Source organism: Harmonia axyridis, chromosome 2 (genome assembly GCF_914767665.1).
Source record: "Harmonia axyridis chromosome 2, icHarAxyr1.1, whole genome shotgun sequence".
NCBI lineage: Eukaryota > Metazoa > Arthropoda > Insecta > Coleoptera > Coccinellidae > Harmonia > Harmonia axyridis.
This window is the reverse complement of record NC_059502.1, coordinates 40,974,716-41,046,804: the sequence shown is the minus strand read 5'-3', so window position 1 is coordinate 41,046,804 and position 72,089 is coordinate 40,974,716.

The following is a 72,089-nucleotide window of genomic DNA, read 5'->3' as shown; positions in this document are numbered from 1 at the left end:
CTTTTTTCTGTTAGATGAACAATTATCCAGATAAGCCATTTCACATTGTTGATTTTCTTGGACTCGGATGTCACGCAGGTAGCTATAATCTCCCACGTGGTGAGGTCAATTGCTGCTGTAACCACAAATGCACGACTGAATTCTGTTGTTGATTTCATTTGTTTGTTATTTCTTTCTATGTTTCTCATTCTAACACTTTTCATCGTATTGCACAGGGACGAAAGCTTGACAAACGTGTCTAAGGAAACCACTTTGGTATAAGGGACTGTTCTTATTCCCTTCTTTTTGTTTAATGAACAATTATCCAAGTAAGCCATTCCACATTGTTGATTTTCTTGGACTCGGATGACACGCGGGTAGCTATAATCTCCCACGTGGTAAGGTCAATTGCTACTGTAACCACAATTGGACGTCTGACTTCTGTTGTTGATTTCATTTGTTTGTTATTTCCTTCAATGTTTCTCATTCTAACACTTCTCATCGTATTGCACAGGGACGAAAGCTTGACACACGTGTCTATGGAAACCACATTGGTATAAGGGACTGTTCTCATTCCCTTCTTTCTGTATGATGATCAATTATCCAAGTAAGCCATTCCACATTGTTGATTTTCTTGGACTCGGATGACAGGCAGGTAGCTATAATCTTTAACGTGGTAAGGTCAATTGCTGCTGTAACCACAAATGCACGACTGACTTCTGTTGTTGATTTCATTTCTTTGTTATTTCCTTCTATGTTTCTCATTCTTACACTTTTCATCGTATTGCACAGGGACGAAAGCTTGACACACGTTCTAAGGAAACCACTTTTTTTTGTTTAATCAACAATTATCCAAGTAGGCCATTCCACATTGTTGATTTTCTTGGTCTCGGATGTCACGCAGGTAGCTTTAATCTCCCACGTGGTAAGGTCAATTGCTGCTGTAACCACAAATGCACGACTGACTTCTGTTGTTGATTTCATTTGTTTGTTTTTTCCTTCTATGTTTCTCATTCTTACACTTTTCATCGTATTGCACAGGGACGAAAGCTTGACACACGTGTCTATGGAAACCACATTGGTATAAGGGACTGTCCTTACTTCATTCTTTCTGTATAATGATCAATTATCCAAGTAAGTCATTCCACATTGTTGATTTTCTTGGACTCGGATGTCACGCAGGTAGCTTTAATCTCCCACGTGGTAAGGTCAATTGCTGCTGAAACCACAAATGCACGACTGACTTCTGTTGTTGATTTCATTCGTTTGTTATTTTCTTCAATGTTTCTCATTCTAACACTTTTCATCGTATTGCACAGTGACGAAAGCTTGACACACGTGTCTAAGGAAACCACCTTGGTATGAGGGACTGCTCTTCTTCCCTTTTTTCTTTTTGATGAACAATTATCCAAGTAAGCCATTCCACATTGTTGATTTTCTTGGACTAGGATGTCACGCAGCTAGCTATAATCTCCCACGTGGTAAGGTCAATTGCTGCTGTATCCACAAATGCACGACTGACTTCTGTTGTTGATTTCATCTGTTTGTTATTTCCTTCTATGTTTCTCATTCTAACACTTTTCATCGTATTGCACAGGGACGAAAGCTTGACACACGTATCTGAGAAAACCACTTTGGTATGAGGGACTGTTCTTATTCCCTTCTTCTTGTTTAATCAACAATTATTCAAGTAAGCCATTCCACATTGTTGATTTTCTTGGACTCGGATGTCACGCAGGTATCTATAATCTCCCACGTGGTAAGGTCAATTGCTGCTGTAACCACAAATGCACGACTGACTTCTGTTGTTGATTTCATTTGTTTGTTTTTTCCTTCTATGTTTCTCATTCTAACACTTTTTATCGTATTGCACAGGGACGAAAGCTTGACACACGTGTCTGAGAAAACCACTTTGGTATGAGGGACTGTTCTTATTCCCTTCTTCTTGTTTAATCAACAATTATTCAAGTAAGCCATTCCACATTGTTGATTTTCTTGGACTCGGATGTCACGCAGGTATCTATAATCTCCCACGTGGTAAGGTCAATTGCTGCTGTAACCACAAATGCACGACTGACTTCTGTTGTTGATTTCATTTGTTTGTTATTTCCTTCTATGTTTCTCATTCTAACACTTTTCATCGTATTGCACAGGGACGAAAGCTTGACACACGTGTCTAAGGAAACCACTTTGGTATGAGGGACTGTTCTTATTCCCTTCTTTTTGTTTGATGAACAATTATCCAAGTAAGCCATTCCACATTGTTGATTTTCTTGGACTCGGATGTCACGCAGGGAGCTAAAATCTCCCACGTGGTAAGGTCAATTGCTGCTGTAACCACAAATGCACGACTGATTTCTGTTGTTGATTTCATTCGTTTGTTATTTTCTTCAATGTTTCACATTCTATTACTTTTCATCGTATTGCGCAGGGACGAAAGCTTGACACACGTGTCTAAGGAAACCACTTTGGTATAAGGGACTGTTATTATTCCCTTCTTTTTGTTTAATGAACAATTATCCAAGTAAGCCATTCCACATTGTTGATTTTCTTGGACTCGGATGTCACGCAGGTATCTATAATCTCCCACGTGGTAAGGTCAATTGCTGCTGTAACCACAAATGCACGACTGACTTCTGTTGTTGATTTCATTTGTTTGTTATTTCCTTCTATGTTTCTCATTCTAACACTTTTCATCGTATTGCACAGGGACGAAAGCTTGACACACGTGTCTAAGGAAACCACTTTGGTATGAGGGACTGTTCTTATTCCCTTCTTTTTGTTTGATGAACAATTATCCAAGTAAGCCATTCCACATTGTTGATTTTCTTGGACTCGGATGTCACGCAGGGAGCTAAAATCTCCCACGTGGTAAGGTCAATTGCTGCTGTAACCACAAATGCACGACTGATTTCTGTTGTTGATTTCATTCGTTTGTTATTTTCTTCAATGTTTCACATTCTATTACTTTTCATCGTATTGCACAGGGACGAAAGCTTGACACACGTGTCTGAGAAAACCACTTTGGTATGAGGGACTGTTCTTATTCCCTTCTTCTTGTTTAATCAACAATTATTCAAGTAAGCCATTCCACATTGTTGATTTTCTTGGACTCGGATGTCACGCAGGTATCTATAATCTCCCACGTGGTAAGGTCAATTGCTGCTGTAACCACAAATGCACGACTGACTTCTGTTGTTGATTTCATTTGTTTGTTATTTCCTTCTATGTTTCTCATTCTAACACTTTTCATCGTATTGCACAGGGACGAAAGCTTGACACACGTGTCTAAGGAAACCACTTTGGTATGAGGGACTGTTCTTATTCCCTTCTTTTTGTTTGATGAACAATTATCCAAGTAAGCCATTCCACATTGTTGATTTTCTTGGACTCGGATGTCACGCAGGGAGCTAAAATCTCCCACGTGGTAAGGTCAATTGCTGCTGTAACCACAAATGCACGACTGATTTCTGTTGTTGATTTCATTCGTTTGTTATTTTCTTCAATGTTTCACATTCTATTACTTTTCATCGTATTGCGCAGGGACGAAAGCTTGACACACGTGTCTAAGGAAACCACTTTGGTATAAGGGACTGTTCTTATTCCCTTCTTTTTGTTTAATGAACAATTATCCAAGTAAGCCATCCCACATTGTTGATTTTCTTGGACTCGGATGTAACGCAGGTAGCTATAATCTCCCACGTGGTAAGGTCCATTGCTGCTGTAACCACGAATGCAGCAGCAATTGACCTCACCACATGGGAGATTATAGCAACCTGCGTGACATCCGAGTCCAAGAAAATCAACAATGTGGAATGGCTTACTTGGATAATTGTTCATTAAACAAAAAGAAGGGAATAAGAACAGTCCCTTATACAAAATTGACCTTACCACGTGGAAGATTATAGCTACCTGCGTGTCATCCGAGTCCATGAAAATCAACAATGTGGAATGGCTTACTTGGATAATTGTTCATCAAACAAAAAGAAGGGAATAAGAACAGTCCCTTATACCAAATTGACCTTACCACGTGGAAGATTATAGCTACCTGCGTGTCATCCGAGTCCATGAAAATCAACAATGTGGAATGGCTTACTTGGATAATTGATCATTATACAAAAAGGAGGGAATAAGAACAGTCCCTTATACCAATGTGATTTCCTTAGACACGTATGACAAGCTTTCGTCCCTGTGCAATACGTTGAGAAGTGTTAGAATGAGAAACATTGAAGGAAATAACAAACAAATGAAATCAACAACAGAAGTCAGTCGTGCATTTGTGGTTACAGCAGCAATTGACCTTACCACGTGGGAGATTATAGCTACCTGCGTGACATCCGAGTCTAAGAAAATCAACAACGTGGAATGGCTTACTTGGATAATTGTTCATTAAACAAAAAGATGGGAATAAGAACAGTCCCTTATACCAAATCTGTAGTATACCATGTAGGAAAGGAGGCCAGCTATGGGCATTATATAGCAGATACTTTCCATTCGGGGTATAATACATGGTTGAGGTTTGATGACTCTAAAATAAACAGAGTTACGGAAGAAGATGTTCTTAAACGTCAATGAGATAGAGTTCCTTATTTATTATTTCATAGAAGGAGTGATACGGTGTAAAGTGTAAAGATTCATTGATATAGTTGTTAATTTGTACAGATTAGATTTAAGGCTGCTGAACATTGTGATATTTTTCTGTTGTTTCATGAGTAATGCCATGTATTGTATTTCGGGAGAATATGATAAATTGACTTTACAATGTTATATATATGTATATGTATATAAAAAATAAATATTATATTTTAATGGACGAACTTTGTATAAATGTAAAATTTTGTTTGTTTTTTTGAAGAAATTTCTTTTCCTAAAACTTGAATTAAATTTTTGCAAGAACTACGATCTTAGAAAGGAAAAGAAGGTCGTCTTCGTGAAAATTCCAATAAACCATTAACAGTATTAGCTATTTCAGGACTTTGGACTCTTTATTCCTTTTTCTTTGCTCTTGAAATCAGGTGAATTTCGCTCAATGTAATGAAAAAAAACTTGACCAAACTTTATAATTTTCCCCTGTGTTCAGCGGCGCTACGTTCTACTAATTCTGTAACCTAGATAAATGAGGATATTTTGGAAGATCGTACCTCATGCACTCGAATCATATAATTTTTTTTTGTTTCACAAAAATCACAAATATACCAGTCATGAGCTCTGAATTAACCTATATCTATAATGACCCAGAACAAAACACTCATTAATCTCCGTTTTATAACCTATTATTCCTTTTCCTGGGTCAGAACAATTTTTTTGGAGAATTCTCGTCTCTGATTACTATAAAATTTCTTTCATCTATTGGTCCTCTAATTCACTTGAAAATCAAAACTTAGTTGAATAATTACTCAAAAAAAAGTTCTGTCCAAGGTCAAATTGGATTTCTTTGAATTTTATCATCCTGGATATTAGACATGAGAACTCAGAATATATTGAATTTCTCTCTTACGACAGTTAAAGGTCTGTGCTTATAATTTACATCTGGTGTACGCTAATAGTTTCGATTGTCTGGGATACCAACTATTCAATGGCATAGGCCTCGATTTGGTAACATTTTGGATGTTCCACCATTTACTAATGTACATGCCTAAAACCTCTAAAATTTGCTTCTGAATAAGGATTGGTCAAGTCTATTCAATTCTTTTACATTTTTAGACCTCAGATTTAAAAGAATAGAAAAATTCGTCGTTTCGCAATTCAGAATCAAACAATGAATAATTGACCAATGAAATAGAGTAATGTCTAGAAATGACAATGCATATGAAATATGAAAGCAAGGTTTCAAATGAATAAACTCTGCAATCGATTAAAAAGACGGCATTAAATTTCGAATGTAGAATGTTATATTGTTATTATTAGAACTCTTCATTGCTAAATTCATATGTTAGAATCTTATATTCAATTTTTATATTTTTTTATTTATAAAATCCCAATTCTATTCATGTTTCTTTGGACGAATACCAGTTTCTACTATGAAATGAATAATTACAATTCAATTGTATCTATCAATTTCAACATATGTGATCTCCAATTTCAATATCTTTTTTCAATTATTCCTGAAAAGTGATCATTCAAACTTTCATTCTTAACTTCACAAATGATTAATTACTCAACTATCTAATCATCATCAGTGAATAGTAACGAATATTCATAAATATCAACTACTCACTGAATAGAAAACTATTCACTGAATAGCTAGAAGGCTAATTTCTAAGAGTATATTCTATGTTCTAAGGTAAATTTCATAAAAAACTTCAAAAAGGATGAAAGTGTGGCGGCTTCTCATAAGCTCCACATAGCAACAATAAACACAGCATTCGGTAGCCTAGACGTTAAGAGGTAGACTCACTCACCGAGATGCGACAAGGTGCCGGGTTCGAGTCCCGGCGGCTCCCGATAATAATAAATTCCCCAAGCGTCTGTGACACGGCACACACAATTATACCAAAATCACACTGATGAGTCCGGTGTGTGTGCCAGGGACGAAACGCATAAGTAGGCATATGTGCTATCCAACAAAAGTATGTTCGCTTTCTTGGGTTGGCAGATCGAATGTCCCTATTATCGGGAACAAAAAATAATTTCTGAAATTTGTACTTTGGTCGGGAGACACAAAAATAATATTAAAGTAAATATAATAATTTAACATAATTGTTATATTCCGCTAAAGATCGAAATGTCGAAATATCAACAGAAAATGGTTTTCTCATTACCTATGTTATAATTATCAACAGAATTAAATATTTATTTTTCAGCTTGCCACATCTATCAGAATCAATTATAACCATATATAAGGGGTACATTTGTATTCATCTATGAATATAACCACGCTTAAAATGAAATCACGGAATGCAGATTACAGAAACCACAAAATACAAATATACCCCAAGCTACACTAGCGCCATCTATTTATCCTGTCCGCTGGACAATTTTTCAATGCGAACTGTGGACCATAGATTACAATAAAATTAAGCTGGAAATGAAGAAACGAAATACAGATAATTTTGTGGGATTGGAATTTTTTATTTCGAGCACAGTTCAGAAACTATCTGTTCGAAAATTATTATTATGATTATATATATTATTATTGAAATTTAATATGAGGCGCACGCGCACTTCTATATTCTACCTTATAGACTAAGGGCCAGTTGCACCATTTGCCTAAACATTAATTAAAAATTTAAACGTTGATTACTCTATGATTTCTCAAGAGAAATCAGAAATTAATCAATGTTTAAATTTTAATCAATGTTTAGGCAAATGGTGCAACTGGCCCCTAATATAAGGTATATGGCTCGACCTGTACATAGTTAAGAAGAAGAAAAATATTCTATGTTCGTCAACCATGCCGGGTTGACAAATTGTAAGTAACTCAGTTAAGCGAACATTCTTCCAAGAGTTTCTTTATAAACAGTTGTTGAAGTGATATTTCTAGTGGAAAGTTTCATGTTTCAATAGAAAATTGTTTGAATATGGAGGTAATTTTTTTAATACTAGCTTAGGGTTGTTTTAATTTATTCGAATAATTTCAAATATCAGTTATATTTCATGTAGTTAGTTTTTTTTTATTGGTTTATGGATTTTCCACCATCATAACAAAAAATTTTTTACAATTCATGAAATTTCGACTTTTTAGTTTGTTTTCATGTTTTCTGGAAGTCATAGACTACTCCATTCAATAAGAAATTGCAGTTTTCCTTAGTTGAAGTTTTTCCTCGAAAACTCTTCAAGTATAGAGTTTGCTTGAGACCCCTCTCTAGAAGGCTAATTTCTAAGAGTATATTCTATGTTCTAAGGTAAATTTCATAAAAAACTTCAAAAAGGATGAAAGTGTGGCGGCTTCTCATAAGCTCCACATAGCAACAATAAACACAGCATTCGGTAGCCTAGACGTTAAGAGGTAGACTCACTCACCGAGATGCGACAAGGTGCCGGGTTCGAGTCCCGGCGGCTCTCGATAATAATAAATTCCCCAAGCGTCTGTGACACGGCACACACAATTATACCAAAATCACACTGATGACTCCGGTGTGTGTGCCAGGGACGAAACGCATAAGTAGGCATATGTGCTATCCAACAAAAGTATGTTCGCTTTCTTGGGTTGGCAGATCGAATGTCCCTATTATCGGGAACAAAAAATAATTTCTGAAATTTGTACTTTGGTCGGGAGACACAAAAATAATATTAAAGTAAATATAATAATTTAACATAATTGTTATATTCCGCTAAAGATCGAAATGTCGAAATATCAACAGAAAATGGTTTTCTCATTACCTATGTTATAATTATCAACAGAATTAAATATTTATTTTTCAGCTTGCCACATCTATCAGAATCAATTATAACCATATATAAGGGGTACATTTGTATTTATCTATGAATATAACCACGCTTAAAATGAAATCACGGAATGCAGATTACAGAAACCACAAAATACAAATATACCCCAAGCTACACTAGCGCCATCTATTTATCCTGTCCGCTGGACAATTTTTCAATGCGAACTGTGGACCATAGATTACAATAAAATTAAGCTGGAAATGAAGAAACGAAATACAGATAATTTTGTGGGATTGGAATTTTTTATTTCGAGCACAGTTCAGAAACTATCTGTTCGAAAATTATTATTATGATTATATATATTATTATTGAAATTTAATATGAGGCGCACGCGCACTTCTATATTCTACCTTATAGACTAAGGGCCAGTTGCACCATTTGCCTAAACATTAATTAAAAATTTAAACGTTGATTACTCTATGATTTCTCAAGAGAAATCAGAAATTAATCAATGTTTAAATTTTAATCAATGTTTAGGCAAATGGTGCAACTGGCCCCTAATATAAGGTATATGGCTCGACCTGTACATAGTTAAGAAGAAGAAAAATATTCTATGTTCGTCAACCATGCCGGGTTGACAAATTGTAAGTAACCTCAGTTAAGCGAACATTCTTCCAAGAGTTTCTTTATAAACAGTTGTTGAAGTGATATTTCTAGTGGAAAGTTTCATGTTTGAATAGAAAATTGTTTGAATATGGAGGTAATTTTTTTAATACTAGCTTAGGGTTGTTTTAATTTATTCGAATAATTTCAAATATCAGTTATATTTCATGTAGTTAGTTTTTTTTTATTGGTTTATGGATTTTCCACCATCATAACAAAAAATTTTTTACAATTCATGAAATTTCGACTTTTTAGTTTGTTTTCATGTTTTCTGGAAGTCATAGACTACTCCATTCAATGAGAAATTGCAGTTTTCCTTAGTTGAAGTTTTTCCTCGAAAACTCTTCAAGTATAGAGTTTGCTTGAGACCCCTCTCTTTTTATATCCACGTAAATTTGACTGAATGAAAAAAAAAATATAGATTTTCCCGAAAAACTTCTCATTAGATATCTATAGGAATCTCTTCAACTTATGAACTGTTCAGCTTACACTCAAGTATTGCCATATTGCTGAAATTATCATCAACCAAGCTATCTGATAATGCAATAATATACTGGGTGTGCCGTTTGAAATAAGAAGGTAGTAATCTGAAATTGATTTAATTTTCAGCACAAAATTATTATTAGTTTTCCATAAACAATAAGCCATCGCGGTGAATCACCCTGTACATCATTATCATTCAGCCTTCTGCTTCCACTGAGGGATATAAATTTCGCCTTACTGGTTTATGACTGTTTTGCAATTATCTCTGGCCAAGCGTTTTTATAGACTATTTCAAGGGACTTTGGATATACTATATACAGAAATATTATAATTTCCAAAATGATTTCCACTATTATATTGTTATTTTTTTTTTTCAGAATCTACATTTCTTGGGGTTAACTCAGTTAGAGAAAGAAGAGGTATTATTAATAATATATTATTTACCAATTCTAGTGAATACAAATTACCCTGTAGAGTTAAACAAAAATTTTCTGCAAGTAAGTATAGAGATATTAAAAGAATTATTCATGGTCAATATGAATATGTAATATAATAATGAATCAACTAATATCAACTTTTTCAGAAAATGAGTGTAGAAAATCTGTAATCAATTACAATGCATTATCAATCACAAATCCTTTTATCCAGAATGAGATGACAGGAAAACATTCGAAACCTTCAACTCCCCCTAGTTCAGCTGTAAAAACAGTTGAAATTAATGCAAGAGATAATACAGAGATAATCAAAAATGATACAATTTCCAATAGGACAATTGAAAAAATTGAAAGTAGCATCTCGAATAAAAATGTATCTAAAATTGAGGAGCCCACAGTAAATGTATGGAAAAAATCATGTCTATTTGATAAAGATGTTAAAACAATATCGAATGAGAAAATAGACAATAAAATTAATGATTCACATGTAACATCTTCAAAACATACAAAAGTAGTCAAAAAAATAGCTTCAGCCACTCATATGTTAGGAGGTGAGTTCAAAACCATATCTTTTTTTATATATTCATCTTACTTTCAACTAACAATTTGCTTACATCTACAGTAGATAATTATTTTACTTAGTTGAACCCATTTTACTCGATGAAAAGTGGAATGCTTTGGTTTTCACCTACAGATATCAGTGAAAATTCAAGTTTCTATCATGGTTAGTAATATTTATGAATTTTCAGAATTTCTCAAGAACTATTAAATTGCTGGGACGCAAACTAGTTTTAAACCCAGGTGTTTACGAAATAAAAGTAACTTTTGTTATATAAACTCAATATTACAAGCCTTATTTGCTTGCCCACCACTTTGTAATCTCCTCAAACGGCTATCAGAGAACTCCACTCACAATAATGCACTGAAATCAATAACAATGAGTGAAAATATGTAAGTATGAATTAATATAATTTGCAACTCTGATTGAATAACAATTTTATATATGTATTTTCATTATTCAACTAATCCAGGTGTAAATTCATGAATAACTTCGATAATCTGCCCAATGTAAGACGCAAGTCACGTTCAAAAAAGAAGAACAAGAAGCAAACTTTCGTCAATATAGACAATGGCAATTCGTTTGAGGCCTCATCGTTTTATACGATGCTAAACGGAACACGTAGCGATTCTTTCCTTGTTGAAGGCCGACAAGAAGACGCCGAAGAATTCTTGGGCCTTCTGTTGAATGGACTCAATGATGAAATGATGGGAATAATGAAATTGATTAGCCATGACGAAAATATTCAAGCAGCTAAAAAAGAAGTGAAAATAGATGTGGATGATTGGAAAGTTATTGGTCCTTGGAACGAAGGGAATGTAACAAAAGAAATACAAATGGACAAGACACCGATTAGTGATATATTCGGAGGACTTCTCTGTTCAAGAATCCATAAAACCGGAGACGAAACTTCAGAAAATATTGAACCATTCCTAACATTGCCATTAAATATTAAGAAAGCAAATAACATAGCTGAAGCATTAGAAGGCCTTACAACCAAGAACAAACTAGAGGGTCTGACATCATCGAAAACGAAAGAAACGGTTGAAGCATGGCAGCAAGTGATGATAGAGAAGTTGCCTGTAGTTTTAGTATTACATTTGAAAAGCTTCGAATACAGAATGAATGGCTGCACTAAAATAATGAAGACTATAGAATTTCCCATCAATCTGCAGATTGATTCTAAAATATTATCTGGAAGGACGAATACTTCAGCGGAGAGACAATATAAATTAATATCTGTTGTATACCATGTAGGGAAGGAGGCCAGCTATGGGCATTATATAGCAGATACTTTCCATTCGGGGTATAATTCATAGTTGAGGTTTGATGACTCTAAAATAAACAGAGTTACGGAAGAAGATGTTCTTAAACGTCAAGGAGATAGAGTTCCTTATTTATTATTTTATCGAAGGAGTGATACGGTGTGAAGTGTAAAGATTCATTGATAAAGTTGTTAATTTGTACAGATTAGATTCGAGGATGCTGAACATTGTAATATTTTTCTGTTGTTTCATGAGTAATGCCATGAATTGTATTTCGGGAGAATATGATAAATTGACTATACAATGTTATATATATATATATATATATATATATATGTATATAAAAAATAAATATTATATTTTAATGAACGAACTTTGTATAAATGTAAAATTTTGTTTGTTTTTTTGAAGAAATTTCTTTTCCTTAAACTTGAATTAAATTTTTGCAAGAACTACGATCTCAGAAAGGAAAAGAAGGTCGTCTTCGTGAAAATTCCAATAAACCATTAACAGTATTAGCTATTTCAGGACTTTGGACTCTTTATTCCTTTTTCTTTGCTCTTGAAATCAGGTGAATTTCGCTCAATGTAATGCAAAAAACTTGACCAAACTTTATAATTTTCCCCTGTGTTCAGCGGCGCTACGTTCTACTACTTCTGTAACCTAGATAAATGAGGATATTTTGGAAGATCGTACCTCATGCACTCGAATCATGTAATTTTTTTTTGTTTCACAAAAATCACAAATATACCAGTCATGAGCTCTGAATTAACCTATATCTATAATGACCCAGAACAAAACACTCATTAATTTCCGTTTTATAACCTATTATTCCTTTTCCTGGGTCAGAACAATTTTTTTGGAGAATTCTCGTCTCTGATTACTATAAAATTTCTTTCTTCTATTGGTCCTCTAATTCACTTGAAAATCAAAACTTAGTTGAATAATTACTCAAAAAAAAGTTCTGTCCAAGGTCAAATTGGATTTCTTTGAATTTTATCATCCTGGATATTAGACATGAGAACTCAGAATATATTGAATTTCTCTCTTACTACAGTTAAAGGTCTGTGCTTATAATTTACATCTGGTGTACGCTAATAGTTTCGATTGTCTGGGATACCAACTATTCAATGGCATAGGCCTCGATTTGGTAACATTTTGGATGTTCCACCATTTACTAATGTACATGCCTAAAACCTCTAGAATTTGCTTCTGAATAAGGATTGGTCAAGTCTATTCAATTCTTTTACATTTTTAGACCTCAGATTTAAAAGAATAGAAAAATTCGTCGTTTCGCAATTCAGAATCAAACAATGAATAATTGACCAATGAAATAGAGTAATGTCTAGAAATGACAATGCATATGAAATATGAAAGCAAGGTTTCAAATGAATAAACTCTGCAATCGATTAAAAAGACGGCATTAAATTTCAAATGTAGAATCTTATATTGTTATTATTAGAACTCTTCATTGCTAAATTCATATGTTAGAATCTTATATTCAATTTTTATATTTTTTTATTTATAAGATCCCAATTCTATTCATGTTTCTTTGGACGAATACCAGTTTCTACAATGAAATGAATAATTACAATTCAATTGTATCTATCAATTTCAACATATGTGATCTCCAATTTCAATATCTTTTTTCAATTATTCCTGAAAAGTGATCATTCAAACTTTCATTCTTAACTTCACAAATAATTAATTACTCAACTATCTAATCATCATCAGTGAATAGTAACGAATATTCATAAATATCAACTACTCACTGAATAGAAAACTATTCACTGAATAGCTAGAAGGCTAATTTCTTAGAGTATATTCTATGTTCTAAGGTAAATTTCATAGAAAACTTCAAAAAGGATGAAAGTGTGGCGGCTTCTCATAAAGCTCCACATAGCAACAATAAACACAGCATTTGGTAGCCTAGACGTTAAGGGGTAGACTCACTCACCGAGATGCGACAAGGTGCCGGGTTCGAGTCCCGACGGCTCCCGATAATAATAAATTCCCCAAGCGTCTGTGACACGGCACACACAATTATACCAAAGTCACACTGATGAGTCCGGTGTGTGTGCCAGGCACGAAACGCATGAGCAGGCATATGTGCTATCCAACAAAAGTATGTTCACTTTCTTGGGTTGGCAGATCGAATGTCCCTATTATCGGGAACAAAAAATAATTTCGGAAATTTGTACTTTGGTCGGGAGACACAAAAATAATATTAAAGTAAATATAATAATTTAACATAATTCCACTAAAGATCGAAATGTCGAAATATCAACAGACAATGGTTTTCTCATTACCTATGTTATAATTATCAACAGAATTTAATATTTATTTTTCAGCTTGCCACATCTATCAGAATCAATTATAACCATATATAAGGGGTACATTTGTATTTATCTATGAATATAACCACGCTTAAAATGAAACCACGGAATGCAGATTACAGAAACCACAAAATACAAATAAACCCCTAGCTACACTAGCGCCATCTATTTATCTTGTTCGCTTTACACTTTTTCAATGCGAACTGTGGACCATAGATTACAATAAAATTAAGCTGGAAATGAAGAAACGAAATACAGATAATTTTGTGGGATTGAAATTTTTTATTTCGAGCACAGTTTAGAAACTATCTGTTTGAAAATTATTATTATTATTATATATATTATAATTGAAATTTAATATGAGCCGCACGCGCACTTCTATATTCTACCTAATAGATTAAGGGCCAGTTGCACTATTTGCCTAAACATTAATTAAAAATTTAAACGTTGATTACTCTATGATTTCTCAAGAGAAATCAGAAATTAATCAATGTTTAAATTTTAATCAATGTTTAGGCAAATGGTGCAACTGGCCCCTAATATTAGGTATATGGCTCGACCTGTACATAGTTAAGAAGAAGAAAAATATTCTATGTTCGTCAACCATGCCGGGTTGACAAATTGTAAGTAACCTCAGTTTAGCGAACATTCTTCAAAGAGTTACTTTATAAACAGTTGTTGAAGTGATATTTCTAGTGGAAAGTTTCATGTTTGAATAGAAAATTGTTTGAATATGGAGGTAATTTTTTTAATACTAGCTTAGGGTTGTTTTAATTTATTCGAATAATTTCAAATATCAGTTATATTTCATGTAGTTAGTTTTTTTTTATTGGTTTATGGATTTTCAACCATCATAACAAAAAATTCATTACAATTCATGAAATTTCGACTTTTTAGTTTGTTTTCATGTTTTCTGGAAGTCATAGACTACTCCATTCAATGAGAAATTGCAGTTTTCCTTAGTTGAAGTTTTTCCTCGAAATCTCCTTAAGTATAGAATTTGCTTGAGACCCCTCTCTTTTTATATCTACGTAAAATTGACTGAATGAACAAAAAAATATGCGGCGCACGCGCACTTCTATATTGTACCCAATAGACAAAGGGCCAGTTGCACCATTTGCCTAAACATTAATTGAAAATTTAAACGTTGATTACTTTATGATTTCTCGAAAGAAATCAGAAATTAATCAATGTTTAAATTTTAATCAATGTTTAGGCAAATGGTGCAACTTGCCCCCTAATATTAGGTATATGGCTCGACCTGTACATAGTTAAGAAGAAGAAAAATATTCTATGTTCGTCAACCATGCCGGGTTAACAAATTGTAAGTAACCTCAGTTTAGCGAACATTCTTCAAAGAGTTACTTTATAAACAGTTGTTGAAGTGATATTTCTAGTGGAAAGTTTCATGTTTAAATAGTTAATTGTTTGAATATGGAGGTAATTTTTTTAATACTAGTTTAGGGATATTTTCATTTCTTCGAATATTTTCAAATATCAGTTATATTTTATGTAGTTAGTTTTTTTTTATTGGTTTATGAATTTTCAACTTTCTTAACGAAAAATTTATTACAATTCAAGAAATTTCGACTTATTAGTTTCTTTTCATGTTTTCTGGAAGTCATAGACTACTCCATTCAATGAGAAATTGCAGTTTTCCTTAGTTGAAGTTTTTCCTCGAAAACTCTTCAAGTATAGAGTTTGCTTGAGACCCCTCTCTTTTTATATTTACGTAAATTTGACTGAATGAATAAAAAAATAAAGATTTTTCCGAAAAACTTTTCATTAGATATCTATAGGAATCTCTTCAACTTATGAACTGTTCAGCTTATACTCAAGTATTGCCATATTGCTGAAATTATCATCAACCAAGCTATCTGATAATGCAATAATATACTGGGTGTGCCGTTTGAAATAAGAAGGTAGTAATCTGCAATTGATTAAATTTTCAGCACAAAATTATTATTAGTTTTCCATAAACAATAAGCCATCGCGGTGAATCACTCTGTACATCATTATCATTCAGCCTTCTGCTTCCACTGAGGGATATAAATTTCGCCTTACTGGTTTATGACTGCTTTGTAATTATCTCTGGCCAAGCGTTTTTATAGACTATTTCAAGGGACTTTGGATATACTATATACAGAAATATTATAATTTCCAAAATGATTTCCATTATTATATTGTTATTTTTTTTTTCAGAATCTACATTTCTTGGAGTTAACTCAGTTAGAAGAAGAAGAGGTCTGTATTATAAATAATATATTATTTACCAATTCTAGTGAATACAAATTACCCTGTAGAGTTAAACAAAAATTTTCTGCAAGTAAGTATAGAGATCTTAAAAGAATTATTCATGGCCAATATGAATATGTAATATAATAATGAATCAACTAATATCAACTTTTTCAGAAAATGAGTGTAGAAAATCTGTAATCAATTACAATGCATTATCAATTACAAAACCTTTTATCCAGAATGAGATGACAGGAAAACATTCGAAACCTTCAACTCCCCCTAGTTCAGCTGTAAAAACAGTTGAAATTAATGCAAGAGATAATACAGAGATAATCAAAAATGATACAATTTCCAATAGGACAATTGAAGAAATTGAAAGTAGCATCTCGAATAAAAATGAATCTAAAATTGAGGAGCCCACAGTAAATGTATGGAAAAAATCATGCGCTAGTCTATTTGATAAAGATGTTAAAACAATATCGAATGAGAAAATAGACAATAAAATTAATGATTCACATGTAACATCTTCAAAACATACAAAAGTAGTAAAAAAAATAGATTCAGCCACTCATATGTTAGGAGGTGAGTTCAAAACCATATCTTTTTTTATATATTTATCTTACTTTCAACTAACAATTTGCTTACATCTACAGTAGATAATTATTTTACTTAGTTGAACCCATTTTACTCGATGAAAAGTGGAATGTTTTGGTTTTCACCTACACATATCAGTGAAAATTCAAGTTTCTATCATGGTTAGTAATATTTTTGAATTTTCAGAATTTCTCAAGAACTATTAAATTGCTGGGACGCAAACCAGTTTTAAACCCAGGTGTTTACGAAACAAAAGTAACTTTTGTTATATAAACTCAATATTACAAGCCTTACTTGCTTGCCCACCACTTTGTAATCTCCTCAAACGGCTATCAGAGAACTTCACTCACAATAATGCACTGAAATCAATAACAATGAGTGAAAATATGTAAGTATAAATTAATATAATTTGCAACTCTGATTGAATAACAATTTTATATATGTATTTTCATTATTCAACTAATCCAGGTGTAAATTTATGAATAACTTCGATAATCTGCCCAATGTAAGACGCAAGTCACGTTCAAAAAAGAAGAACAAGAAGCAAACTTTCGTCAATATAGACAATGGCAATTCGTTTGAGGCCTCATCGTTTTATACGATGCTAAACGGAACACGTAGCGATTCTTTCCTTGTTGAAGGCCGACAAGAAGACGCCGAAGAATTCTTGGGCCTTCTGTTGAATGGACTCAATGATGAAATGATGAGAATAATGAAATTGATAAGCCATGACGAAAATATTCAAGCAGCTAAAAAAGAAGTGAAAATAGATGTGGATGATTGGAAAGTTATTGGTCCTAGGAACGAAGGGAATGTAACAAGAGAAATACAAATGGACAAGACACCGATTAGTGATATATTCGGAGGACTTCTCTGTTCAAGAATCCTTAAAACCGGAGACGAAACTTCAGAAAATATTGAACCATTCCTTACATTGCCATTAAATATTAAGAAAGCAAATAACATAGCTGAAGCATTAGAAGGCCTTTCAACCAAGAACAAACTAGAGGGTCTGACATCATTGAAAACGAAAGAAACGGTTGAAGCATGGCAGCAAGTGATGATAGAGAAGTTGCCTGTAGTTTTAGTATTACATTTGAAATGCTTCGAATACAGAATGAATGGCTGCACTAAAATAATGAAGACTATAGAATTTCCCATCAATCTGCAGATTGATTCTAAAATATTATCTGGAAGGACGAATACTTCAGCGGAGAGACAATATAAATTAATATCTGTAGTATACCATGTAGGAAAGGAGGCCAGCTATGGGCATTATATAGCAGATACTTTCCATTCGGGGTATAATACATAGTTGAGGTTTGATGACTCTAAAATAAACAGAGTTACGGAAGAAGATGTTCTTAAACGTCAAGGAGATAGAGTTCCTTATTTATTATTTTATCGAAGGAGTGATACGGTGTGAAGTGTAAAGATTCATTGATAAAATTGTTAATTTGTACAGATTAGATTTAAGGATGCTGAACATTGTAATATTTTTCTGTTGTTTCATGAGTAATGCCATGAATTGTATTTCGAGAGAATAAGATAAATTGACTATACAATGTTATATATATATATATATATATATATATATATATATGTATATCAAAAAAAAAATATTATATTTTAATAAACGAACTTTGTATGAATTTAAAATTTTGTTTGTTTTTTTGAAGAAATTTCTTTTCCTAAAACTTAAATTAAATTTTTATAAGAACTACGATCTCAGAAAGGAAAAGAAGGTCGTCTTCGTGAAAATTCCAATAAACCATTAACAGTATTAGCTATTTCAGGACTTTGGACTCTTTATTCCTTTTTCTTTGCTCTTGAAATCAGGTGAATTTCGCTGAATGTAATAAAAAAAAACTTGACCAAACTTTATAATTTCCCCCTGTGTTCAGCGGCGCTACGTTCTCCTACTTCTGTAACCTAGATAAATGAGGATATTTTGGAAGATCGTACTTCATGCACAAGAATCATGTAATTTTTTTTTGTTTCACAAAAATCACAAATATACCAGTCATGAACTCTGAATTAACGTAAATCTATAATGACCCAGAACAAAACACTCATTAATTTCCGTTTTATAACCTATTATTCCTTTTCCTGGGTCAGAACAATTTTTTTGGAGAATTCTCGTCTCTGATTACTATAAAATTTTTTTTTTCTATTGGTCCTCTAATTCACTTGAAAATAAAAACTTAGTTGAATAATTACTCAAAAAAAAGTTCTGTCCAAGGTCAGATTGGATTTCTTCAAATTTTATTATCCTGGATATTAGACATGAGAACTCAGAATATATTGAATTTCTCTCTTACTACAGTTAAAGGTCTGTGCTTATAATTTACATCTGGTGTACGCTAGTAGTTTCGATTGTCTGGGATACCAACTATTCAATGGCATAGGCCTCGATTTGGTAACATTTTGGATGTTCCACCATTTACTAATGTAAATGACTAAAACCTCTAGAATTTGCTTCTGAATAAGGATTGGTCAAGTCTATTCAATTCTTTTACATTTTTAGACCTCAGATTTAAAAGAATAGAAAAATTCGTCGTTTCGCAATTCAGAATCAAATAATAATTGACCAATGAAATAGAGATAGATAGAATCTCCCACGTGGTAAGGTCAATTGCTGCTGTAATCACAAATGCACGACTGACTTCTGTTGTTGATTTCATTTGTTTGTTTTTTCCTTTTATGTTTCTCATTCTTACACTTTTCATCGTATTGCACAGGGACCAAAGCTTGACACACGTGTCTATGGAAACCACATTGGTATAAGGGACTGTTCTTACTTCATTCTTTCTGTATAATGATCAATTATCCAAGTAAGTCATTCCACATTGTTGATTTTCTAGGACTCGGATGTCACGCAGGTAGGTTTAATCTCCCACGTGGTAAGGTCAATTGCTGCTGAAACCACAAATGCACGACTGACTTCTGTTGTTGATTTCATTTGTTCGTTATTTCCTTCAATGTTTCTCATTCTAACACTTTTCATCGTATTGCACAGGGACGAAAGCTTGACACACGTGTCTAAGGAAACCACTTTGGTATGAGGGACTGTTCTTATTCCCTTCTTTTTGTTCAATCAACAATTATCCAAGTAAGCCATTCCACATTGTTGATTTTCTTGGACTCGGATGTCACGCAGGTAGCTATAAGCTCCCACGTGGTAAGGTCAATTGCTGCTGTAACCACAATTGCACGACTGACTTCTGTTGTTGACTTCATTTGTTTGTTATTTCCTTCTATGTTTCTCATTCTAACACTTTTCATCGTATTGCACAGGGACGAGAGCTTGACACACGTGTCTAAGGAAACCACTTTGGTATAAGGGACTGTTCTTATTTTTTTTTTTTGTTCAATCAACAATTATCCAAGTAGGCCATTCCACATTGTTGATTTTCTTGGACTCGGATGTCACGCAGGTAGCTATAATCTCCCACGTGGTAAGGTCAATTGCTGCTGTAACCACAAATGCACGACTGACTTCTGTTGTTGATTTCATTTGTTTGTTATTTCCTCCTATGTTTCTCATTCTAACACTTTTCATCGTATTGCACAGGGACGAAAGCTTGACACATGTGTCTAAGGAAACCACTTTGGTATAAGGGACTGTTCTTATTCCCTTCTTCTTGTTTAATCAACAATTATTCAAGTAAGCCATTCCACATTGTTGATTTTCTTGGACTCGGATGTCACGCAGGTAGCTATAATCTCCCACGTGGTAAGGTCAATTGCTGCTGTAACCACAAATGCACGACTGACTTCTGTTTTTGATTTCATTTGTTTGTTATTTCCTTCTATGTTTCTCATTCTAACACTTTTCATCGTATTGCACAGGGACCAAAGCTTGACACACGTGTCTATGGAAACCACATTGGTATAAGGGACTGTTCTTACTTCATTCTTTCTGTATAATGATCAATTATCCAAGTAAGCCATTCCACATTGTTGATTTTCTTGGACTCGGATGTAACGCAGGTAGCTATAATCTCCCACGTGGTAAGGTCAATTGCTGCTGTATCCACAAATGCACGACTGACTTCTGTTGTTGATTTCATTCGTTTGTTATTTTCTTCAACGTTTCTCATTCTAACACTTTTCAAGGTATTGCACAGGGACGAAAGCTTGACACACGTGTCTCCGGAAACAACTTTTGTATAAGGACTGTTCTTATTCCCTTCTTCTTGTTTAATCAACAATTATTCAAGTAAGCCATTCCACATTGTTGATTTTCTTGGACTCGGGTGTCACGCAGGTAGCTATAATCTCCCACGTGGTAAGATCAATTGCTGCTTTAACAATAAATGGACGGCTGACTTCTGTTGTTGATTTCATTTGTTTGTTATTAAATTCAATGTTTCTCATTCTAACACTTTTCATCGTATTGCACAGGGACGAAAGCTTGACACACGTGTCTAAGGAAACCACATTGATATAATGGACTGTTCTTATTCTCTTCTGTTTGTTTGATGAACAATTATCCAAGTAAGCCATTGCACATTGTTGTTTTTCTTGGTCTCGGATGTCACGCAGGTAGCTACAATCTCTCAATTGGTAAGGTCAATTGCTGCTGTAACCAAAAATGCACGACTGACTTCTATTGTTGATTTCATTTGTTTGTTATTTCCTTCAATCTTCCTCATTCTAACACTTTTTATCGTGTAGCACAGAGACGAAAGCTTGACACACGTGTCTAAGGAAACCACATTGATATAAGGGACTGTTCTATTTCTCTTCTTTTTGTTTAATGAACAATTATCCAAGTAAGCCATTTCACATTGTTGTTTTTCTTGGTCTCGGATGTCACGCATGTAGCTACAATCTCTCAATTGGTAAGGTCAATTGCTGCTGTAACCAAAACTGGACGGCTGACCTCTGTTGTTGCTTTCATTTGTTTGTTATTTCCTCCAATGTTTCTTATAAAGCCATTCCACATTTTGATTTCCTCCCACGTGGTAAGGTCAATTGCTGCTGTAACCAGAACTGGACGGTTGACTTCTGTTGTTGATTTCATTTGTTTGTTATTTCCTTCAATGTTTCTCATTCTAACACTTTTCATGGTATTGCACAGGGACGAAAGCTTGACACGCGTGTCTAAGGAAACCACTTTGGTATAAGGGACTGTTCTTATTCCCTTCTTTTTGTTTAATGAACAATTATCCAAGTAAGCCATTCCACATTGTTGATTTTCTTGGACTCGGATGTCACGCAGGTAGCTAGAATCTCCCACGTGGTAAGGTCAATTGCTGCTGTAATCACAAATGCACGACTGACTTCTGTTGTTGATTTCATTTGTTTGTTTTTTCCTTTTATGTTTCTCATTCTTACACTTTTCATCGTATTGCACAGGGACCAAAGCTTGACACACGTGTCTATGGAAACCACATTGGTATAAGGGACTGTTCTTACTTCATTCTTTCTGTATAATGATCAATTATCCAAGTAAGTCATTCCACATTGTTGATTTTCTAGGACTCGGATGTCACGCAGGTAGGTTTAATCTCCCACGTGGTAAGGTCAATTGCTGCTGAAACCACAAATGCACGACTGACTTCTGTTGTTGATTTCATTTGTTCGTTATTTCCTTCAATGTTTCTCATTCTAACACTTTTCATCGTATTGCACAGGGACGAAAGCTTGACACACGTGTCTAAGGAAACCACTTTGGTATGAGGGACTGTTCTTATTTCCTTCTTTTTGTTCAATCAACAATTATCCAAGTAAGCCATTCCACATTGTTGATTTTCTTGGACTCGGATGTCACGCAGGTAGCTATAAGCTCCCACGTGGTAAGGTGAATTGCTGCTGTAACCACAATTGCACGACTGACTTCTGTTGTTGACTTCATTTGTTTGTTATTTCCTTCTATGTTTCTCATTCTAACACTTTTCAACGTATTGCACAGGGACGAGAGCTTGACACACGTGTCTAAGGAAACCACTTTGGTATAAGGGACTGTTCTTATTTTTTTTTTTGTTCAATCAACAATTATCCAAGTAGGCCATTCCACATTGTTGATTTTCTTGGACTCGGATGTCACGCAGGTAGCTATAATCTCCCACGTGGTAAGGTCAATTGCTGCTGTAACCACAAATGCACGACTGACTTCTGTTGTTGATTTCATTTGTTTGTTATTTCCTCCTATGTTTCTCATTCTAACACTTTTCATCCTATTGCACAGGGACGAAAGCTTGACACATGTGTCTAAGGAAACCACTTTGGTATAAGGGACTGTTCTTATTCCCTTCTTCTTGTTTAATCAACAATTATTCAAGTAAGCCATTCCACATTGTTGATTTTCTTGGACTCGGATGTCACGCAGGTAGCTATAATCTCCCACGTGGTAAGGTCAATTGCTGCTGTAACCACAAATGCACGACTGACTTCTGTTTTTGATTTCATTTGTTTGTTATTTCCTTCTATGTTTCTCATTCTAACACTTTTCATCGTATTGCACAGGGACGAAAGATTGACACACGTGTCTGAGAAAACCACTTTGGTATAAGGGACTGTTCTTATTCCCTTCTTTTTGTTTAATGAACAATTATCCAAGTAAGCCATTCCACAGTGTTGATTTTCTTGGACTCGGATGTCACGCAGGTAGCTAGAATCTCCCAGGTGGTAAGGTCAATTGCTGCTGTAACCACAAATGCACGACTGACTCCTGTTGTTGATTTCATTTGTTTGTTTTTTCCTTCTAAGTTTCTCATTCTTACACTTTTCATCGTATTGCACAGGGACCAAAGCTTGACACACGTGTCTATGGAAACCACATTGGTATAAGGGACTGTTCTTACTTCATTCTTTCTGTATAATGAACAATTATCCAAGTAAGCCATTCCACATTGTTGATTTTCTTGGACTCGGATGTCACGCAGGTAGCTATAAGCTCCCACGTGGTAAGGTCAATTGCTGCTGTAACCACAATTGCACGACTGACTTCTGTTGTTGATTTCATTTGTTTGTTATTTCCTTCTATGTTTCTCATTCTAACACTTTTCATCGTATTGCACAGGGACGAAAGCTTGACACACGTGTCTAAGGAAACCACTTTGGTATAAGGGACTGTTCTTATTTTTTGTTTTTGTTCAATCAACAATTATCCAAGTAGGCCATTCCACATTGTTGATTTTCTTGGACTCGGATGTCACGCAGGTAGCTATAATCTCCCACGTGGTAAGGTCAATTGCTGCTGTAACCACAAATGCACGACTGACTTCTGTTGTTGATTTCATTTGTTTGTATTTTCCTTATATGTTTCTCATTCTAACACTTTTCATCGTATTGCACAGGGACGAAAGCTTGACACATGTGTCTAAGGAAACCACTTCGGTATAAGGGACTGTTCTTATTCCCTTCTTCTTGTTTAATCAACAATTATTCAAGTAAGCCATTTCACATTGTTGATTTTCTTGGACTCGGGTGTCACGCAGGTAGCTATAATCTCCCACGTGGTAAGATCAATTGCTGCTTTAACAATAAATGGACGGTTGACTTCTGTTGTTGATTTCATTTGTTTGTTATTAAATTCAATGTTTCTCATTCTAACACTTTTCATCGTATTGCACAGGGACGAAAGCTTGACACACGTGTCTAAGGAAACCACATTGATATAATGGACTGTTCTTATTCTCTTCTGTTTGTTTGATGAACAATTATCCAAGTAAGCCATTGCACATTGTTGTTTTTCTTGGTCTCGGATGTCACGCAGGTAGCTACAATCTCTCAATTGGTAAGGTCAATTGCTGCTGTAACCACAAATGCACGACTGACTTCTATTGTTGATTTCATTTGTTTGTTATTTCCTTCAATCTTCCTCATTCTAACACTTTTTATCGTGTAGCACAGAGACGAAAGCTTGACACACGTGTCTAAGGAAACCACATTGATATAAGGGACTGTTCTATTTCTCTTCTTTTTGTTTAATGAACAATTATCCAAGTAAGCCATTTCACATTGTTGTTTTTCTTGGTCTCGGATGTCACGCATGTAGCTACAATCTCTCAATTGGTAAGGTCAATTGCTGCTGTAACCAAAACTGGACGGCTGACCTCTGTTGTTGCTTTCATTTGTTTGTTATTTCCTCCAATGTTTCTTATAAAGCCATTCCACATTTTGATTTCCTCCCACGTGGAAAGGTCAATTGCTGCTGTAACCAGAACTGGACGGTTGACTTCTGTTGTTGATTTCATTTGTTTGTTATTTCCTTCAATGTTTCTCATTCTAACACTTTTCATGGTATTGCACAGGGACGAAAGCTTGACACGCGTGTCTAAGGAAACCACTTTGGTATAAGGGACTGTTCTTATTCCCTTCTTTTTGTTTAATGAACAATTATCCAAGTAAGCCATTCCAAATTGTTGATTTTCCTGGACTCGGATGTCACGTAGGTAGCTATAATCTCCCACGTGGTAAGGTCAATTGCTGCTGTAACCACAAATGCACGACTGAATTCTGTTGTTGATTTCATTTGTTTGTTATTTCTTTCTATGTTTCTCATTCTAACACTTTTCATCGTATTGCACAGGGACGAAAGCTTGACAAACGTGTCTAAGAAAACCACTTTGGTATAAGGGACTGTTCTTATTCCCTTCTTTTTGTTTAATGAACAATTATCCAAGTAAGCCATTCCACATTGTTGATTTTCTTGGACTCGGATGACACGCGGGTAGCTATAATCTCCCACGTGGTAAGGTCAATTGCTGCTGTAACCACAATTGGACGGCTGACTTCTGTTGTTGATTTCATTTGTTTGTTATTTCCTTCAATGTTTCTCATTCTAACACTTCTCATCGTATTGCACAGGGACGAAAGCTTGACACACGTGTTTATGGAAACCACATTGGTATAAGGGACTGTTCTCATTCCTTTCTTTCTGTATGATGATCAATTATCCAAGTAAGCCATTCCACATTGTTGATTTTCTTGGACTCGGATGACAAGCAGGTAGCTATAATCTTTAACGTGGTGAGGTCAATTGCTGCTGTAACCACAAATGCACGACTGACTTCTGTTGTTGATTTCATTTCTTTGTTATTTCCTTCTATGTTTCTCATTCTAACACTTTTCATCGTATTGCACAGGGACGAAAGCTTGATAAACGTGTCTGAGGAAACCACTTTGGTCTGAGGGACTGCTCTTCTTCCCTTCTTTCTTTTTGATGAACAATTATCCAAGTAATCCATTCCACAATATTGATTTTCTTGGACTAGGATGTCACGCAGCTAGCTATAATCTCCCACGTGGTAAGGTCAATTGCTGCTGTATCCACAAATGCACGACTGACTTCTGTTGTTGATTTCATTTGTTTGTTATTTCCTTCTATGTTTCTCATTCTAACACTTTTCATCGTATTGCACAGGGACGAAAGCTTGACACACGTGTCTGAAAAAACCACTTTGATATGAGGGACTGTTCTTATTCCCTTCTTCTTGTTTAATCAACAATTATTCAAGTAAGCCATTCCACATTGTTGATTTTCTTGGACTCGGATGTCACGCAGGTATCTATAATCTCCCACGTGGTAAGGTCAATTGCTGCTGTAACCACAAATGCACGACTGACTTCTATTGTTGATTTCATTTGTTTGATATTTCCTTCAATGTTTCTCATTCTAACACTTCTCATCGTATTGCACACGGACGAAAGCTTGACACACGTGTCTAAGGAATCCACATTGGTATGAGGGACTGTTCTTATTCCCTTTTTTCTGTTAGATGAACAATTATCCAGATGAGCCATTTCACATTGTTGATTTTCTTGGACTCGGATGTCACGCAGGTAGCTATAATCTCCCACGTGGTAAGATCAATTGCTGCTTTAACAATAAATGGACGGCTGACTTCTGCTGTTGATTTCATTTGTTTGTTATTAAATTCAATGTTTCTCATTCTAACACTTTTCATCGTATTGCACAGGGACGAAAGCTTGACACACGTGTCTAAGGAAACCACATTAATATAAGGGACTGTTCTTATTCTCTTCTTTTTGTTTAATGAACAATTATCCAAGTAAGCCATTCCACATTGTTGATTTTCTTGGACTAGGATGTCACGCAGCTAGCTATAGTCTCCCACGTGGTAAGGTCAATTGCTGCTGTAACCACAAATGCACGACTGACTTCTGTTGTTGATTTCATTTGTTTGTTATTTCCTTCTATGTTTCTCATTCTAACACTTTTCATCGTATTGCACAGGGACGAAAGTTTGACACACGTGTCTGAGAAAACCACTTTGGTATGAGGGACTGTTCTTATTCCCTTCTTCTTGTTTAATCAACAATTATTCAAGTAAGCCATTCCACATTGTTGATTTTCTTGGACTCGGATGTCACGCAGGTAGCTATAATCTCCCACGTGGTAAGATCAATTGCTGCTGTAACCACAAATGCACGACTGACTTCTGTTGTTGATTTCATTTGTTTGATATTTCCTTCAATGTTTCTCATTCTAACACTTTTCATCGTATTGCACACGGACGAAAGCTTGACACACGTGTCTAAGTAATCCACATTGGTATGAGGGACTGTTCTTATTCCCTTTTTTCTGTTAGATGAACAATTATCCAGATAAGCCATTTCACATTGTTGATTTTCTTGGACTCGGATGTCACGCAGGTAGCTATAATCTCCCACGTGGTAAGGTCAAGTGCTGCTGTAACCACAAATGCACGACTGAATTCTGTTGTTGATTTCATTTGTTTGTTATTTCTTTCTATGTTTCTCATTCTAACACTTTTCATCGTATTGCACAGGGACGAAAGCTTGACAAACGTGTCTAAGGAAACCACTTTGGTATAAGGGACTGTTCTTATTCCCTTCTTTTTGTTTAATGAACAATTATCCAAGTAAGCCATTCCACATTGTTGATTTTCTTGGACTCGGATGACACGCGGGTAGCTATAATCTCCCACGTGGTAAGGTCAATTGCTACTGTAACCACAATTGGACGTCTGACTTCTGTTGTTGATTTCATTTGTTTGTTATTTCCTTCAATGTTTCTCATTCTAACACTTCTCATCGTATTGCACAGGGACGAAAGCTTGACACACGTGTCTATGGAAACCACATTGGTATAAGGGACTGTTCTCATTCCCTTCTTTCTGTATGATGATCAATTATCCAAGTAAGCCATTCCACATTGTTGATTTTCTTGGACTCGGATGACAGGCAGGTAGCTATAATCTTTAACGTGGTAAGGTCAATTGCTGCTGTAACCACAAATGCACGACTGACTTCTGTTGTTGATTTCATTTCTTTGTTATTTCCTTCTATGTTTCTCATTCTTACACTTTTCATCGTATTGCACAGGGACGAAAGCTTGACACACGTTCTAAGGAAACCACTTTTTTTTGTTTAATCAACAATTATCCAAGTAGGCCATTCCACATTGTTGATTTTCTTGGTCTCGGATGTCACGCAGGTAGCTTTAATCTCCCACGTGGTAAGGTCAATTGCTGCTGTAACCACAAATGCACGACTGACTTCTGTTGTTGATTTCATTTGTTTGTTTTTTCCTTCTATGTTTCTCATTCTTACACTTTTCATCGTATTGCACAGGGACGAAAGCTTGACACACGTGTCTATGGATACCACATTGGTATAAGGGACTGTCCTTACTTCATTCTTTCTGTATAATGATCAATTATCCAAGTAAGTCATTCCACATTGTTGATTTTCTTGGACTCGGATGTCACGCAGGTAGCTTTAATCTCCCACGTGGTAAGGTCAATTGCTGCTGAAACCACAAATGCACGACTGACTTCTGTTGTTGATTTCATTCGTTTGTTATTTTCTTCAATGTTTCTCATTCTAACACTTTTCATCGTATTGCACAGTGACGAAAGCTTGACACACGTGTCTAAGGAAACCACCTTGGTATGAGGGACTGCTCTTCTTCCCTTTTTTCTTTTTGATGAACAATTATCCAAGTAAGCCATTCCACATTGTTGATTTTCTTGGACTAGGATGTCACGCAGCTAGCTATAATCTCCCACGTGGTAAGGTCAATTGCTGCTGTATCCACAAATGCACGACTGACTTCTGTTGTTGATTTCATCTGTTTGTTATTTCCTTCTATGTTTCTCATTCTAACACTTTTCATCGTATTGCACAGGGACGAAAGCTTGACACACGTGTCTGAGAAAACCACTTTGGTATGAGGGACTGTTCTTATTCCCTTCTTCTTGTTTAATCAACAATTATTCAAGTAAGCCATTCCACATTGTTGATTTTCTTGGACTCGGATGTCACGCAGGTATCTATAATCTCCCACGTGGTAAGGTCAATTGCTGCTGTAACCACAAATGCACGACTGATTTCTGTTGTTGATTTCATTTGTTTGTTATTTCCTTCTATGTTTCTCATTCTAACACTTTTCATCGTATTGCACAGGGACGAAAGCTTGACACACGTGTCTGAGAAAACCACTTTGGTATGAGGGACTGTTCTTATTCCCTTCTTCTTGTTTAATCAACAATTATTCAAGTAAGCCATTCCACATTGTTGATTTTCTTGGACTCGGATGTCACGCAGGTATCTATAATCTCCCACGTGGTAAGGTCAATTGCTGCTGTAACCACAAATGCACGACTGACTTCTGTTGTTGATTTCATTTGTTTGTTATTTCCTTCTATGTTTCTCATTCTAACACTTTTCATCGTATTGCACAGGGACGAAAGCTTGACACACGTGTGTAAGGAAACCACTTTGGTATGAGGGACTGTTCTTATTCCCTTCTTTTTGTTTGATGAACAATTATCCAAGTAAGCCATTCCACATTGTTGATTTTCTTGGACTCGGATGTCACGCAGGGAGCTAAAATCTCCCACGTGGTAAGGTCAATTGCTGCTGTAACCACAAATGCACGACTGATTTCTGTTGTTGATTTCATTCGTTTGTTATTTTCTTCAATGTTTCACATTCTATTACTTTTCATCGTAATGCGCAGGGACGAAAGCTTGACACACGTGTCTAAGGAAACCACTTTGGTATAAGGGACTGTTCTTATTCCCTTCTTTTTGTTTAATGAACAATTATCCAAGTAAGCCATCCCACATTTTTGATTTTCTTGGACTCGGATGTAACGCAGGTAGCTATAATCTCCCACGTGGTAAGGTCCATTGCTGCTGTAACCACGAATGCAGCAGCAATTGACCTCACCACATGGGAGATTATAGCAACCTGCGTGACATCCGAGTCCAAGAAAATCAACAATGTGGAATGGCTTACTTGGATAATTGTTCATTAAACAAAAAGAAGGGAATAAGAACAGTCCCTTATACCAAATTGACCTTACCACGTGGAAGATTATAGCTACCTGCGTGTCATCCGAGTCCATGAAAATCAACAATGTGGAATGGCTTACTTGGATAATTGTTCATTAAACAAAAAGAAGGGAATAAGAACAGTCCCTTATACCAAATTGACCTTACCACGTGGAAGATTATAGCTACCTGCGTGTCATCCGAGTCCATGAAAATCAACAATGTGGAATGGCTTACTTGGATAATTGATCATTATACAAAAAGGAGGGAATAAGAACAGTCCCTTATACCAATGTGATTTCCTTAGACACCTATGACAAGCTTTCGTCCCTGTGCAATACGTTGAGAAGTGTTAGAATGACAAACATTGAAGGAAATAACAAACAAATGAAATCAACAACAGAAGTCAGTCGTGCATTTGTGGTTACAGCAGCAATTGACCTTACCACGTGGGAGATTATAGCTACCTGCGTGACATCCGAGTCTAAGAAAATCAACAACGTGGAATGGCTTACTTGGATAATTGTTCATTAAACAAAAAGATGGGAATAAGAACAGTCCCTTATACCAAATCTGTAGTATACCATGTAGGAAAGGAGGCCAGCTATGGGCATTATATAGCAGATACTTTCCATTCGGGGTATAATACATGGTTGAGGTTTGATGACTCTAAAATAAACAGAGTTACGGAAGAAGATGTTCTTAAACGTCAATGAGATAGAGTTCCTTATTTATTATTTCATAGAAGGAGTGATACGGTGTAAAGTGTAAAGATTCATTGATATAGTTGTTAATTTGTACAGATTAGATTTAAGGCTGCTGAACATTGTGATATTTTTCTGTTGTTTCACGAGTAATGCCATGTATTGTATTTCGGGAGAATATGATAAATTGACTTTACAATGTTATATATATGTATATGTATATAAAAAATAAATATTATATTTTAATGGACGAACTTTGTATAAATGTAAAATTTTGTTTGTTTTTTTGAAGAAATTTCTTTTCCTAAAACTTGAATTAAATTTTTGCAAGAACTACGATCTCAGAAAGGAAAAGAAGGTCGTCTTCGTGAAAATTCCAATAAACCATTAACAGTATTAGCTATTTCAGGACTTTGGACTCTTTATTCCTTTTTCTTTGCTCTTGAAATCAGGTGAATTTCGCTCAATGTAATGAAAAAAAACTTGACCAAACTTTATAATTTTCCCCTGTGTTCAGCGGCGCTACGTTCTACTACTTCTGTAACCTAGATAAATGAGGATATTTTGGAAGATCGTACCTCATGCACTCGAATCATGTAATTTTTTTTTGTTTCACAAAAATCACAAATATACCAGTCATGAGCTCTGAATTAACCTATATCTATAATGACCCAGAACAAAACACTCATTAATTTCCGTTTTATAACCTATTATTCCTTTTCCTGGGTCAGAACAATTTTTTTGGAGAATTCTCGTCTCTGATTACTATAAAATTTCTTTCATCTATTGGTCCTCTAATTCACTTGAAAATCAAAACTTAGTTGAATAATTACTCAAAAAAAAGTTCTGTCCAAGGTCAAATTGGATTTCTTTGAATTTTATCATCCTGGATATTAGACATGAGAACTCAGAATATATTGAATTTCTCTCTTACGACAGTTAAAGGTCTGTGCTTATAATTTACATCTGGTGTACGCTAATAGTTTCGATTGTCTGGGATACCAACTATTCAATGGCATAGGCCTCGATTTGGTAACATTTTGGATGTTCCACCATTTACTAATGTACATGCCTAAAACCTCTAGAATTTGCTTCTGAATAAGGATTGGTCAAGTCTATTCAATTCTTTTACATTTTTAGACCTCAGATTCAAAAGAATAGAAAAATTCGTCGTTTCGCAATTCAGAATCAAACAATGAATAATTGACCAATGAAATAGAGTAATGTATAGAAATGACAATGCATATGAAATATGAAAGCAAGGTTTCAAATGAATAAACTCTGCAATCGATTAAAAAGACGGCATTAAATTTCGAATGTAGAATGTTATATTGTTATTATTAGAACTCTTCATTGCTAAATTCATATGTTAGAATATTATATTCAATTTTTATATTTTTTTATTTATAAAATCCCAATTCTATTCATGTTTCTTTGGACGAATACCAGTTTCTACTATGAAATGAATAATTACAATTCAATTGTATCTATCAATTTCAACATATGTGATCTCCAATTTCAATATCTTTTTTCAATTATTCCTGAAAAGTGATCATTCAAACTTTCATTCTTAACTTCACAAATGATTAATTACTCAACTATCTAATCATCATCAGTGAATAGTAACGAATATTCATAAATATCAACTACTCACTGAATAGAAAACTATTCACTGAATAGCTAGAAGGCTAATTTCTAAGAGTATATTCTATGTTCTAAGGTAAATTTCATAAAAAACTTCAAAAAGGATGAAAGTGTGGCGGCTTCTCATAAGCTCCACATAGCAACAATAAACACAGCATTCGGTAGCCTAGACGTTAAGAGGTAGACTCACTCACCGAGATGCGACAAGGTGCCGGGTTCGAGTCCCGGCGGCTCCCGATAATAATAAATTCCCCAAGCGTCTGTGACACGGCACACACAATTATACCAAAATCACACTGATGAGTCCGGTGTGTGTGCCAGGGACGAAACGCATAAGTAGGCATATGTGCTATCCAACAAAAGTATGTTCGCTTTCTTGGGTTGGCAGATCGAATGTCCCTATTATCGGGAACAAAAAATAATTTCTGAAACTTGTACTTTGGTCGGGAGACACAAAAATAATATTAAAGTGAATATAATAATTTAACATAATTGTTATATTCCGCTAAAGATCGAAATGTCGAAATATCAACAGAAAATGGTTTTCTCATTACCTATGTTATAATTATCAACAGAATTAAATATTTATTTTTCAGCTTGCCACATCTATCAGAATCAATTATAACCATATATAAGGGGTACATTTGTATTTATCTATGAATATAACCACGCTTAAAATGAAATCACGGAATGCAGATTACAGAAACCACAAAATACAAATATACCCCAAGCTACACTAGCGCCATCTATTTATCCTGTCCGCTGGACAATTTTTCAATGCGAACTGTGGACCATAGATTACAATAAAATTAAGCTGGAAATGAAGAAACGAAATACAGATAATTTTGTGGGATTGGAATTTTTTATTTCGAGCACAGTTCAGAAACTATCTGTTCGAAAATTATTATTATGATTATATATATTATTATTGAAATTTAATATGAGGCGCACGCGCACTTCTATATTCTACCTTATAGACTAAGGGCCAGTTGCACCATTTGCCTAAACATTAATTAAAAATTTAAACGTTGATTACTCTATGATTTCTCAAGAGAAATCAGAAATTAATCAATGTTTAAATTTTAATCAATGTTTAGGCAAATGGTGCAACTGGCCCCTAATATAAGGTATATGGCTCGACCTGTACATAGTTAAGAAGAAGAAAAATATTCTATGTTCGTCAACCATGCCGGGTTGACAAATTGTAAGTAACCTCAGTTAAGCGAACATTCTTCCAAGAGTTTCTTTATAAACAGTTGTTGAAGTGATATTTCTAGTGGAAAGTTTCATGTTTGAATAGAAAATTGTTTGAATATGGAGGTAATTTTTTTAATACTAGCTTAGGGTTGTTTTAATTTATTCGAATAATTTCAAATATCAGTTATATTTCATGTAGTTAGTTTTTTTTTATTGGTTTATGGATTTTCCACCATCATAACAAAAAATTTTTTACAATTCATGAAATTTCGACTTTTTAGTTTGTTTTCATGTTTTCTGGAAGTCATAGACTACTCCATTCAATGAGAAATTGCAGTTTTCCTTAGTTGAAGTTTTTCCTCGAAAACTCTTCAAGTATAGAGTTTGCTTGAGACCCCTCTCTAGAAGGCTAATTTCTAAGAGTATATTCTATGTTCTAAGGTAAATTTCATAAAAAACTTCAAAAAGGATGAAAGTGTGGCGGCTTCTCATAAGCTCCACATAGCAACAATAAACACAGCATTCGGTAGCCTAGACGTTAAGAGGTAGACTCACTCACCGAGATGCGACAAGGTGCCGGGTTCGAGTCCCGGCGGCTCCCGATAATAATAAATTCCCCAAGCGTCTGTGACACGGCACACACAATTATACCAAAATCACACTGATGAGTCCGGTGTGTGTGCCAGGGACGAAACGCATAAGTAGGCATATGTGCTATCCAACAAAAGTATGTTCGCTTTCTTGGGTTGGCAGATCGAATGTCCCTATTATCGGGAACAAAAAATAATTTCTGAAATTTGTACTTTGGTCGGGAGACACAAAAATAATATTAAAGTAAATATAATAATTTAACATAATTGTTATATTCCGCTAAAGATCGAAATGTCGAAATATCAACAGAAAATGGTTTTCTCATTACCTATGTTATAATTATCAACAGAATTAAATATTTATTTTTCAGCTTGCCACATCTATCAGAATCAATTATAACCATATATAAGGGGTACATTTGTATTTATCTATGAATATAACCACGCTTAAAATGAAATCACGGAATGCAGATTACAGAAACCACAAAATACAAATATACCCCAAGCTACACTAGCGCCATCTATTTATCCTGTCCGCTGGACAATTTTTCAATGCGAACTGTGGACCATAGATTACAATAAAATTAAGCTGGAAATGAAGAAACGAAATACAGATAATTTTGTGGGATTGGAATTTTTTATTTCGAGCACAGTTCAGAAACTATCTGTTCGAAAATTATTATTATGATTATATATATTATTATTGAAATTTAATATGAGGCGCACGCGCACTTCTATATTCTACCTTATAGACTAAGGGCCAGTTGCACCATTTGCCTAAACATTAATTAAAAATTTAAACGTTGATTACTCTATGATTTCTCAAGAGAAATCAGAAATTAATCAATGTTTAAATTTTAATCAATGTTTAGGCAAATGGTGCAACTGGCCCCTAATATAAGGTATATGGCTCGACCTGTACATAGTTAAGAAGAAGAAAAATATTCTATGTTCGTCAACCATGCCGGGTTGACAAATTGTAAGTAACCTCAGTTAAGCGAACATTCTTCCAAGAGTTTCTTTATAAACAGTTGTTGAAGTGATATTTCTAGTGGAAAGTTTCATGTTTGAATAGAAAATTGTTTGAATATGGAGGTAATTTTTTTAATACTAGCTTAGGGTTGTTTTAATTTATTCGAATAATTTCAAATATCAGTTATATTTCATGTAGTTAGTTTTTTTTTATTGGTTTATGGATTTTCCACCATCATAACAAAAAATTTTTTACAATTCATGAAATTTCGACTTTTTAGTTTGTTTTCATGTTTTCTGGAAGTCATAGACTACTCCATTCAATGAGAAATTGCAGTTTTCCTTAGTTGAAGTTTTTCCTCGAAAACTCTTCAAGTATAGAGTTTGCTTGAGACCCCACTCTTTTTATATCTACGTAAATTTGACTGAATGAAAAAAAAAATATAGATTTTCCCGAAAAACTTCTCATTAGATATCTATAGGAATCTCTTCAACTTATGAACTGTTCAGCTTACACTCAAGTATTGCCATATTGCTGAAATTATCATCAACCAAGCTATCTGATAATGCAATAATATACTGGGTGTGCCGTTTGAAATAAGAAGGTAGTAATCTGAAATTGATTAAATTTTCAGCACAAAATTATTATTAGTTTTCCATAAACAATAAGCCATCGCGGTGAATCACCCTGTACATCATTATCATTCAGCCTTCTGCTTCCACTGAGGGATATAAATTTCGCCTTACTGGTTTATGACTGTTTTGCAATTATCTCTGGCCAAGCGTTTTTATAGACTATTTCAAGGGACTTTGGATATACTATATACAGAAATATTATAATTTCCAAAATGATTTCCACTATTATATTGTTATTTTTTTTTTCAGAATCTACATTTCTTGGGGTTAACTCAGTTAGAAGAAGAAGAGGTATTATTAATAATATATTATTTACCAATTCTAGTGAATACAAATTACCCTGTAGAGTTAAACACAAATTTTCTGCAAGTAAGTATAGAGATATTAAAAGAATTATTCATGGTCAATATGAATATGTAATATAATAATGAATCAACTAATATCAACTTTTTCAGAAAATGAGTGTAGAAAATCTGTAATCAATTACAATGCATTATCAATCACAAATCCTTTTATCCAGAATGAGATGACAGGAAAACATTCGAAACCTTCAACTCCCCCTAGTTCAGCTGTAAAAACAGTTGAAATTAATGCAAGAGATAATACAGAGATAATCAAAAATGATACAATTTCCAATAGGACAATTGAAAAAATTGAAAGTAGCATCTCGAATAAAAATGAATCTAAAATTGAGGAGCCCACAGTAAATGTATGGAAAAAATCATGTCTATTTGATAAAGATGTTAAAACAATATCGAATGAGAAAATAGACAATAAAATTAATGATTCACATGTAACATCTTCAAAACATACAAAAGTAGTCAAAAAAATAGATTCAGCCACTCATATGTTAGGAGGTGAGTTCAAAACCATATCTTTTTTTATATATTCATCTTACTTTCAACTAACAATTTGCTTACATCTACAGTAGATAATTATTTTACTTAGTTGAACCCATTTTACTCGATGAAAAGTGGAATGCTTTGGTTTTCACCTACAGATATCAGTGAAAATTCAAGTTTCTATCATGGTTAGTAATATTTATGAATTTTCAGAATTTCTCAAGAACTATTAAATTGCTGGGACGCAAACTAGTTTTAAACCCAGGTGTTTACGAAACAAAAGTAACTTTTGTTATATAAACTCAATATTACAAGCCTTATTTGCTTGCCCACCACTTTGTAATCTCCTCAAACGGCTATCAGAGAACTCCACTCACAATAATGCACTGAAATCAATAACAATGAGTGAAAATATGTAAGTATGAATTAATATAATTTGCAACTCTGATTGAATAACAATTTTATATATGTATTTTCATTATTCAACTAATCCAGGTGTAAATTTATGAATAACTTCGATAATCTGCCCAATGTAAGACGCAAGTCACGTTCAAAAAAGAAGAACAAGAAGCAAACTTTCGTCAATATAGACAATGGCAATTCGTTTGAGGCCTCATCGTTTTATACGATGCTAAACGGAACACGTAGCGATTCTTTCCTTGTTGAAGGCCGACAAGAAGACGCCGAAGAATTCTTGGGCCTTCTGTTGAATGGACTCAATGATGAAATGATGGGAATAATGAAATTGATTAGCCATGACGAAAATATTCAAGCAGCTAAAAAAGAAGTGAAAATAGATGTGGATGATTGGAAAGTTATTGGTCCTTGGAACGAAGGGAATGTAACAAAAGAAATACAAATGGACAAGACACCGATTAGTGATATATTCGGAGGACTTCTCTGTTCAAGAATCCATAAAACCGGAGACGAAACTTCAGAAAATATTGAACCATTCCTAACATTGCCATTAAATATTAAGAAAGCAAATAACATAGCTGAAGCATTAGAAGGCCTTACAACCAAGAACAAACTAGAGGGTCTGACATCATCGAAAACGAAAGAAACGGTTGAAGCATGGCAGCAAGTGATGATAGAGAAGTTGCCTGTAGTTTTAGTATTACATTTGAAAAGCTTCGAATACAGAATGAATGGCTGCACTAAAATAATGAAGACTATAGAATTTCCCATCAATCTGCAGATTGATTCTAAAATATTATCTGGAAGGACGAATACTTCAGCGGAGAGACAATATAAATTAATATCTGTTGTATACCATGTAGGAAAGGAGGCCAGCTATGGGCATTATATAGCAGATACTTTCCATTCGGGGTATAATTCATAGTTGAGGTTTGATGACTCTAAAATAAACAGAGTTACGGAAGAAGATGTTCTTAAACGTCAAGGAGATAGAGTTCCTTATTTATTATTTTATCGAAGGAGTGATACGGTGTGAAGTGTAAAGATTCATTGATAAAGTTGTTAATTTGTACAGATTAGATTCGAGGATGCTGAACATTGTAATATTTTTCTGTTGTTTCATGAGTAATGCCATGAATTGTATTTCGGGAGAATATGATAAATTGACTATACAATGTTATATATATATATATATATGTATATAAAAAATAAATATTATATTTTAATGAACGAACTTTGTATAAATGTAAAATTCTGTTTGTTTTTTTGAAGAAATTTCTTTTCCTTAAACTTGAATTAAATTTTTGCAAGAACTACGATCTCAGAAAGGAAAAGAAGGTCGTCTTCGTGAAAATTCCAATAAACCATTAACAGTATAAGCTATTTCAGGACTTTGGACTCTTTATTCCTTTTTCTTTGCTCTTGAAATCAGGTGAATTTCGCTCAATGTAATGCAAAAAACTTGACCAAACTTTATAATTTTCCCCTGTGTTCAGCGGCGCTACGTTCTACTACTTCTGTAACCTAGATAAATGAGGATATTTTGGAAGATCGTACCTCATGCACTCGAATCATGTAATTTTTTTTTGTTTCACAAAAATCACAAATATACCAGTCATGAGCTCTGAATTAACCTATATCTATAATGACCCAGAACAAAACACTCATTAATTTCCGTTTTATAACCTATTATTCCTTTTCCTGGGTCAGAACAATTTTTTTGGAGAATTCTCGTCTCTGATTACTATAAAATTTCTTTCTTCTATTGGTCCTCTAATTCACTTGAAAATCAAAACTTAGTTGAATAATTACTCAAAAAAAAGTTCTGTCCAAGGTCAAATTGGATTTCTTTGAATTTTATCATCCTGGATATTAGACATGAGAACTCAGAATATATTGAATTTCTCTCTTACTACAGTTAAAGGTCTGTGCTTATAATTTACATCTGGTGTACGCTAATAGTTTCGATTGTCTGGGATACCAACTATTCAATGGCATAGGCCTCGATTTGGTAACATTTTGGATGTTCCACCATTTACTAATGTACATGCCTAAAACCTCTAGAATTTGCTTCTGAATAAGGATTGGTCAAGTCTATTCAATTCTTTTACATTTTTAGACCTCAGATTTAAAAGAATAGAAAAATTCGTCGTTTCGCAATTCAGAATCAAACAATGAATAATTGACCAATGAAATAGAGTAATGTCTAGAAATGACAATGCATATGAAATATGAAAGCAAGGTTTCAAATGAATAAACTCTGCAATCGATTAAAAAGACGGCATTAAATTTCGAATGTAGAATCTTATATTGTTATTATTAGAACTCTTCATTGCTAAATTCATATGTTAGAATCTTATATTCAATTTTTATATTTTTTTATTTATAAGATCCCAATTCTATTCATGTTTCTTTGGACGAATACCAGTTTCTACTATGAAATGAATAATTACAATTCAATTGTATCTATCAATTTCAACATATGTGATCTCCAATTTCAATATCTTTTTTCAATTATTCCTGAAAAGTGATCATTCAAACTTTCATTCTTAACTTCACAAATAATTAATTACTCAACTATCTAATCATCATCAGTGAATAGTAACGAATATTCATAAATATCAACTACTCACTGAATAGAAAACTATTCACTGAATAGCTAGAAGGCTAATTTCTTAGAGTATATTCTATGTTCTAAGGTAAATTTCATAGAAAACTTCAAAAAGGATGAAAGTGTGGCGGCTTCTCATAAAGCTCCACATAGCAACAATAAACACAGCATTTGGTAGCCCAGACGTTAAGGGGTAGACTCACTCACCGAGATGCGACAAGGTGCCGGGTTCGAGTCCCGACGGCTCCCGATAATAATAAATTCCCCAAGCGTCTGTGACACGGCACACACAATTATACCAAAGTCACACTGATGAGTCCGGTGTGTGTGCCAGGCACGAAACGCATGAGCAGGCATATGTGCTATCCAACAAAAGTATGTTCACTTTCTTGGGTTGGCAGATCGAATGTCCCTATTATCGGGAACAAAAAATAATTTCGGAAATTTGTACTTTGGTCGGGAGACACAAAAATAATATTAAAGTAAATATAATAATTTAACATAATTCCACTAAAGATCGAAATGTCGAAATATCAACAGACAATGGTTTTCTCATTACCTATGTTATAATTATCAACAGAATTTAATATTTATTTTTCAGCTTGCCACATCTATCAGAATCAATTATAACCATATATAAGGGGTACATTTGTATTTATCTATGAATATAACCACGCTTAAAATGAAACCACGGAATGCAGATTACAGAAACCACAAAATACAAATAAACCCCTAGCTACACTAGCGCCATCTATTTATCTTGTTCGCTTTACACTTTTTCAATGCGAACTGTGGACCATAGATTACAATAAAATTAAGCTGGAAGCAGGGACGAAAGCTTGGCACACGTGTCTAAGGAAACCACTTTGGTATGAGGGACTGTTTTTATTCCCTTCTTTTTGTTCAATCAACAATTATCCAAGTAAGCCATTCCACATTGTTGATTTTCTTGGACTCGAATGTCACGCAGGTAGCTATTATCTCCCACGTGGTAAGGTCAATTGCTGCTGTAACCACAAATGCACGACTGACTTCTGTTGTTGATTTCATTTGATTGTTATTTCCTTCTATGTTTCTCATTCTAACACATTTCATCGTATTGCACAGGGACGAAAGCTTGACACACGTGTCTAAGGAAACCACTTTGGTATAAGGGACTGTTCTTATTCTCTTTTTTTGTTTAATCAACAATTATCCAAGTAGGCCATTCCACATTGTTGATTATCTTGGACTCGGATGTCACGAAGGTAGCTATAATCTCCCACGTGGTAAGGTCAATTGCTGCTGTAACCACAAATGCACGACTGACTTCTAATGTTGATTTCATTTGTTTGTTATTTCCTTCAATGTTTCTCATTTTTACACTTCTCATCGTATTGCACAGGGACGAAAGCTTGACACACGTGTCTAAGGAAACCACTTTGGTATAAGGGACTGTTCTTATTCCCTTCTTTTTGTTCAATCAACAATTATCCAAGTAAGCCATTCCACATTGTTGATTTTCTTGGACTCGGATGTCACGCAGGTAGCTATAAGCTCCCACGTGGTAAGGTCAATTGCTGCTGTAACCACAAATGCACGACTGACTTCTGTTGTTGATTTCATTTGTTTGTTATTTCCTTCAATGTTTCTCATTCTAACACTTCTCATCGTATTGCACAGGGACGAAAGCTTGACACACGTGTCTAAGGGAACAACTTTGGTATAAGGGACTGTTCTTATTTTTTTTTTTGTTCAATCAACAATTATCCAAGTAGGCTATTCCACATTGTTGATTTTCTTGGACTCGGATGTCACGCAGGTAGCTATAATCTCCCACGTGGTAAGGTCAATTGCTGCTGTAACCACAAATGCACGACTGACTTCTAATGTTGATTTCATTTGTTTGTTATTTCCTTCAATGTTTCTCATTCTAACACTTCTCATCTTATTGCACAGGGACGAAAGCTTGGCACACGTGTCTAAGGAAACCACTTTGGTATGAGGGACTGTTTTTATTCCCTTCTTTTTGTTCAATCAACAATTATCCAAGTAAGCCATTCCACATTGTTGATTTTCTTGGACTCGAATGTCACGCAGGTAGCTATTATCTCCCACGTGGTAAGGTCAATTGCTGCTGTAACCACAAATGCACGACTGACTTCTGTTGTTGATTTCATTTGTTTGTTATTTCCTTCAATGTTTCTCATTCTAACACTTTTCATCATATTGCACAGGGACGAAAGCTTGACACACGTGTCTAAGGATACGACTTTGGTATAAGGGACTGTTCTTATTCAATTCTTTTTGTTTAATGAACAATTATCCAAGTAAGCCGTTCCACATTGTTGATTTTCTTGGACTCGGATGTCACGCAGGTAGCTATAATCTCCCACGTGGTAAGGTCAATTGCTGCTGTAACCACAAATGCACGACTGACTTCAGTTGTTGATTTCATTTTTTTGTTATTTCCTTCAATGTTTCTCATTCTAACACTTCTCATCGTATTGCACAGGGACGAAAGCTTGACACACGTGTCTAAGGAAACCACTTCGGTATAAGGGACTGTTCTTATTCCCTTCTTTTTGTTTAATGAACAATTATCGAAGTAAGCCGTTCCACATTGTTGATTTTCTTGGACTCGGATGTCACGCAGGTAGCTATAAGCTCCCACGTGGTAAGGTCAATTGCTGCTGTAACCACAAATGCACGACTGACTTCTGTTGTTGATTTCATTTGTTTGTTATTTCCTTCAATGTTTCTCATTCTAACACTTCTCATCGTATTGCACAGGGACGAAAGCTTGACACACGTGTCTAAGGGAACAACTTTGGTATAAGGGACTGTTCTTATTTTTTTTTTTTTTTAATCAACACTTATCCAAGTAGGCCATTCCACATTGTTGATTTTCTTGGACTCGGATGTCACGCAGGTAGCTATAAGCTCCCACGTGGTAAGGTCAATTGCTGCTGTAACCACAAATGCACGACTGACTTCTGTTGTTGATTTCATTTGTTTGTTATTTCCTTCAATGTTTCTCATTCTAACACTTCTCATCGTATTGCACAGGGACGAAAGCTTGACACACGTGTCTAAGGAAACCACTTTGGTATAAGGGACTGTTCTTATTTTTTTTTTTGTTTAATCAACACTTATCCAAGTAGGCCATTCCACATTGTTGATTTTCTTGGACTCGGATGTCACGCAGCTAGCTATAATCTCCCACGTGGTAAGGTCAATTGCTGCTGTAACCACAAATGCACGACTGACTTCTAATGTTGATTTCATTTGTTTGTTATTTCCTTCAATGTTTCTCATTCTTACACTTCTCATCGTATTGCACAGGGACGAAAGCTTGACACACGTGTCTAAGGAAACCACTTCGGTATAAGGGACTGTTCTTATTTCCTTCTTTTTGTTTAATGAACAATTATCCAAGTAAGCCATTCCACATTGTTGATTTTCTTGGACTCGGATGTCACGCAGGTAGCTATAAGCTCCCACGTGGTAAGGTCAATTGCTGCTGTAACCACAAATGCACGACTGACTTCTGTTGTTGATTTCATTTGTTTGTTATTTCCTTCAATGTTTCTCATTCTTACACTTCTCATCGTATTGCACAGGGACGAAAGCTTGACACACGTGTCTAAGGGAACTACTTTGGTATAAGGGACTGTTCTTATTTTTTTTTTTTGTTCAATCAACAATTATCCAAGTAGGCTATTCCACATTGTTGATTTTCTTGGACTCGAATGTCACGCAGGTAGCTATTATCTCCCACGTGGTAAGGTCAATTGCTGCTGTAACCACAAATGCACGACTGACTTCTGTTGTTGATTTCATTTGTTTGTTATTTCCTTCTATGTTTCTCATTTTTACACTTCTCATCGTATTGCACAGGGACGAAAGCTTGACACACGTGTCTAAGGAAACCACTTTGGTATAAGGGACTGTTCTTATTTTTTTTTTTGTTTAATCAACACTTATCCAAGTAGGCCATTCCACATTGTTGATTTTCTTGGACTCGGATGTCACGCAGGTAGCTATTATCTCCCACGTGGTAAGGTCAATTGCTGCTGTAACCACAAATGCACGACTGACTTCTGTTGTTGATTTCATTTGTTTGTTATTTCCTTCAATGTTTCTCATTCTAACACTTCTCATCGTATTGCACAGGGACGAAAGCTTGACACACGTGTCTAAGGAAACCACTTTGGTATAAGGGACTGTTCTTATTTTTTTTTTTTGTTTAATCAACACTTATCCAAGTAGGCCATTCCACATTGTTGATTTTCTTGGACTCGGATGTCACGCAGCTAGCTATAATCTCCCACGTGGTAAGGTCAATTGCTGCTGTAACCACAAATGCACGACTGACTTCTAATGTTGATTTCATTTGTTTGTTATTTCCTTCAATGTTTCTCATTCTAACACTTCTCATCTTATTGCACAGGGACGAAAGCTTGGCACACGTGTCTAAGGAAACCACTTTGGTATGAGGGACTGTTTTTATTCCCTTCTTTTTGTTCAATCAACAATTATCCAAGTAAGCCATTCCACATTGTTGATTTTCTTGGACTCGAATGTCACGCAGGTAGCTATTATCTCCCACGTGGTAAGGTCAATTGCTGCTGTAACCACAAATGCACGACTGACTTCTGTTGTTGATTTCATTTGTTTGTTATTTCCTTCTATGTTTCTCATTCTAACACATTTCATCGTATTGCACAGGGACGAAAGCTTGACACACGTGTCTAAGGAAACCACTTTGGTATAAGGGACTGTTCTTATTCTCTTTTTTTGTTTAATCAACAATTATCCAAGTAGGCCATTCCACATTGTTGATTATCTTGGACTCGGATGTCACGAAGGTAGCTATAATCTCCCACGTGGTAAGGTCAATTGCTGCTGTAACCACAAATGCACGACTGACTTCTAATGTTGATTTCATTTGTTTGTTATTTCCTTCAATGTTTCTCATTTTTACACTTCTCATCGTATTGCACAGGGACGAAAGCTTGACACACGTGTCTAAGGAAACCACTTTGGTATAAGGGACTGTTCTTATTCCCTTCTTTTTGTTCAATCAACAATTATCCAAGTAAGCCATTCCACATTGTTGATTTTCTTGGACTCGGATGTCACGCAGGTAGCTATTATCTCCCACGTGGTAAGGTCAATTGCTGCTGTAACCACAAATGCACGACTGACTTCTGTTGTTGATTTCATTTGTTTGTTATTTCCTTCAATGTTTCTCATTCTAACACTTCTCATCGTATTGCACAGGGACGAAAGCTTGACACACGTGTCTAAGGAAACCACTTTGGTATAAGGGACTGTTCTTATTTTTTTTTTTGTTTAATCAACACTTATCCAAGTAGGCCATTCCACATTGTTGATTTTCTTGGACTCGGATGTCACGCAGCTAGCTATAATCTCCCACGTGGTAAGGTCAATTGCTGCTGTAACCACAAATGCACGACTGACTTCTAATGTTGATTTCATTTGTTTGTTATTTCCTTCAATGTTTCTCATTCTAACACTTCTCATCTTATTGCACAGGGACGAAAGCTTGGCACACGTGTCTAAGGAAACCACTTTGGTATGAGGGACTGTTTTTATTCCCTTCTTTTTGTTCAATCAACAATTATCCAAGTAAGCCATTCCACATTGTTGATTTTCTTGGACTCGAATGTCACGCAGGTAGCTATTATCTCCCACGTGGTAAGGTCAATTGCTGCTGTAACCACAAATGCACGACTGACTTCTGTTGTTGATTTCATTTGTTTGTTATTTCCTTCTATGTTTCTCATTCTAACACATTTCATCGTATTGCACAGGGACGAAAGCTTGACACACGTGTCTAAGGAAACCACTTTGGTATAAGGGACTGTTCTTATTCTCTTTTTTTGTTTAATCAACAATTATCCAAGTAGGCCATTCCACATTGTTGATTATCTTGGACTCGGATGTCACGAAGGTAGCTATAATCTCCCACGTGGTAAGGTCAATTGCTGCTGTAACCACAAATGCACGACTGACTTCTAATGTTGATTTCATTTGTTTGTTATTTCCTTCAATGTTTCTCATTTTTACACTTCTCATCGTATTGCACAGGGACGAAAGCTTGACACACGTGTCTAAGGAAACCACTTTGGTATAAGGGACTGTTCTTATTCCCTTCTTTTTGTTCAATCAACAATTATCCAAGTAAGCCATTCCACATTGTTGATTTTCTTGGACTCGGATGTCACGCAGGTAGCTATAAGCTCCCACGTGGTAAGGTCAATTGCTGCTGTAACCACAAATGCACGACTGACTTCTGTTGTTGATTTCATTTGTTTGTTATTTCCTTCAATGTTTCTCATTCTAACACTTCTCATCGTATTGCACAGGGACGAAAGCTTGACACACGTGTCTAAGGGAACAACTTTGGTATAAGGGACTGTTCTTATTTTTTTTTTGTTCAATCAACAATTATCCAAGTAGGCTATTCCACATTGTTGATTTTCTTGGACTCGGATGTCACGCAGGTAGCTATAAGCTCCCACGTGGTAAGGTCAATTGCTGCTGTAACCACAAATGCACGACTGACTTCTGTTGTTGATTTCATTTGTTTGTTATTTCCTTCAATGTTTCTCATTCTAACACTTCTCATCGTATTGCACAGGGACGAAAGCTTGACACACGTGTCTAAGGGAACAACTTTGGTATAAGGGACTGTTCTTATTTTTTTTTTTGTTCAATCAACAATTATCCAAGTAGGCTATTCCACATTGTTGATTTTCTTGGACTCGGATGTCACGCAGGTAGCTATAATCTCCCACGTGGTAAGGTCAATTGCTGCTGTAACCACAAATGCACGACTGACTTCTAATGTTGATTTCATTTGTTTGTTATTTCCTTCAATGTTTCTCATTCTAACACTTCTCATCTTATTGCACAGGGACGAAAGCTTGGCACACGTGTCTAAGGAAACCACTTTGGTATGAGGGACTGTTTTTATTCCCTTCTTTTTGTTCAATCAACAATTATCCAAGTAAGCCATTCCACATTGTTGATTTTCTTGGACTCGAATGTCACGCAGGTAGCTATTATCTCCCACGTGGTAAGGTCAATTGCTGCTGTAACCACAAATGCACGACTGACTTCTGTTGTTGATTTCATTTGTTTGTTATTTCCTTCTATGTTTCTCATTCTAACACATTTCATCGTATTGCACAGGGACGAAAGCTTGACACACGTGTCTAAGGAAACCACTTTGGTATAAGGGACTGTTCTTATTCTCTTTTTTTGTTTAATCAACAATTATCCAAGTAGGCCATTCCACATTGTTGATTATCTTGGACTCGGATGTCACGAAGGTAGCTATAATCTCCCACGTGGTAAGGTCAATTGCTGCTGTAACCACAAATGCACGACTGACTTCTAATGTTGATTTCATTTGTTTGTTATTTCCTTCAATGTTTCTCATTCTAACACTTCTCATCGTATTGTACAGGGACGAAAGCTTGACACACGTGTCTAAGGAAACCACTTTGGTATAAGGGACTGTTCTTATTCCCTTCTTTTTGTTCAATCAACAATTATCCAAGTGAGCAATTCCACATTGTTGATTTTCTTGGACTCGAATGTCACGCAGGTAGCTATAATCTCCCACGTGGTAAGGTCAATTGCTGCTGTAACCACAAATGCACGACTGACTTCTGTTGTTGATTTCATTTGTTTGTTATTTCCTTCTATGTTTCTCATTCTAACACTTTTCATCGTATTGCACAGGGACGAAAGCTTGACACGCGTGTCTAAGGAAACCACTTTGGTATAAGGGACTGTTCTCATTCCCTTCGTTTTATTTAATGAACAATTATCCAAGTAAGCCATTCCACATTGTTGATTTTCTTGGACTCGGATGTCACGCAGGTAGCTATAATCTCCCACGTGGTAAGGTCAATTGCTGCTGTAACCACAAATGCACGACTGACTTCTGTTGTTGATTTCATTTGTTTGTTATTTCCTTCTATGTTTCTCATTCTAACACTTTTCATCGTATTGCACAGGAACGAAAGCTTGACACAGGTGTCTAAGGAAACCACTTTGGTATAAGGGACTGTTCTTATTCCCTTCTTTTTGTTTAATGAACAATTATCCGAGTAAGCCATTCCACATTGTTGATTATCTTGGACTCGGATGTCACGCAGGTAGCTATAATCTCCCACGTGGTAAGGTCAATTGCTGCTGTAACCACAAATGCACGACTGACTTTTAATGTTGATTTCATTTTGTTATTTCCTTCAATGTTTCTCATTCTAACACTTTTCATCGTATTGCACAGGGACGAAAGCTTGACACGCGTGTCTAAGGAAACCACTTTGGTATGAGGGACTGTTCTTGTTCCCTTCGTTTTGTTTAATGAACAATTATCCAAGTAAGCCATTCCACATTGTTGATTTTCTTGGACTCGGATGTCACGCAGGTAGCTATAATCTCCCACGTGGTAAGGTCAATTGCTGCTGTAACCACAAATGCACGACTGACTTCTGTTGTTGATTTCATTTGTTTGTTATTTCCTTCTATGTTTCTCATTCTAACACTTTTCATCGTATTGCACAGGGACGAAAGCTTGACACGCGTGTCTAAGGAAACCACTTTGGTATAAGGGACTGTTCTTATTCAATTCTTTTTGTTTAATAAACAATTATCCAAGTAAGCCGTTCCACATTGTTGATTTTCTTGGACTCGGATGTCACGCAGGTAGCTATAATCTCCCACGTGGTAAGGTCAATTGCTGCTGTAACCACAAATGCACGACTGACTTCTGTTGTTGATTTCATTCGTTTGTTATTTTCTTCAATGTTTCTCATTCTAACACTTTTCATCGTATTGAACAGGGACGAAAGCTTGACACACGTGTCTATGGAAACCACATTCGTATAAGGGACTGTTCTTACTTCATTCTTTCTGTATAATGATCAATTATCCAAGTAAGCCATTCCACATTGTTGATTTTCTTGGACTCGGATGTCACGCAGGTAGCTATAATCTCCCACGTGGTAAGGTCAATTGCTGCTGTAACCACAAATGCACGACTGACTTCTAATGTTGATTTCATTTGTTTGTTATTTCCTTCAATGTTTCTCATTCTTACACTTTTCGTCGTATTGCACAGGGACGAAAGCTTGACACGCGTGTCTAAGGAAACCACATTGGTATAAGGGACTGTTCTTATTCCCTTCTTTCTGTATAATGATCAATTATCCAAGTGAGCCATTCCACATTGTTGATTTTCTTGGACTCGGATGACACGCAGGTAGCTATTATCTTTTACGTGGTAAGGTCAATTGCTGCTGTAACCACAAATGCACGACTGACTTCTGTTTTTGATTTCATTTGTTTGTTATTTCCCCTTATGTTTCTCATTCTAACATTTTTCATCGTATTGCACAGGGACGAAAGCTTTACACACGTGTCTGAGGAAACCACTTTGGTATAAGGGACTGTTCTTATTTTTTTTTTTTGTTTAATCAACAATTATCCAAGTAGGCCATTCCACATTGTTGATTTTCTTGGACTCGGATGTCACGCAGGTAGCTATAATCTCCCACGTGGTAAGGTCAATTGCTGCTGTAACCACAAATGCACGACTGACTTCAGTTGTTGATTTCATTTTTTTGTTATTTCCTTCAATGTTTCTCATTCTAACACTTCACATCGTATTGCACAGGGACGAAAGCTTGACACACGTGTCTAAGGAAACCACTTTGGTATAAGGGACTGTTCTTATTCCCTTCTTTTTGTTTAATGAACAATTATCCAAGTAAGCCATTCCACATTGTTGATATTCTTGGACTCGGATGTCACGCCGGTAGCTATAAGCTCCCACGTGGTAAGGTCAATTGCTGCTGTAACCACAAATGCACGACTGACTTCTGTTGTTGATTTCATTTGTTTGTTATTTCCTTCAATGTTTCTCATTCTAACACTTCTCATCGTATTGCACAGGGACGAAAGCTTGACACACGTGTCTAAGGGAACAACTTTGGTATAAGGGACTGTTCTTATTTTTTTTTTTTGTTTAATCAACACTTATCCAAGTAGGCCATTCCACATTGTTGATTTTCTTGGACTCGGATGTCACGCAGGTAGCTATAAGCTCCCACGTGGTAAGGTCAATTGCTGCTGTAACCACAAATGCACGACTGACTTCTGTTGTTGATTTCATTTGTTTGTTATTTCCTTCAATGTTTCTCATTCTAACACTTCTCATCGTATTGCACAGGGACGAAAGCTTGACACACGTGTCTAAGGAAACCACTTTGGTATAAGGGACTGTTCTTATTTTTTTTTGTTTAATCAACACTTATCCAAGTAGGCCATTCCACATTGTTGATTTTCTCGGACTCGGATGTCACGCAGGTAGCTATAATCTCCCACGTGGTAAGGTCAATTGCTGCTGTAACCACAAATGCACGACTGACTTCTAATGTTGATTTCATTTGTTTGTTATTTCCTTCAATGTTTCTCATTCTAACACTTCTCATCTTATTCATCTTATTCATCTTATTCATCTTATTGCACTTTTCATCGTATTGCACCTGCGTGACATCCGAGTCCAAGAAAATCAAAAATGTGGAATGGCTTACTTGGATAATTGATCATTATACAGAAAGAATGAAGTAAGAACAGTTCCTTATACCAAAGTGGTTTCCTTAGACACTCGTGTCAAGCTTTCGTCCCTGTGCAATACGATGAAAAGTGTTAGAATGAGAAACATTGAAGAAAATAACAAACGAATGAAATCAACAACAGAAGTCAGTCGTGCATTTGTGGTTACAGCAGCAATTGACCTCACCACGTGGGAGATTATAGCTACCTGCGTGACATCCGAGTCCAAGAAAATCAACAATGTGGAATGGCTTATTTGGATAATTGTTCATTAAACAAAAAGAAGGGAATAAGAACAGTCCCTTATACCAAAGTGGTTTCCTTAGACACGCGTGTCAAGCTTTCGTCTCTGTGCAATACGATGAAAAGTGTTAGAATGAGAAACATTGAAGAAAATAACAAACGAATGAAATCAACAACAGAAGTCAGTCGTGCATTTGTGGTTACAGCAGCAATTCACCTTACCACGTGGGAGATTACAGCTACCTGCGTGACATCCGAGTCCAAGAAAATGAACAATGTGGAACGGCTTACTTGGATAATTGTTCATTAAACAAAAAGAAGGAAATAAGTACAGTCCCTTATACCAAAGTGGTTTCCTCAGACACGTGTGTCAAGCTTTCGTCCCTGTGCAATACGATGAAAAATGTTAGAATGAGAAACATAAGGGGAAATAACAAACAAATGAAATCAAAAACAGAAGTCAGTCGTGCATTTGTGGTTACAGCAGCAATTGACCTTACCACGTAAAAGATAATAGCTACCTGCGTGTCATCCGAGTCCAAGAAAATCAACAATGTGGAATGGCTCACTTGGATAATTGATCATTATACAGAAAGAAGGGAATAAGAACAGTCCCTTATACCAATGTGGTTTCCTTAGACACGCGTGTCAAGCTTTCGTCCCTGTGCAATACGACGAAAAGTGTAAGAATGAGAAACATTGAAGGAAATAACAAACAAATGAAATCAACATTAGAAGTCAGTCGTGCATTTGTGGTTACAGCAGCAATTGACCTTACCACGTGGGAGATTATAGCTACCTGCGTGACATCCGAGTCCAAGAAAATCAACAATGTGGAATGGCTTACTTGGATAATTGATCATTATACAGAAAGAATGAAGTAAGAACAGTCCCTTATACGAATGTGGTTTCCATAGACACGTGTTTCAAGCTTTCGTCCCTGTGCAATACGATGAAAAGTGTTAGAATGAGAAACATTGAAGAAAATAACAAACGAATGAAATCAACAACAGAAGTCAGTCGTGCATTTGTGGTTACAGCAGCAATTGACCTTACCACGTGGGAGATTATAGCTACCTGCGTGACATCCGAGTCCAAGAAAATCAACAATGTGGAACGGCTTACTTGGATAATTGTTTATTAAACAAAAAGAATTGAAAAAGAACAGTCCCTTATACCAAAGTGGTTTCCTTAGACACGCGTGTCAAGCTTTCGTCCCTGTGCAATACGATGAAAAGTGTTAGAATGAGAAACATAGAAGGAAATAACAAACAAATGAAATCTACAACAGAAGTCAGTCGTGCATTTGTGGTTACAGCAGCAATTGACCTCACCACGTGGGAGATTATAGCTACCTGCGTGACATCCGAGTCCAAGATAATCAACAATGTGGAATGGCTTACTTGGATAATTGTTCATTAAACAAAAAGAAGGGAATAAGAACAGTCCCTTATACCAAAGTGGTTTCCTTAGACACCTGTGTCAAGCTTTCGTTCCTGTGCAATACGATGGAAAGTGTTAGAATGAGAAACATAGAAGGAAATAACAAACAAATGAAATCAACAACAGAAGTCAGTCGTGCATTTGTGGTTACAGCAGCAATTGACCTTACCACGTGGGAGATTATAGCTACCTGCGTGACATCCGAGTACAAGAAAATCAACAATGTGGAATGGCTCACTTGGATAATTGTTCATTAAACAAAACGAAGGGAACAAGAACAGTCCCTTATACCAAAGTAGTTTCCTTAGACACGCGTGTCAAGCTTTCGTCCCTGTGCAATACGATGAAAAGTGTTAGAATGAGAAACATAGAAGGAAATAACAAACAAATGAAATCAACAACAGAAGTCAGTCGTGCATTTGTGGTTACAGCAGCAATTGACCTTACCACGTGGGAGTTTATAGCTACCTGCGTGACATCCGAGTCCAAGATAATCAACAATGTGGAATGGCTTACTTGGATAATTGTTCATTAAACAAAAAGAAGGGAATAAGAACAGTCCCTTATACCAAAGTGGTTTCCTTAGACACCTGTGTCAAGCTTTCGTTCCTGTGCAATACGATGAAAAGTGTTAGAATGAGAAACATAGAAGGAAATAACAAACAAATGAAATCAACAACAGAAGTCAGTCGTGCATTTGTGGTTACAGCAGCAATTGACCTCACTACGTGGGAGATTATAGCTACCTGCGTGACATCCGAGTCCAAGAAAATAAACAATGTGGAATGGCTTACTTGGATAATTGTTCATTAAACAAAACGAAGGGAATAAGAAGAGTCCCTTATACCAAAGTGGTTTCTTTAGACACGCGTGTCAAGCTTTCGTCCCTGTGCAATACGATGAAAAGTGTTAGAATGAGAAACATTGAAGGAAATAACAAACAAATGAAATCAACATTAGAAGTCAGTCGTGCATTTGTGGTTACAGCAGCAATTGACCTCACTACGTGGGAGATTATAGCTACCTGCGTGACATCCGAGTCCAAGATAATCAACAATGTGGAATGGCTTACTTGGATAATTGTTCATTAAACAAAAAGAAGGGGATAAGAACAGTCCCTTATACCAAAGTGGTTTCCTTAGACACCTGTTTCAAGCTTTCGTTCCTGTGCAATACGATGAAAAGTGTTAGAATGAGAAACATAGAAGGAAATAACAAACAAATGAAATCAACAACAGAAGTCAGTCGTGCATTTGTGGTTACAGCAGCAATTGACCTTACCACGTAAAAGATAATAGCTACCTGCGTGTCATCCGAGTCCAAGAAAATCAACAATGTGGAATGGCTCACTTGGATAATTGATCATTATACAGAAAGAAGGGAATAAGAACAGTCCCTTATACCAATGTGGTTTCCTTAGACACGCGTGTCAAGCTTTCGTCCCTGTGCAATACGACGAAAAGTGTAAGAATGAGAAACATTGAAGGAAATAACAAACAAATGAAATCAACATTAGAAGTCAGTCGTGCATTTGTGGTTACAGCAGCAATTGACCTTACCACGTGGGAGTTTATAGCTACCTGCGTGACATCCGAGTCCAAGATAATCAACAATGTGGAATGGCTTACTTGGATAATTGTTCATTAAACAAAAAGAAGGGAATAAGAACAGTCCCTTATACCAAAGTGGTTTCCTTAGACACCTGTGTCAAGCTTTCGTTCCTGTGCAATACGATGAAAAGTGTTAGAATGAGAAACATAGAAGGAAATAACAAACAAATGAAATCAACAACAGAAGTCAGTCGTGCATTTGTGGTTACAGCAGCAATTGACCTTACCACGTGGGAGATTATAGCTACCTGCGTGACATCCGAGTCCAAGAAAATCAACAATGTGGAATGGCTTACTTGGATAATTGTTCATTAAACAAAAAGAAGGGAATAAGAACAGTCCCTCATACCAAAGTGGTTTCCTTAGACACCTGTGTCAAGCTTTCGTTCCTGTGCAATACGATGAAAAGTGTTAGAATGAGAAACATAGAAGGAAATAACAAACAAATGAAATCAACAACAGAAGTCAGTCGTGCATTTGTGGTTACAGCAGCAATTGACCTTACCACGTGGGAGATTATAGCTACCTGCGTGACATCCGAGTCCAAGAAAATAAACAATGTGGAATGGCTTACTTGGATAATTGTTCATTAAACAAAACGAAGGGAATAAGAAGAGTCCCTTATACCAAAGTGGTTTCTTTAGACACGCGTGTCAAGCTTTCGTCCCTGTGCAATACGATGAAAAGTGTTAGAATGAGAAACATTGAAGGAAATAACAAACAAATGAAATCAACATTAGAAGTCAGTCGTGCATTTGTGGTTACAGCAGCAATTGACCTCACTACGTGGGAGATTATAGCTACCTGCGTGACATCCGAGTCCAAGATAATCAACAATGTGGAATGGCTTACTTGGATAATTGTTCATTAAACAAAAAGAAGGGGATAAGAACAGTCCCTTATACCAAAGTGGTTTCCTTAGACACCTGTTTCAAGCTTTCGTTCCTGTGCAATACGATGAAAAGTGTTAGAATGAGAAACATAGAAGGAAATAACAAACAAATGAAATCAACAACAGAAGTCAGTCGTGCATTTGTGGTTACAGCAGCAATTGACCTTACCACGTGGGAGATTATAGCTACCTGCGTGACATCCAAGTCCAAGAAAATCAACAATGTGGAATGGCTTACTTGGATAATTGTTCATTAAACAAAAAGAAGGGAATAAGAACAGTCCCTCATACCAAAGTGGTTTCCTTAGACACCTGTGTCAAGCTTTCGTTCCTGTGCAATACGATGAAAAGTGTTAGAATGAGAAACATAGAAGGAAATAACAAACAAATGAAATCAACAACAGAAGTCAGTCGTGCATTTGTGGTTACAGCAGCAATTGACCTTACCACGTGGGAGATTATAGCTACCTGCGTGACATCCGAGTCCAAGAAAATCAACAATGTGGAATGGCTTACTTGGATAATTGTTCATTAAACAAAACGAAGGGAATAAGAACAGTCCCTTATACCAAAGTGGTTTCCTTAGACACGCGTGTCAAGCTTTCGTCCCTGTGCAATACGATGAAAAGTGTTAGAATGAGAAACATTGAAGGAAATAACAAAATGAAATCAACATTAGAAGTCAGTCGTGCATTTGTGGTTACAGCAGCAATTGACCTTACCACGTGGGAGATTGTAGCTACCTGCGTGACATCCGAGTCCAAGATAATCAACAATGTGGAATGGCTTACTCGGATAATTGTTCATTAAACAAAAAGAAGGGAATAAGAACAGTCCCTTATACCAAAGTGGTTTCCTTAGACACCTGTGTCAAGCTTTCGTTCCTGTGCAATACGATGAGAAGTGTTAGAATGAGAAACATTGAAGGAAATAACAAACAAATGAAATCAACAACAGAAGTCAGTCGTGCATTTGTGGTTACAGCAGCAATTGACCTTACCACGTGGGAGCTTATAGCTACCTGCGTGACATCCGAGTCCAAGAAAATCAACAATGTGGAATGGCTTACTTGGATAATTGTTGATTGAACAAAAAGAAGGGAATAAGAACAGTCCCTTATACCAAAGTGGTTTCCTTAGACACGTGTGTCAAGCTTTCGTCCCTGTGCAATACGATGAGAAGTGTTAGAATGAGAAACATTGAAGGAAATAACAAACAAATGAAATCAACATTAGAAGTCAGTCGTGCATTTGTGGTTACAGCAGCAATTGACCTTACCACGTGGGAGATTATAGCTACCTTCGTGACATCCGAGTCCAAGATAATCAACAATGTGGAATGGCCTACTTGGATAATTGTTGATTAAACAAAAAAAGAGAATAAGAACAGTCCCTTATACCAAAGTGGTTTCCTTAGACACGTGTGTCAAGCTTTCGTCCCTGTGCAATACGATGAAATGTGTTAGAATGAGAAACATAGAAGGAAATAACAAACAAATGAAATCAACAACAGAAGTCAGTCGTGCATTTGTGGTTACAGCAGCAATTGACCTTACCACGTGGGAGATAATAGCTACCTGCGTGACATTCGATTCCAAGAAAATCAACAATGTGGAATGGCTTACTTGGATAATTGTTGATTGAACAAAAAGAAGGGAATAAAAACAGTCCCTCATACCAAAGTGGTTTCCTTAGACACGTGTGCCAAGCTTTCGTCCCTGTGCAATAAGATGAGAAGTGTTAGAATGAGAAACATTGAAGGAAATAACAAACAAATGAAATCAACATTAGAAGTCAGTCGTGCATTTGTGGTTACAGCAGCAATTGACCTTACCACGTGGGAGATTATAGCTACCTGCGTGACATCCGAGTCCAAGAAAATCAACAATGTGGAATAGCCTACTTGGATAATTGTTGATTGAACAAAAAAAAAAATAAGAACAGTCCCTTATACCAAAGTTGTTCCCTTAGACACGTGTGTCAAGCTTTCGTCCCTGTGCAATACGATAAGAAGTGTTAGAATGAGAAACATTGAAGGAAATAACAAACAAATGAAATCAACAACAGAAGTCAGTCGTGCATTTGTGGTTACAGCAGCAATTGACCTTACCACGTGGGAGCTTATAGCTACCTGCGTGACATCCGAGTCCAAGAAAATCAACAATGTGGAATGGCTTACTTGGATAATTGTTGATTGAACAAAAAGAAGGGAATAAGAACAGTCCCTTATACCAAAGTGGTTTCCTTAGACACGTGTGTCAAGCTTTCGTCCCTGTGCAATACGATGAGAAGTGTTAGAATGAGAAACATTGAAGGAAATAAAAAACAAATGAAATCAACATTAGAAGTCAGTCGTGCATTTGTGGTTACAGCAGCAATTGACCTTACCACGTGGGAGATTATAGCTACCTTCGTGACATCCGAGTCCAAGATAATCAACAATGTGGAATGGCCTACTTGGATAATTGTTGATTAAACAAAAAAAGAGAATAAGAACAGTCCCTTATACCAAAGTGGTTTCCTTAGACACGTGTGTCAAGCTTTCGTCCCTGTGCAATACGATGAAATGTGTTAGAATGAGAAACATAGAAGGAAATAACAAACAAATGAAATCAACAACAGAAGTCAGTCGTGCATTTGTGGTTACAGCAGCAATTGACCTTACCACGTGGGAGATAATAGCTACCTGCGTGACATTCGAGTCCAAGAAAATCAACAATGTGGAATGGCTTACTTGGATAATTGTTGATTGAACAAAAAGAAGGGAATAAAAACAGTCCCTCATACCAAAGTGGTTTCCTTAGACACGTGTGCCAAGCTTTCGTCCCTGTGCAATAAGATGAGAAGTGTTAGAATGAGAAACATTGAAGAAAATAACAAACAAATGAAATCAACATTAGAAGTCAGTCGTGCATTTGTGGTTACAGCAGCAATTGACCTTACCACGTGGGAGATTATAGCTACCTGCGTGACATCCGAGTCCAAGAAAATCAACAATGTGGAATAGCCTACTTGGATAATTGTTGATTGAACAAAAAAAAAAAAATAAGAACAGTCCCTTATACCAAAGTAGTTCCCTTAGACACGTGTGTCAAGCTTTCGTCCCTGTGCAATACGATGAGAAGTGTAAGAATGAGAAACATTGAAGGAAATAACAAACAAATGAAATCAACAACAGAAGTCAGTCGTGCATTTGTGGTTACAGCAGCAATTGACCTTACCACGTGGGAGCTTATAGCTACCTGCGTGACATCCGAGTCCAAGAAAATCAACAATGTGGAATGGCTTACTTGGATAATTGTTCATCAAACAAAAAGAAGGGAATAAGAACAGTCCCTTATACCGAAGTGGTTTCCTTAGACACGTGTGTCAAGCTTTCGTCCCTGTGCAATACGATGAGAAGTGTAAGAATGAGAAACATTGAAGGAAATAACAAACAAATGAAATCAACATTAGAAGTCAGTCGTGCATTTGTGGTTACAGCAGCAATTGACCTTACCACGTGGGAGATTATAGCTACCTGTGTGACATCCGAGTCCAAGAAAATCAACAATGTGGAATGGCCTACTTGGATAAGTGTTGATTAAACAAAAAAAAAAATAAGAACAGTCCCTTATACCAAAGTGGTTTCCTTAGACACGTGTGTCAAGCTTTCGTCCCTGTGCAATACGATGAAAAGTGTTAGAATGAGAAACATTGAAGGAAATAACAAACAAATGAAATCAACAACAGAAGTCAGTCGTGCATTTGTGGTTACAGCAGCAATTGACCTTACCACGTGGGAGCTTATAGCTACCTGCGTGACATCCGAGTCCAAGAAAATCAACAATGTGGAATGGCCTACTTGGATAAGTGTTGATTAAAAAAAAAAAAAAAATAAGAACAGTCCCTTATACCAAAGTTGTTCCCTTAGACACGTGTGTCAAGCTTTTGTCCCTGTGCAATACGATGAGAAGTGTTAGAATGAGAAACATTGAAGGAAATAACAAACAAATGAAATCAACAACAGAAGTCAGTCGTGCATTTGTGGTTACAGCAGCAATTGACCTTACCACGTGGGAGCTTATAGCTACCTGCGTGACATCCGAGTCCAAGAAAATCAACAATGTGGAATGGCTTACTTGGATAATTGATCATTATACAGAAAGAAGGGAATAAGAACAGTCCCTTATACCGAAGTGGTTTCCTTAGACACGTGTGTCAAGCTTTCGTCCCTGTGCAATACGATGAGAAGTGTTAGAATGAGAAACATTGAAGGAAATAACAAAAAAATGAAATCAACAACTGAAGTCAGTCGTGCATTTGTGGTTACAGCAGCAATTGACCTTACCACGTGGGAGATTATAGCTACCTGCGTGACATCCGAGTCCAAGAAAATCAACAATGTGGAACGGCTTACTTGGATAATTGTTCATTAAACAAGAAGAATTGAATAAGAACAGTCCCTTATACCAAAGTCGTATCCTTAGACACGTGTGTCAAGCTTTCGTCCCTGTGCAATATGATGAAAAGTGTTAGAATGAGAAACATTGAAGGAAATAACAAACAAATGAAATCAACAACAGAAGTCAGTCGTGCATTTGTGGTTACAGCAGCAATTGACCTCACCACGTTACAGATTATAGCTACCTGCGTGTCATCCGAGTCCAAGAAAATCAACAATGTGGAATGGCTTACTTGGATAATTGATCATCATACAGAAAGAAGGGAATAAGAACAGTCCCTTATACCGATGTGGTTTCCATAGACACGTGTGTCAAGCTTTCGTCCCTGTGCAATACGATGAAAAGTGTTAGAATGAGAAACATTGAAGGAAATAACAAATAAATGAAATCAACATTAGAAGTCAGTCGTGCATTTGTGGTTAAAGCAGCAATTGACCTTACCACGTGGGAGATTATAGCTACCTGCGTGACATCCGAGTCCAAGAAAATCAACAATGTGGAATGGCTTACTTGGATAATTGATCATTATACAGAAAGAATGAAGTAAGAACAGTTCCTTATACCAAAGTGGTTTCCTTAGACACGTGTGTCAAGCTTTCGTCCCTGTGCAATACGATGAAAAGTGTTAGAATGAGAAACATTGAAGAAAATAACAAACGAATGAAATCAACAACAGAAGTCAGTCGTGCATTTGTGGTTATAGCAGCGATTGACCTTACCACGTGGGAGATAACAGCTACCTGCGTGACATCCGAGTCCAAGAAAATGAACAATGTGGAACGGCTTACTTGGATAATTGTTCATTAAACAAAAAGAAGGGAATAAGTACAGTCCCTTATACCAAAGTGGTTTCCTCAGACACGTGTGTCAAGCTTTCGTCCCTGTTCAATACGATGAAAAATGTTAGAATGAGAAACATAAGGGGAAATAACAAACAAATGAAATCAACAACAGAAGTCAGTCGTGCATTTGTGGTTACAGCAGCAATTGACCTTACCACGTAAAAGATAATAGCTACCTGCGTATCATCCGAGTCCAAGAAAATCAACAATGTTGAATGGCTTACTTGGATAATTGTTCATTAAACAAAAAGAAGGGAATAAGAACAGTCCCTTATACCAAAGTGGTTTCCTTAGACACGCGTGTCAAGCTTTCGTCCCTGTGCAATACGATGAAAAGTGTTAGAATGAGAAACATTGAAGAAAATAACAAACGAATGAAATCAACCACAGAAGTCAGTCGTGCATTTGTGGTTACAGCAGCAATTGACCTTACCACGTAAAAGATAATAGCTACCTGCGTGTCATCCGAGTCCAAGAAAATCAACAATGTGGAATGGCTTACTTGGATAATTGTTCATTAAACAAAAAGAAGGGAATAAGAACAGTCCCTTATACCAAAGTGGTTTCCTTAGACACGCGTGTCAAGCTTTCGTCCCTGTGCAATACGATGAAAAGTGTTAGAATGAGAAACATTGAAGAAAATAACAAACGAATGAAATCAACAACAGAAGTCAGTCGTGCATTTGTGGTTACAGCAGCAATTGACCTTACCACGTGGGAGATTACAGCTACCTGCGTGACATCCGAGCCCAAGAAAATGAACAATGTGGAACGGCTTACTTGGATAATTGTTCATTAAACAAAAAGAAGGGAATAAGAACAGTCCCTTATACCAAAGTTGTTTCCTTAGACACCTGTGTCAAGCTTTCGTTCCTGTGCAATACGATGAAAAGTGTTAGAATGAGAAACATAGAAGGAAATAACAAACAAATGAAATCAACAACAGAAGTCAGTCGTGCATTTGTGGTTACAGCAGCAATTGACCTTACCACGTGGGAGATTATAGCTACCTGCGTGACATCCGAGTCCAAGAAAATCAACAATGTGGAATGGCCTACTTGGATAAGTGTTGATTAAAAAAAAAAAAAAAATAAGAACAGTCCCTTATACCAAAGTTGTTCCCTTAGACACGTGTGTCAAGCTTTCGTCCCTGTGCAATACGATGAGAAGTGTTAGAATGAGAAACATTGAAGGAAATAACAAACAAATGAAATCAACAACAGAAGTCAGTCGTGCATTTGTGGTTACAGCAGCAATTGACCTTACCACGTGGGAGCTTATAGCTACCTGCGTGACATCCGAGTCCAAGAAAATCAACAATGTGGAATGGCTTACTTGGATAATTGATCATTATACAGAAAGAAGGGAATAAGAACAGTCCCTTATACCGAAGTGGTTTCCTTAGACACGTGTGTCAAGCTTTCGTCCCTGTGCAATACGATGAGAAGTGTTAGAATGAGAAACATTGAAGGAAATAACAAAAAAATGAAATCAACAACTGAAGTCAGTCGTGCATTTGTGGTTACAGCAGCAATTGACCTTACCACGTGGGAGATTATAGCTACCTGCGTGACATCCGAGTCCAAGAAAATCAACAATGTGGAACGGCTTACTTGGATAATTGTTCATTAAACAAGAAGAATTGAATAAGAACAGTCCCTTATACCAAAGTCGTATCCTTAGACACGTGTGTCAAGCTTTCGTCCCTGTGCAATATGATGAAAAGTGTTAGAATGAGAAACATTGAAGGAAATAACAAACAAATGAAATCAACAACAGAAGTCAGTCGTGCATTTGTGGTTACAGCAGCAATTGACCTCACCACGTTACAGATTATAGCTACCTGCGTGTCATCCGAGTCCAAGAAAATCAACAATGTGGAATGGCTTACTTGGATAATTGATCATCATACAGAAAGAAGGGAATAAGAACAGTCCCTTATACCGATGTGGTTTCCATAGACACGTGTGTCAAGCTTTCGTCCCTGTGCAATACGATGAAAAGTGTTAGAATGAGAAACATTGAAGGAAATAACAAACAAATGAAATCAACATTAGAAGTCAGTCGTGCATTTGTGGTTAAAGCAGCAATTGACCTTACCACGTGGGAGATTATAGCTACCTGCGTGACATCCGAGTCCAAGAAAATCAACAATGTGGAATGGCTTACTTGGATAATTGATCATTATACAGAAAGAATGAAGTAAGAACAGTTCCTTATACCAAAGTGGTTTCCTTAGACACGTGTGTCAAGCTTTCGTCCCTGTGCAATACGATGAAAAGTGTTAGAATGAGAAACATTGAAGAAAATAACAAACGAATGAAATCAACAACAGAAGTCAGTCGTGCATTTGTGGTTACAGCAGCAATTGACCTTACCACGTGGGAGATTATAGCTACCTGCGTGACATCCGAGTCCAAGAAAATCAACAATGTGGAATGGCTTATTTGGATAATTGTTCATTAAACAAAAAGAAGGGAATAAGAACAGTCCCTTATACCAAAGTGGTTTCCTTAGACACGCGTGTCAAGCTTTCGTCTCTGTGCAATACGATGAAAAGTGTTAGAATGAGAAACATTGAAGAAAATAACAAACGAATGAAATCAACAACAGAAGTCAGTCGTGCATTTGTGGTTACAGCAGCGATTGACCTTACCACGTGGGAGATTACAGCTACCTGCGTGACATCCGAGTCCAAGAAAATGAACAATGTGGAACGGCTTACTTGGATAATTGTTCATTAAACAAAAAGAAGGGAATAAGTACAGTCCCTTATACCAAAGTGGTTTCCTCAGACACGTGTGTCAAGCTTTCGTCCCTGTTCAATACGATGAAAAATGTTAGAATGAGAAACATAAGGGGAAATAACAAACAAATGAAATCAACAACAGAAGTCAGTCGTGTATTTGTGGTTACAGCAGCAATTGACCTTACCACGTAAAAGATAATAGCTACCTGCGTGTCATCCGAGTCCAAGAAAATCAACAATGTTGAATGGCTTACTTGGATAATTGTTCATTAAACAAAAAGAAGGGAATAAGAACAGTCCCTTATACCAAAGTGGTTTCCTTAGACACGCGTGTCAAGCTTTCGTCCCTGTGCAATACGATGAAAAGTGTTAGAATGAGAAACATTGAAGAAAATAACGAACGAATGAAATCAACAACAGAAGTCAGTCGTGCATTTGTGGTTACAGCAGCAATTGACCTTACCACGTGGGAGCTTATAGCTACCTGCGTGACATCCGAGTCCAAGAAAATCAACAATGTGGAATGGCTTACTTGGATAATTGTTGATTGAACAAAAAGAAGGGAATAAAAACAGTCCCTCATACCAAAGTGGTTTCCTTAGACACGTGTGCCAAGCTTTCGTCCCTGTGCAATAAGATGAGAAGTGTTAGAATGAGAAACATTGAAGAAAATAACAAACAAATGAAATCAACATTAGAAGTCAGTCGTGCATTTGTGGTTACAGCAGCAATTGACCTTACCACGTGGGAGATTATAGCTACCTGCGTGACATCCGAGTCCAAGAAAATCAACAATGTGGAATAGCCTACTTGGATAATTGTTGATTGAACAAAAAAAAAAAAATAAGAACAGTCCCTTATACCAAAGTAGTTCCCTTAGACACGTGTGTCAAGCTTTCGTCCCTGTGCAATACGATGAGAAGTGTAAGAATGAGAAACATTGAAGGAAATAACAAACAAATGAAATCAACAACAGAAGTCAGTCGTGCATTTGTGGTTACAGCAGCAATTGACCTTACCACGTGGGAGCTTATAGCTACCTGCGTGACATCCGAGTCCAAGAAAATCAACAATGTGGAATGGCTTACTTGGATAATTGTTCATCAAACAAAAAGAAGGGAATAAGAACAGTCCCTTATACCGAAGTGGTTTCCTTAGACACGTGTGTCAAGCTTTCGTCCCTGTGCAATACGATGAGAAGTGTAAGAATGAGAAACATTGAAGGAAATAACAAACAAATGAAATCAACATTAGAAGTCAGTCGTGCATTTGTGGTTACAGCAGCAATTGACCTTACCACGTGGGAGATTATAGCTACCTGTGTGACATCCGAGTCCAAGAAAATCAACAATGTGGAATGGCCTACTTGGATAAGTGTTGATTAAACAAAAAAAAAAAATAAGAACAGTCCCTTATACCAAAGTGGTTTCCTTAGACACGTGTGTCAAGCTTTCGTCCCTGTGCAATACGATGAAAAGTGTTAGAATGAGAAACATTGAAGGAAATAACAAACAAATGAAATCAACAACAGAAGTCAGTCGTGCATTTGTGGTTACAGCAGCAATTGACCTTACCACGTGGGAGCTTATAGCTACCTGCGTGACATCCGAGTCCAAGAAAATCAACAATGTGGAATGGCCTACTTAGATAAGTGTTGATTAAAAAAAAAAAAAAAATAAGAACAGTCCCTTATACCAAAGTTGTTCCCTTAGACACGTGTGTCAAGCTTTTGTCCCTGTGCAATACGATGAGAAGTGTTAGAATGAGAAACATTGAAGGAAATAACAAACAAATGAAATCAACAACAGAAGTCAGTCGTGCATTTGTGGTTACAGCAGCAATTGACCTTACCACGTGGGAGCTTATAGCTACCTGCGTGACATCCGAGTCCAAGAAAATCAACAATGTGGAATGGCTTACTTGGATAATTGATCATTATACAGAAAGAAGGGAATAAGAACAGTCCCTTATACCGAAGTGGTTTCCTTAGACACGTGTGTCAAGCTTTCGTCCCTGTGCAATACGATGAAAAGTGTTAGAATGAGAAACATTGAAGGAAATAACAAAAAAATGAAATCAACAACTGAAGTCAGTCGTGCATTTGTGGTTACAGCAGCAATTGACCTTACCACGTGGGAGATTATAGCTACCTGCGTGACATCCGAGTCCAAGAAAATCAACAATGTGGAACGGCTTACTTGGATAATTGTTCATTAAACAAGAAGAATTGAATAAGAACAGTCCCTTATACCAAAGTCGTATCCTTAGACACGTGTGTCAAGCTTTCGTCCCTGTGCAATATGATGAAAAGTGTTAGAATGAGAAACATTGAAGGAAATAACAAACAAATGAAATCAACAACAGAAGTCAGTCGTGCATTTGTGGTTACAGCAGCAATTGACCTCACCACGTTACAGATTATAGCTACCTGCGTGTCATCCGAGTCCAAGAAAATCAACAATGTGGAATGGCTTACTTGGATAATTGATCATCATACAGAAAGAAGGGAATAAGAACAGTTCCTTATACCAAAGTGGTTTCCTTAGACACGTGTGTCAAGCTTTCGTCCCTGTGCAATACGATGAAAAGTGTTAGAATGAGAAACATTGAAGAAAATAACAAACGAATGAAATCAACAACAGAAGTCAGTCGTGCATTTGTGGTTACAGCAGCAATTGACCTTACCACGTGGGAGATTATAGCTACCTGCGTGACATCCGAGTCCAAGAAAATCAACAATGTGGAATGGCTTATTTGGATAATTGTTCATTAAACAAAAAGAAGGGAATAAGAACAGTCCCTTATACCAAAGTGGTTTCCTTAGACACGCGTGTCAAGCTTTCGTCTCTGTGCAATACGATGAAAAGTGTTAGAATGAGAAACATTGAAGAAAATAACAAACGAATGAAATCAACAACAGAAGTCAGTCGTGCATTTGTGGTTACAGCAGCGATTGACCTTACCACGTGGGAGATTACAGCTACCTGCGTGACATCCGAGTCCAAGAAAATGAACAATGTGGAACGGCTTACTTGGATAATTGTTCATTAAACAAAAAGAAGGGAATAAGTACAGTCCCTTATACCAAAGTGGTTTCCTCAGACACGTGTGTCAAGCTTTCGTCCCTGTTCAATACGATGAAAAATGTTAGAATGAGAAACATAAGGGGAAATAACAAACAAATGAAATCAACAACAGAAGTCAGTCGTGTATTTGTGGTTACAGCAGCAATTGACCTTACCACGTAAAAGATAATAGCTACCTGCGTGTCATCCGAGTCCAAGAAAATCAACAATGTTGAATGGCTTACTTGGATAATTGTTCATTAAACAAAAAGAAGGGAATAAGAACAGTCCCTTATACCAAAGTGGTTTCCTTAGACACGCGTGTCAAGCTTTCGTCCCTGTGCAATACGATGAAAAGTGTTAGAATGAGAAACATTGAAGAAAATAACAAACGAATGAAATCAACAACAGAAGTCAGTCGTGCATTTGTGGTTACAGCAGCAATTGACCTTACCACGTAAAAGATAATAGCTACCTGCGTGTCATCCGAGTCCAAGAAAATCAACAATGTGGAATGGCTTACTTGGATAATTGTTCATTAAACAAAAAGAAGGGAATAAGAACAGTCCCTTATACCAAAGTGGTTTCCTTAGACACGCGTGTCAAGCTTTCGTCCCTGTGCAATACGATGAAAAGTGTTAGAATGAGAAACATTGAAGAAAATAACAAACGAATGAAATCAACAACAGAAGTCAGTCGTGCATTTGTGGTTACAGCAGCAATTGACCTTACCACGTGGGAGATTACAGCTACCTGCGTGACATCCGAGCCCAAGAAAATGAACAATGTGGAACGGCTTACTTGGATAATTGTTCATTAAACAAAAAGAAGGGAATAAGAACAGTCCCTTATACCAAAGTTGTTTCCTTAGACACCTGTGTCAAGCTTTCGTTCCTGTGCAATACGATGAAAAGTGTTAGAATGAGAAACATAGAAGGAAATAACAAACAAATGAAATCAACAACAGAAGTCAGTCGTGCATTTGTGGTTACAGCAGCAATTGACCTTACCACGTGGGAGATTATAGCTACCTGCGTGACATCCGAGTCCAAGAAAATCAACAATGTGGAATGCCTTACTTGGATAATTGTTCATTAAACAAAACGAAGGGAATAAGAACAGTCCCTTATACCAAAGTGGTTTCCTTAGACACGCGTGTCAAGCTTTCGTCCCTGTGCAATACGATGAAAAGTGTAAGAATGAGAAACATAGAAGGAAATAACAAACAAATGAAATCAACAACAGAAGTCAGTCGTGCATTTGTGGTTACAGCAGCAATTGACCTTACCACGTGGGAGATTAAAGCTACCTGCGTGACATTCGAGTCCAAGAAAATCAACAATGTGGAATGGCTTACTTGGATAATTGATCATTATACAGAAAAAAGGGAATAAGAACAGTCCCTTATACCAATGTGGTTTCCATAGACACGTGTGTCAAGCTTTCGTCCCTGTGCAATACGATGAGAAGTGTTAGAATGAGAAACATTGAAGGAAATAACAAACAAATCAAATCAACAACAGAAGTCAGTCGTGCATTTGTGATTACAGCAGCAATTGACCTCACCACGTGGGACATTATAGCTACCTGCGTGACATCCGAGTCCAAGAAAATCAACAATGTGGAATGGCTTACTTGGATAATTGATCATTATACAGAAAGAATGAAGTAAGAACAGTCCCTTATACCAATGTGGTTTCCATAGACACGTGTGTCAAGCTTTCGTCCCTGTGCATTACGATGAAAAGTGTTAGAATGAGAAACATTGAAGAAAATAACAAACGAATGAAATCAACAACAGAAGTCAGTCGTGCATTTGTGGTTACAGCAGCGATTGACCTTACCACGTGGGAGATTACAGCTACCTGCGTGACATCCGAGTCCAAGAAAATGAACAATGTGGAACGGCTTACTTGGATAATTGTTCATTAAACAAAAAGAAGGGAATAAGTACAGTCCCTTATACGAAAGTGGTTTCCTCAGACACGTGTGTCAAGCTTTCGTCCCTGTGCAATACGATGAAGAATGTTAGAATGAGAAACATAAGGGGAAATAACAAACAAATGAAATCAACAACAGAAGTCAGTCGTGCATTTGTGGTTACAGCAGCAATTGACCTTACCACGTGGGAGATTATAGCTACCTGCGTGTCATCCGAGTCCAAGAAAATCAACAATGTGGAATGGCTCACTTGGATAATTGATCATTATACAGAAAGAAGGGAATAAGAACAGTCCCTTATACCAAAGTGGTTTCCTTAGACACGCGTGTCAAGCTTTCGTCTCTGTGCAATACGATGAAAAGTGTTAGAATGAGAAACATTGAAGAAAATAACAAACGAATGAAATCAACAACAGAAGTCAGTAGTGCATTTGTGGTTACAGCAGCAATTGACCTTACCACGTGGGAGATTAAAGCTACCTGCGTGACATTCGAGTCCAAGAAAATCAACAATGTGGAATGGCTTACTTGGAGAATTGTTGATTGAACAAAACGAAGGGAATGAGAACAGTCCCTTATACCAAAGTGGTTCCCTTAGACACGTGTCTCAAGCTTTCGTCCCTGTGCAATACAATGAGAAGTGTAAGAATGAGAAACATTGAAGGAAATAACAAACAAATGAAATCAACAACAGAAGTCAGTCGTGCATTTGTGGTTACAGCAGCAATTGACCTTACCACGTGGGAGCTTATAGCTACCTGCGTGTCATCCGAGTCCAAGAAAATCAACAATGTGGAATGGCTTACTTGGATAATTGATCATTATACAGAAAGAAGGGAATAAGAACAGTCCCTTATACCAATGTGGTTTCCATAGACACGTGTGTCAAGCTTTCGTCCCTGTGCAATACGATGAGAAGTGTTAGAATGAGAAACATTGAAGGAAATAAAAAACAAATCAAATCAACAACAGAAGTCAGTCGTGCATTTGTGATTACAGCAGCAATTGACCTTACCACGTGGGAGATTATAGCTACCTGCGTGACATCCGAGTCCAAGAAAATCAACAATGTGGAATGGCTTACTTGGATAATTGATCATTATACAGAAAGAATGAAGTAAGAACAGTCCCTTATACCAATGTGGTTTCCATAGACACGTGTGTCAAGCTTTCGTCCCTGTGCATTACGATGAAAAGTGTTAGAATGAGAAACATTGAAGAAAATAACAAACGAATGAAATCAACAACAGAAGTCAGTCGTGCATTTGTGGTTACAGCAGCAATTGACCTTACCACGTGGGAGATTATAGCTACCTGCGTGACATCCGAGTCCAAGAAAATCAACAATGTGGAACGGCTTACTTGGATAATTGTTCATTAAACAAAAAGAATTGAATAAGAACAGTCCCTTATACCAAAGTCGTATCCTTAGACACGTGTGTCAAGCTTTCGTCCCTGTGCAATACGATGAAAAGTGTTAGTTAGAATGAGAAACATTGAAGGAAATAACAAACAAATGAAATCAACAACAGAAGTCAGTCGTGCATTTGTGGTTACAGCAGCAATTGACCTCACCACGTTACAGATTATAGCTACCTGCGTGTCATCCGAGTCCAAGAAAATCAACAATGTGGAATGGCTTACTTGGATAATTGATCATCATACAGAAAGAAGGGAATAAGAACAGTCCCTTATACCGATGTGGTTTCCATAGACACGTGTGTCAAGCTTTCGTCCCTGTGCAATACGATGAAAAGTGTTAGAATGAGAAACATTGAAGGAAATAACAAACAAATGAAATCAACATTAGAAGTCAGTCGTGCATTTGTGGTTAAAGCAGCAATTGACCTTACCACGTGGGAGATTATAGCTACCTGCGTGACATCCGAGTCCAAGAAAATCAACAATGTGGAATGGCTTACTTGGATAATTGATCATTATACAGAAAGAATGAAGTAAGAACAGTTCCTTATACCAAAGTGGTTTCCTTAGACACGTGTGTCAAGCTTTCGTCCCTGTGCAATACGATGAAAAGTGTTAGAATGAGAAACATTGAAGAAAATAACAAACGAATGAAATCAACAACAGAAGTCAGTCGTGCATTTGTGGTTACAGCAGCAATTGACCTTACCACGTGGGAGATTATAGCTACCTGCGTGACATCCGAGTCCAAGAAAATCAACAATGTGGAATGGCTTATTTGGATAATTGTTCATTAAACAAAAAGAAGGGAATAAGAACAGTCCCTTATACCAAAGTGGTTTCCTTAGACACGTGTGTCAAGCTTTCGTCTCTGTGCAATACGATGAAAAGTGTTAGAATGAGAAACATTGAAGAAAATAACAAACGAATGAAATCAACAACAGAAGTCAGTCGTGCATTTGTGGTTACAGCAGCGATTGACCTTACCACGTGGGAGATTACAGCTACCTGCGTGACATCCGAGTCCAAGAAAATGAACAATGTGGAACGGCTTACTTGGATAATTGTTCATTAAACAAAAAGAAGGGAATAAGTACATTCCCTTATACCAAAGTGGTTTCCTCAGACACGTGTGTCAAGCTTTCGTCCCTGTGCAATACGATGAAAAATGTTAGAATGAGAAACATAAGGGGAAATAACAAACAACTGAAATCAACAACAGATGTCAGTCGTGCATTTGTGGTTACAGCAGCAATTGACCTTACCACGTAAAAGATAATAGCTACCTGCGTGTCATCCGAGTCCAAGAAAATCAACAATGTGGAATGGCTCACTTGGATAATTGATCATTATACAGAAAGAAGGGAATAAGAACAGTCCCTTATACCAATGTGGTTTCCTTAGACACGCGTGTCAAGCTTTCGTCCCTGTGCAATACGACGAAAAGTGTAAGAATGAGAAACATTGAAGGAAATAACAAACAAATGAAATCAACATTAGAAGTCAGTCGTGCATTTGTGGTTACAGCAGCAATTGACCTTACCACGTGGGAGATTATAGCTACCTGCGTGACATCCGAGTCCAAGAAAATCAACAATGTGGAATGGCTTACTTGGATAATTGATCATTATACAGAAAGAAGGGAATAAGAACAGTCCCTTATACCAATGTGGTTTCCATAGACACGTGTGTCAAGCTTTCGTCCCTGTGCAATACGATGAGAAGTGTTAGAATGAGAAACATTGAAGGAAATAACAAACAAATCAAATCAACAACAGAAGTCAGTCGTGCATTTGTGATTACAGCAGCAATTGACCTTACCACGTAAAAGATAATAGCTACCTGCGTGTCATCCGAGTCCAAGAAAATCAACAATGTGGAATGGCTCACTTGGATAATTGATCATTATACAGAAAGAAGGGAATAAGAACAGTCCCTTATACCAATGTGGTTTCCTTAGACACGCGTGTCAAGCTTTCGTCCCTGTGCAATACGATGAAAAGTGTAAGAATGAGAAACATAGAAGGAAATAACAAACAAATGAAATCAACAACAGAAGTCAGTCGTGCATTTGTGGTTACAGCAGCAATTGACCTTACCACGTAAAAGATAATAGCTACCTGCGTGTCATCCGAGTCCAAGAAAATCAACAATGTGGTATGGCTTACTTGGATAATTGATCATTATACAGAAAGAAGGGAATAAGAACAGTCCCTTATACCAATGTGGTTTCCATAGACACGTGTGTCAAGCTCTCGTCCCTGTGCAATACGATGAAGAAGTGTTAGAATGAGAAACATTGAAGGAAATAACAAACAAATCAAATCAACAACAGAAGTCAGTCGTGCATTTGTGATTACAGCAGCAATTGACCTTACCACGTGGGAGATTATAGCTACCTGCGTGACATCCGAGTCCAAGAAAATCAACAATGTGGAATGGCTTACTTGGATAATTGATCATTATACAGAAAGAATGAAGTAAGAACAGTCCCTTATACCAATGTGGTTTCCATAGACACGTGTGTCAAGCTTTCGTCACTGTGCATTACGATGAAAAGTGTTAGAATGAGAAACATTGAAGAAAATAACAAACGAATGAAATCAACAACAGAAGTCAGTCGTGCATTTGTGGTTACAGCAGCAATTGACGTTACCACGTGGGAGATTATAGCTACCTGCGTGACATCCGAGTCCAAGAAAATCAACAATGTGGAACGGCTTACTTGGATAATTGTTCATTAAACAAAAAGAATTGAATAAGAACAGTCCCTTATACCAAAGTCGTATCCTTAGACACGTGTGTCAAGCTTTCGTCCCTGTGCAATACGATGAAAAGTGTTAGAATGAGAAACATTGAAGGAAATAACAAACAAATGAAATCAACAACAGAAGTCAGTCGTGCATTTGTGGTTACAGCAGCAATTGACCTCACCACGTTACAGATTATAGCTACCTGCGTGTCATCCGAGTCCAAGAAAATCAACAATGTGGAATGGCTTACTTGGATAATTGATCATTATACAGAA